Source organism: Pseudophryne corroboree (assembly GCF_028390025.1).
Source record: "Pseudophryne corroboree isolate aPseCor3 chromosome 3 unlocalized genomic scaffold, aPseCor3.hap2 SUPER_3_unloc_1, whole genome shotgun sequence".
Taxonomy (NCBI): domain Eukaryota; kingdom Metazoa; phylum Chordata; class Amphibia; order Anura; family Myobatrachidae; genus Pseudophryne; species Pseudophryne corroboree.
The window spans coordinates 4,651,337-4,711,895 of record NW_026967493.1 but is presented as its reverse complement, the minus strand read 5'-3'; the positions used below and the strand labels follow the sequence as shown (position 1 = coordinate 4,711,895).

Below are 60,559 nucleotides of genomic sequence, written 5' to 3'. Positions count from 1 at the left end.
AGGTGAGAAGGTATCCACAGAGCCTTCATATTTCCAGGTGCCCTTTTATTGTGTGGGCATATCTATGTGGCATTATCGTATGGATCACATGTTCTGTGGGGGCAATGGCATAATTGGGTACGCAGATAATGTCATATAGTGGCAATGTGGGGTATTTCTGTGTCAAAGCCTAATATTTATCCTATATTAAACACTATAAAAGGTTAAGAGACACAGTACGCAATTGGCGTATGGGGTACCGTAAGGGTACGCACTTAGCGTAGCATACGCTCGGCCGTGATCGAGACGCACATGCGGCACGCTCGCTCACAGCTTAATGCGCGGGGTCGAGCACGCTATAGGCGAGCGACTACCGTAATGCTACGCTACCAGCGTAGCGGACGCTCGAGACCACGAAGAGATCACGAGCGGCGCAGACGCTCACAAGATGACAATCAGTAAACCTTGAATGTAACACACAGGATACTCTTATACTGTAAATCTTGTACTGAAACACTGTAGCGATATAACGCTGCTTAACCTTGTTAACACTAAAGCTGTTTGAGCGATCGTGATCGCTCCTATTACCCACTGCAATGTAATGAACACACGATACCGTGCTAAGGATCCAACACCTTTACTAACGAGCTTTTAGTTATATCGAAAAGAGAAACAGTTAACAAGTCATACACTACAGGCTAACATATAATTCTAACAGGATATCTAGACAGAAATATACGCAAATAGTAAACAATCGCAAATACAAATACATAGACTAAGAATGAATGGCTAACATTACACGGGTAACAAAGTGGCAACAGAGAAACATACCATACGGGGTACACTCGCAGGCGCAACCGGAATCCAGTCCTCCAATTATCAGTGATATGATAACTGTTGAAGAGAGAGTACTGGCCGGTCTGGGGACAGTGACCCTTATATACACAACATACAGTGTACTTCAAAGGGCCCTACAACCTTATTGTTCATTGGACACAGGATTGTCTCTCTGCACTATAACAAAAGGTCATAGGTGGATTTGAACAGGTGGGCTGTGACTATTTCAAACAGCTCAGGTGGGTGGGAATCTCCGGATTCCCGCCGCATGGATAATGAACTGCAAATATAGAATATGTCCAGAAACTACTAATGGCCATAACTACACGCAGGAGCGATTAATCTTTACCTAACCAACACCGGATTATTGCTATTAAAATACTCTTCGGTTAGGTACCAGACACCACTGTTCAACCTTAAACAGACCCTTTGTACCACGCAAAGAGGGATTCCCAAGTCCGTGAACAAGTCACATTAAACAAACTTACAGTTATTACTAAAGGGAACATTACCTATAAAACATGCTATTTGGTTCTATCATTAAACGATTGAGTCGCCCGCTAGACGCACACAAACTCTACCGTAAATGCACATACCACGCGCTCGAGCGCATGGCCGAGGCGCCATCACGCGGCTGCGTATATCCGCACACGGGAGAGAATGTGCATGTGCAGCAGGCACGCGCATGAGGTGAATATATGGCAACGTGTAGCGTGATATTTTTCTGACTTTGACAGTCCACCCTTTGGCAGTCACCAATAACTGCCACTTCCTAAAACAGTTCAAAAAGAGAAAAATATATGTCATGTATAATACATTTCTATGATTGGGTAAGGGAGAAGAGAAGAAGGTGGGAAAAAGGTATGACCTAGTGAGATAGTAGAAGCATGTGTGTATGAGTCCATGTTTGAGGGGTCATGTATCATCGTGCCGAACGTGTTTTAAATCAAGCTTCGAGGTAATGCGAAGTATACATTTGAATTCCTTCTTATCCCGTATTACGGGCCTGTGGATGGGCTGTCAAACTTTACTGAGCTCTTTTCGGCTTTTGGTTGCAACAAAATGGGGGAGCACATTTTAGTTGATGATACATGAATGGGGGGATATGTGAGTGCTGATATCTGTGCCTATATTCCCTATCGACTATGTGTGTCATTACCTGAAGGTTGTAGAAATGAAGATAAGAAGCAATTATGGTAAATGCAGTCATAAACTATGTGAGTTTAATATACATTTGTTGATTGAGGTCTTGTCTTGTGTCTTGTCTCGATGTACATGCTGACTGTAGTCTCTTTGGGCTTTTGCTATAATGCGAGCAAAGCCGTTTCAATGTCCATAAAATTTTAAATCACTAAAGTTCTGGGCTAGCGTTTTCATTAAAGTCACTAGGGATATTGGGGGCCGGCAACATAGTCCATAAAAAAATCTTTGTATAAATGTGGTCTTCAAATCCTTCTTCCAAGCGGGTCTTGTACCTTGGAGAAAAACAAAAGAGAAACGGGTGAAAGAAACGGACTGTGGAATCACATTTTCCTCACAACATTGTCTCTATCGTTGGGTCATAAATGAAATTAGTCGTTGTTATTGCAGTATCTTCACTTCTTAAACTCATCACTCGGGCACTACGTTTACACTTCGTTAAAACCCGAACGCATCTAAATATCAGACCGACCAATATGATGACACCCAGAATACACAAAAGAAATTTCCCTACATCCATGATAATACCTTGGGCCCATTCTCCTAAACCAGAGAACCAATTTCGTGGGTTCCACCATGACACCCAACTGGTCAGCTCATTACCCACAGCGGCAAGGGTGAGATTGTGTTTCCTTCGGAACTCCCATTTTAATTGCAAGATGTCATCCATCTTTTGGTCTATGACCTCGGCTGGGTCCTCCGTGCTGTTTGTAATATACGTGCAACACTTTACTCCATATTGAGTCGCTAGGGTAACACAATACCCGCCTGTCACAGCTGTGAGATAATTGAGAATCATCCTATGCTGAACCAGTTCCGTTTTGTAGGCTTGTAACTCTCCCCGTATACCTGAATGTGTCGTCATACATTTCAGTGATATTGTCTAATAAATTTGCAAGCGCAGATATATATTTGTAATTTATCACTCCTCTGGCGGTACGAGTGATATCTAACGCGATTAGGAATTGAATCCCGGTGGATTCATGGATCAGGTCAGAGGCCGGATGCTCTGTTCTTTCTATCAGGTGCCGTTTAACGATGTGCTCGTAATGAGTGTGAGTATAAGGAGCTTGGGCACCACGGTGAATATCTTTCATTTTAGTGTGGGATACAGTCATTACCTCAGGCAGTACTTTTCCAATATAACATAACCCTTCTGAGTTTGGGGCAAGCCACTTATACGCCTTCCTCCCGCATATGAAGTATGCATCATCGGGGAGAACATATGGGACGGAGTGTGACATAACCATATTACAGATTTTCCATGTGAACTCTCCTAACCCTAATTCTTCCATCTGTTTAGTACACGTATCAGTTTGTACGATCTGTGCACAGTATCCTGGTGATACTTCTCCAACTCGCATGATCCTACTTCCTAAGGTGTACCTATACCGAAAGAATTTCCTATGGTCGGCTATCTGGCGTATAAGTTCTGTGTCTATAGGCAATCTGTCGGCTCTATGTGAGAATGTCATGGTTTGATTACTCCATGACACTTCCCAATTTCACGGCTTTCGGGGATTGGAAATGTTAAAGCACACTAAGGACCTATCCACATGATATTGGTGGAGCTTCAAACTAGGAGGACTAGAGATATTAAACCTCTTGTCCACCGGCCTCCCACCACTTAGCTCAAGTACCTCTCCTACAGTTAAAGGGAATGGTACTAATCCTGATTTACTATGGCCTTGAGGTACTTGAGAGCATACCCAACAGTCTGTCTGGTTTAACACTTTACCCACTAAGGAGTGATAGTCACTCAATGGATGTCGATCCATATGGATATTAAAACTGGACTGACATTTCTTTATGCACCCATCCTCAACTATATTGTCACAATGTCTACAGATGCAGTTCTCTTCAGCTAACAATCCTTCACAATTCCTTCTATTGTCAATGCTACCAGATCGTTTTCTGATACTCGCCTTTACTCGGTGATTATGTTGTTCTTGGAAAACTACGCCTCCATCCTGGTCATCAGAACCCATTCCCGATCCTTTCTCGACCTCCATGGTACTCTCACCGAAACAGACTGCTCTGGTCAACATCAGGGTCAACAGGAAAATCCGGATCACAGTCTCTTGGGGCAAGTCCATCTTAGTGGAGTAAAAGGAGAAAACTAAGAAGGGGGAAAGGAAATAGGAGGGAGGTGGGAGCTGGGGAAAATAACAAAGGGGAAAAAGAAATCTGGCTCGACAAGCTTCTGGTCTTATTATCCTCAGCGCTCAGGTGTCGTCTCAATCCTCCCTGAACAGACACTCTAGTGATACAACCTCTACCGTCTGTTCTTTGTCACGGGACCTCTCTGGATCCGCAACCTTTTTACAATGAGACGTATGGACCCAAGTCTCTCTCTCGGCAACCTTCAAAGCAGTTGTGCTGGTCAATAAGACTTGATATGGTCCTTCCCATCTGTCAATAAGGCAACCTGAGCGTAGAAAATTCTGTATCATTACATAATCCCCAGGTTCAATGTCATGACGATTACTGTCTGGCAAATCAGGAATCACCAACTTTAGATTATCATTCTGATTCCTCAATTGCTTACTCATCTTAACCAAGTACTTTACGGTTACTTCATTGTTACATTTCAAATCATCCTGGGGGTTAATCATAACATGGGGTTGTCGACCAAACAGAATTTCAAAAGGAGACAGATTAAGAGGGGACCTGGGAGTGGTTCTGATGCTGTATAATACGATTGGCAAAGCTTCAGGCCATAACAGTCCTGTTTCAGTCATTACCTTGCTCAATTTATTTTTAATAGTGCTGTTAACTCTTTCCACCTTTGCGCTCGCCTGGGGGCGATACGGAGTATGCAGCTTACTATTAATTCCCATCAACTTACACATTGTTTGAAAGACTTCACCTGTATAGTGGGTACCCCTATCACTTTCAATTATTCTAGGGATACCGTATCTACACACAAATTCCTGCACAATTTTCTTTGCAGTAAATACAGCGGTATTTGTGGCCGCGGGAAATGCTTCAACCCAATTTGAAAACACATCAATACAGACCAAAACATACTTTAAATTTCTACAAGGTGGCAATTGTATGAAATCAATTTGTATCACCTGGAAAGGGCCATCTGTTGGAGGGATATGAGATGGCTCTGTCGGTATTGCCTTTCCGATATTCTTCCTCAAGCAGGTGAGGCATGTCATCGCTCTCTTACCTGCATGGGAAGAAAATCCTGGGGCGCACCAATAAGCTCTTACTAGCTTACACATCCCTTCTTTGCCCAGATGAGTCAGCCCGTGTGCTGCTTCCGCTAGACTTGGAAGGTATGCTCTTGGTGCCACTGGTTTACCATGTCCATCTGTCCATATCCTTTTGACCTCCAAACTGCCTTTTCCTGTGGGGAACACAAATTTTGCATTTCACACAATTTCTGTGTGTTTACAGTATTAAATACCATCAGTTGTGTGGTGTCTGTCTGTCTGGGGGTACCGGCTGCTGATTTAGCAGCTTCGTCTGCTCGGCTGTTACCAAGTGATACCGGGTCTTGGCTATACGTGTGAGCTTTACACTTGATAACAGCCACTCTGTCGGGTTCCTGTATCGCTGTTAGAAGTCTTTTGATGTGGGCTGCATGCGCTACGGGTGTGCCAGCTGCCGTCATGAAATTTCTGAGGCGCCATAGGGCTCCGAAATCATGGACTACCCCGAATGCGTACCTAGAATCTGTGTAGATATTGGCTTACTTGCCCTTAGCCAATTCACATGCTCTGGTTAGGGCAACCAGTTCAGCAACTTGTGCTGAGTGAGGTGGGCCTAGCGGTTCTGCTTCTATGGTACCTTGGTCATCTACGACTGCGTATCCAGTACACAAGTCTCCCGAGTCCGTCTGTCTGTGACAACTACCGTCAGTGTAGAAAGTAAAATCTACATCTTCCAGTGGGTTGTCACTGATGTCAGGCCTTGCCGTGAAATTTTGGGTCAAATATTCCATACAATCATGCATGTCATCCCCCGTATTAAATCCTCCTTCGCCACCACTCTCATCCTCCACCCTTTGTGCCTGTCCAGGCACACCTGGGAGATACGTTGCAGGATTTAATGCGCTGCATCTCCTTATGGTGATGTTTACGGGGGCCATCAGTGCCAATTCCCATCTTGTAAACCGCGCTGATGAGACGTGTCTGGTTTGGGCAGAATTCAGCAAAGCTGACACTGCATGGGGCGTATGGATTGTGAGGTTGTGTCCTAGCACTACATCTTCGCTTTTTGTAACTAGCAATGCCATCGCTGCAACACTTCGCAAGCATGTGGGGAGGGATCGCGCTACCGTGTCAAGCTGGGCGCTGTAGTAAGCTACCGGCCTGCTGGCATCACCATGCTTCTGGGTTAATACACCTGCTGCGCACCCAGCACTCTCTGTTCCGTACAGCTCAAAGGGTTTCCCATAGTCTGGCATACCTAATGCTGGTGCCTGCGTTAGGCACTGTTTTAGTCTCTCAAATGCCATCTCAGATTCGTCTGTGTGCGAAATCCGATCAGGTTTGCTTGATGAAACCATTTCCTGCAAAGGTAAGGCCAATATGGAAAAACCTGGGATCCAGTTACGGCAATACCCACACATTCCTAAAAATGTTCTAATCTGTTGCTGGGTTTGTGGCAGGGTCATGTCACGAATTGCTTGAATTCTATCAGCGGTAAGGTGTCTCAGTCCTTGTGTTAGACAGTGTCCCAAATACTTCACACGGGTCTGGCATAATTGCAACTTGTCTTTGGAAACCTTGTGTCCTGTGTCTGAAAGATGAATCAGGAGCTGTTTCGTATCTCTCAGGGACGCTTCCAGTGAATCTGAACACAGTAGTAAATCGTCCACGTACTGGATCAATACTGATCCACTCTCTGGTTGGAAAGACTGTAAACAATCATGCAGAGCTTGTGAGAAAATACTTGGACTGTCTATGAAACCTTGTGGTAAGCGAGTCCATGTATATTGAACTCCTCTGTATGTGAATGCAAATAAGTATTGGCTGTCAGGGTGTAGAGGTACCGAGAAGAAAGCGGAGCAGAGGTCAATCACAGTGAAAAATTTGGCAGTGGGAGGGATTTGCATTAGGATAACAGCTGGATTTGGCACTACGGGAAATTGACTCTCAACTATTTTGTTGACCCCTCTTAGATCCTGCACTAATCTATAACCCCTCCCCCCACTCTTTTTAACAGGGAAGATGGGACTATTGGCAGTGCTGGACGTCCTTACCAGAATGCCCTGTTGTAGCAAGCGCTCTATTACAGGGTAAACTCCTAACTCCACCTCTGGCTTTAGAGGGTACTGTGGGATTTTTGGAGCTATCCTACCATCTTTTACTTGCACAACTACTGGGGCTACATTTGCCATCAATCCAGTGTCTTGTCCGTCCTTGGTCCAAAGTGATTCCGGTATCTGGGAAATCATTTCTTCTACCCTGGACGGACACCTATTTACAACAACAGTGTGTGACATTAATCTTGTTGGGGAGTCTAACATATCTTGTGCTTCCTGAGCGTGGTTTTCGGGTATGTCCAAGAACACACCTTCAGGAGTACAATATATGACGCATCCCATTTTGCACAGTAAATCTCTCCCTAAGAGATTAGTCGGAGCCGATGCAGCCAGCAGAAAAGAATGCTTGGTATGCAAAGGTCCTATCGTAACCTCTGTTGGTTTGCTTAAAGGGTATTGTCGTACTACTCCTGTTACTCCCATGCCTGGAATTGTTTTACCAGTGGTCCTCATGCCCACGGTCGAATTTATCACTGACTTGGCCGCCCCCGTATCTACAAGGAAATTTAGAGATTTACCAGCTACATCAATTGTAACCTCGGGTTCACTTCCAAGGCTCGCAATCAATTTCACTGGCTGCAGATTACAGGTGTGACCACACCCCTATGGTGCGTGGTGACCTCCCTTCATTGCAGTAGCAGCTATTACCTGTGAAGGGGGTAAATGGGTATTATCAGAGACTTGCCAGTCTCTTTTTGGGGGATACCTTCTTGTTTCCCCTGCGTGTGGCTCATAACTCCGTCTCTGCGGTCCTTGATCCCAATTTCGTATGTCATGTCGTTGTCTAGGGTTTTTATGTGCATTATGTGAGTTATTTGTACAGTTACGTGCAAAATGTCCTTCCCTGTTACAATTGTAACATTTTACCACACGCGGCTTATCACCAGGGGTCTGTGATCGAGACTGAGTTGGCCTTGTTGTAAGGGCCTGGATACTTATTGCCATCAGTCTATCACTTTGTGACTCCCTGCGTCTTGTGATGTTCCTGTCGTGCCCAACAGCAGTCTCTCTTAAGGCGGCCACCGACATACCTCTCCAGTTAGGTTGAGTAGTTTGTACTCTACTCCTTAATACCTCCTTTAAACCGTCCATCAAGACGGACACCGCTACCTCTCTATGGTGTATATTTGCCTCAATGTCCACGATCCCAGTATATTTAGCCATTTCCTCCAATGCCCTGTGGAAATAGTCAGGGGCAGTTTCCCCTTCCATTTGTTTAATGGAGAATATTTTGTTCCATTTTACTACAGCTGGGAAGTATATTCCCAACTGCAGATTGATTCTGGTTACATTGTCTTGATTATATTCATCCGTAAGGGGTACCTCCTCATCTAATTTACAGTCAGCTATAAACTTTATGGGGTCAATACTAGAGGGTAGACATGCCCGCAGTAGTGTCCGCCAATCTTTGTTGTTAGGTTCAGTGGAGTTACCTAGGTCCTTAATGAACCTCTGACATGCGGCTAAATCTTTTCTGGGATCAGGAAATTCAGACAAAATTGTTCTTAATTCTGCTCGGGACCAGGGACAGTGCATAGCAATATTCCTGATGGGTGTGGCTCCATTTGTGTCAGTCTTACCATTGGGGACCGCTATTACTCTAACAGGGTTAATATTAATTACTTCACTCTGGTTTGATTCTTCAGTGTATGGTGCAATAGTTTCAGCATATTGTACAGTGCCGTACTTACCTCTAGACACAACCTCACCTGTCCCTGAGCTATGGGCTTTAGATGCCAATCTTACTGGTTGGGCGATGCCCACTGAAGTATCGCTTATGGTGGCCGCTAGAGAGAGAGCTGAAATCGTAGTGGGCTCATCTTCTTGGTCGTATTCCTGGGGGAAGTTTAACATAGGATACAACTTGCATGGGTTAGCGTTAGTATCAACATTTGCATTAACTTTTATCTTAACCTTATCACTACTACATTGATTAAGTGCACTCTTATCGTACACCCGCATGTCATTCTCTGTAGCCACTTTGTCCCCTACTATATATGGTGGTGGTGCCGTTGCTACTAGATTTCTACCAGGATTTGGAATTGCTTTCTGAGCTAATTCCTGTTGTATTTCACTTTCCTGTTGCCATATCTGTAAACAATCATAATGTCTAATCCTCTGCTTTGCAGATTTTATTAGACCTATCCTTTTTCTTAGATTCTGCAATACATCAGGGTTCAGACTGCCTACCCGGGGAAACTGTTCCCCATCATCCTCTGTCATACGTTCCCATTCTTTGCATAATACCTGTGTGTGTGATCCGTATTTTTCACACATTATATACCGTGCGGACCCTTTGGGCCAGCAACTACCAACGTGAACCCTTGTTGGACGTCCCTTCTTTGAACAACTGGCCCCCATCGTTTGCAGATATTGCTGTCTTAGCTAATTCTTACAAACAGACCAACTTGCCCGCGGTAAGGCGACGGTGAAAGTTCAACTAGTGCCTTCACTCACTTCCGTCCTGTAACCTCTATTTACTGGGGCGCGTGGGAGTATGCGATCCCTCCCCAGTAAGTATTGGTCGTTAGAGATTTCCTGAGTGAACAGCGAAACTCCCTTAAAATAACAAACACCTACACAAATCACGTTAGAATGTACAAATAGCGTTTATGATCCCACAGTAAATTTTTAATGGGTATCAAGGTAACAAACTAATGCACACAATTACGTGCGGTACAGTCGCACTGCGTATAAGTAACTATTACTTATCCGCCTTACGACCAGCGGAATCGGTTGTTTAGGCTGCGAAACCTTCAGCCGGAGCTTTAACTTGACTATATGGGTGCTACGCCAAACCCCCGGGGCTGCGCTTAAATACCTTGCAGTCCTTTTGTCTGCGGAAACTACTTGCTCCTTTACCTTATACAATGTTAACGCGGGCAAGCCAGTCCCACGCCACCAAGTGTCCACTCACCTGATGTGGTCTCCGACGGGATCCCGATTTGTGGGTTCACAAAAATAATACCTTAAGTTCCACACTCACTCCTACTCACTCATATACACACTGATCTTTTTCTGTACAGAAATTCCTTTCATACAGGTAGAGGTCTAATCCCTGGGTTTTGCAGTAGAAAAAGGTTTTCTTTTAACTAATACTTTTTGGAAAAAACTGAACAACCGTGTGCTATTATCGGGTGGCTGTACTATACCGCCCACCCTAAACAAGGTTATTGTGTGATTTGAGTCTCAGTGGGCGTATCCGTACGCTCCGTTGTGTAAAACACGCCGCGTGCGTATGTCTTTGCGTCACGTACGTGATCTCGCACGTTGTCCGAGACACGTATGCACAAAGTGCAGATATGCCCACAGCGACACAATGAACACGCTTCTATCAATGTAAACGATATTCAACTATGATCGCTTACCGTACACCACACAGTATTTGCTATGCTGTGTGCGTGTCCTTTACAATTATTCCCTTAAAAATTATCCTATTTAATCTCAACTAAATAGCACCAGATTTCTTCAGCACGTGTCTAATAATCAATTCTAATGGCAACAAGAAAGTGAGCTGCAACAATGTAGATGTGTGCGTGCGTGTGTGTGTATGCAAAAACAGAAAATAAGAATTTACTTACCGATAATTCTATTTCTCGTAGTCCGTAGTGGATGCTGGGAACTCCGTAAGGACCATGGGGAATAGCGGCTCCGCAGGAGACTGGGCACAAAAAGAAAGCTTTAGGACTACCTGGTGTGCACTGGCTCCTCCCCCTATGACCCTCCTCCAAGCCTCAGTTAGGATACTGTGCCCGGACGAGCGTACACAATAAGGAAGGATTTTGAATCAAGGGTAAGACTCATACCAGCCACACCAATCACACCGTACAACTTGTGATATGAAACCCAGTTAACAGCATGATAACAGAGGAGCCTCTGAATAGATGGCTCACAACAAGAACCCGATTAGTTAACAATAACTATGTACAAGTATTGCAGACAATCCGCACTTGGGATGGGCGCCCAGCATCCACTACGGACTACGAGAAATAGAATTATCGGTAAGTAAAATTCTTATTTTCTCTGACGTCCTAGTGGATGCTGGGAACTCCGTAACGACCATGGGGATTATACCAAAGCTCCCAAACGGGCGGGAGAGTGCGGATGACTCTGCAGCACCGAATGAGAGAACTCCAGGTCCTCCTCAGCCAGGGTATCAAATTCATAGAATTTTGCAAACGTGATTGCCCCTGACCAAGTAGCTGCTCGGCAAAGTTGTAAAGCCGAGACCCCTCGGGCAGCCGCCCAAGATGAGCCCACCTTCCTTGTGGAATGGGCTTTTATTGATTTAGGCTGCGGTCATCCTACCGCAGAATGCGCCAGCTGAATAGTGCTACAAATCCAGCGCGCAATAGACTGCTCAGAAGCAGGAGCACCCAGCTTGTTGGGTGCCATCAGGATAAACAGCGAGTCAGTTTTCCTGACTCCAGCCGTCCTGGAAAAATAAAATTTTCAGGGCCCTGACTACGTCCAGCAACTTGGAATCCTCCAAGTCCCTAGTAGCCGCAGGCACCACAATAGGTTGGTTCAAGTGAAAACCTGAGACCACCTTTGGGAGAAACTGAGGACGAGTCCTCAACTCTGCCCTATCCATATAGAAAATCAGATAAGGCTTTTACATGACAAAGCCGCCAATTCTGACACACGCCTGGCCAAGGCCAAGGCCAACAGCATGACCACTTTCCACGCGAGATACTTTAGCTCCATGGTTTTAAGTGGCTCAACCAATGCGACTTTAGGAAATCCAACACCACGTTGAGATCCAAAAAGTGCCACAGGAGGCACAAAAGGAGGCTGAATATGTAGTACTCCTTTAACCAAAGTCTGAACTTCAGGCAGTGAAGCCAGTTCTTTCTGGAAGAAAATCGACAGAGCCGAAATCTGGACCTTGATGGACCCCAATTTGAGGCCCAAACGTCACCCCTGCTTGCAGGAAGTGCAGGAATCGACATAGTTGAAATTCCTCCGGCGGGGCCTTCATGGCCTCCCACCAAGCAATAAATTTTCGCCAAACGCGACGATAATGTCTTGCGGTGACATCCTTCCTGGCTATGATCAGGGTAGGGATGACTTCCTTCGGAATACCCTTTTCCTTTAGGATCCGGTGTTCTACCGCCATGCCGTCAAACGCAGCTGCGGTAAGTCTTGGAACAGACAGGGTCCCTGCTGCAGCAGGTCTTGTCTAAACGGCAGAGGCCAAGGGTCCTCTGCCAGCATCTCTTGAAGTTCCGGGTACCAAGCTCTTCATGGCCAATCCGGAACCCCGAGTATGGTTTTCACTCCTCGCCTTCTTATTATTCTCAGTACCTTGGGTATGAGAGGTAGAGGAGGAGACACATAAACCGACTGGTACACCCACGGTGTCACTAGAGCGTCCCCAGCGATCGCCTGAGGGTCCCTTGACCTGGCGCAATATCTTTTCAACTTCTTGTTGAGGCGGGACGCCATCATGTCCACCCGTGGTCATTCCCAACGGTTTACCCGCATTTGGAAAACTTCTGGATGAAGTCCCCATTCTCCTGGGTGTAGGTCGCCCATCGGAGAATCCTTGTGGCTTCTGCCATCGCCATCCTGCTTCTTGTGCCGCCCTGTCTGTTTACATGGGCGACCGCCGTGATGTCGTCTGATTGGATCAGTACCGGCTGGTTCTGAAGCAGGGGCCTTGCTTGGCTTAGGGCATTGTAAATGCCCTTCGCTGCAGAATATTTATGTGAAGCGAAATCTCCTTGGAAATTTCTTCCCTGTGTGACTGCACCCCAGCCCCGAAGGCTGGCATCCGTGGTCACCAGGACCCAGTCCTGTATTCCGAATCTGCGGCCCTCTAGTAGATGAGCCCTCTGCAGCCACCACAGCAGCGACACCCTGTTTCTTGCTGACAGGGTTATCCGCTGTTGTATCTGTAGATGGGACCCGGACCATTAGTCCCACAGGTCCCACTGGAACGTCCTTGCGTGGAGTCTTCCGAATGGAATTATGCTTCGTACGAAGCTACCATTTTTCCCAGGACTCGTGTGCATTGATGTACCGACACCTGTCCTGGTTATAGGATGTCTCTGACTAGAGATGACAACTCCTCTGCTTTTTCCACTGGAAGAAACACTCTTTTCTGGTCTGCGTTCAGAAACATTTCCAGGAACAGAAGACGTGTCGTCGGGACCAGCTGTGACTTTGGAATATTGAGAATCCAGTCGTGCTGTTGTAGCACTTCCCGAGAGAGTGCTACCCCCACTACCAACTGTTCTTTGGACCTCGCCTTTATCAGGAGATCGTCCAAGTACGGGATAATAAAAACTTCCTTCTTGCGAAGGAGTATCATCACTTCTGCCATTACCTAGGTAAAGACCTTCGGTGCCGTGGACAACTCCACCGGCCGCGTCTGGAACTGATAGTGACAGTCCTGTACCACATATCTGAGGTACTCCTGGTGAGGAGGGTAAATGGGGACATGCAGGTACGCATCCTTGATGTCCTGGGAGACCCTGTAATCCCCCTCGTCCAGGCTCGTAATATCCGCCCTGAGCGATTCCATCTTGAACTTGAATCTTCTGATATAAAAGTTCAAGTATTTTAATTTCAAGATGGGTCTCACCGAAACGTTTCGGTACCACAACCACTGTGGAATAGTAACCCCTTCCTTGCTGAAGGAGGGGCGCCTTGACAATCACTTGTTGTGATTATAGTGTTGAATATCCACCAACACCGTCTCCCTGGCAGAGGGAGGTGCCGGTAAGGCAGATTTTAGGAAAACGGCGGGGGGAAGAACGTCTCGAACTCCAGCCTGTACCCCTGAGATACTACTTGAAGGACCCAGGGATCCATGTGAGAGAGCCCACTGTCCGCTGAAATTTCTGAGACGGGCCCCCACCGTACCCGGGTCCGCCTGAGCAGCCCCCGCACCATGCTGTGGACCTACCGGACGCAGGGAGGATTTCTGCTCTTGGGAACTAGCTGTGTGTTGCAGCTTTTTCCTCTACCTTTGCCTCTCGGCAGAAAGGATGAGCCTCTAGCCCTCTTGCTTTTCTGGGGCCGAAAGGACTGTACTTGATGATACGGTGCTTTCTTTTGTTGTGGGGTAGCCTGTGGCAAAAAAATCGATTTCCCAACAGTAGCTGTGGAAACGAGGTCTGAAAAACCATCCCCAAACAGTTTTACCCCCTTATAGGGCAACTTCCATGTGCCGATTCGAGTCGGCATCGCCTGACCATTGCCAAGTCCATAACCCCCGTGTGGCGGCAATGGACCTAGCGCTTATTTTTGATGCCAGCCGGCAAATATCCCTCTGTGCATCACGTATGTATAAGACCACGTCTTTTATATGCTCTATTTTCAGCAAAATATTGTCCCTATCCATAGTTATTTTCCGACAGGGAATCTGACCACGCAGCGGGAGCACTGCACATCCATGCCGAAGCAACGGCTGGTCGCAATATAATGCCCTAGTGTGTGACTATATCTTATAGGATAACCTCCTGCTTTCTATCAGCAGGTCCCTTCAGGGCGGCCGTATCCGGAGACGGTAGTGCCACCTTTTCTGATAAGCGTGTAAGCGCTGTATCTACCCTATGGGGTGTTTCCCCGCGTGACCTATCCTCTGGCGGGAAAGGGTACGCTGCCAATAACCGTTTTAGAAATTATCAATTTCTTACCGGGGGAAGACCACTCTTCCTCACACACCTCATTTAATTTCTCAGATGCAGGAAAAACTACTAATAGTTTCTCTCACCAAACACAATACCCTTTTATGTGGTACCTGGGGTATAATCATAAATGTGTAATACATTTTTCATTGCCTCAATCCTGTAACGGGTGGACCTATTTGGAGGGTACACCAGTCTCATCGACGTCGACACTGGAGTCAGTATCCGTGTCGACATCGGTGTCTGTTATCTGAGGTAGCGGGCGATTTTAGAGCCCCCCATGACATTTGAGACGCTGGAACAGGCACAAGCTGAGTAGCCGGCTGTTCTGTGTCGTCGACCTTTTATGTAAGGAGTTGACACTTTCACGTAATCTTTCCATAAGTTCAACCACACCGGTGTCGACCCCGCAGGGGGTGACAACATATTTACAGGCATTCGCTCCGCCTCCACCTCATTATCCTCCACATACCTGTCGACACAGCCGTACCGACACACAGCACACACACAGGGAATGCTCTGATAGAGGACAGGACCCCACAAAGCCCTTTGGGGAGACAGAGGGAGAGTATGCCAGCACACACCAGGGCGCTATATATCACAGGGATAGCACCTATAAAAAGTGTTTTCCCTTATAGCTGCATATATATATATATATATGTATACTGCGCCTAAATTGTGCCCCCCCTCTCTTTTTAACTCTTTCTGTAGTGTATTAACTGCAGGGGAGAGCCAGGGAGCTTCCCTCCAACGGAGCTGTGAGGGCAAAATGGCGCCAGTGTGCTGAGGAGATAGCTCCGCCCCTTTTTCGCGGACTTTTCTCCCGCATTTTTATGGATTCTGGCAGGGGTTAATGTACATCCATATAGCCCTGGGGGTTATATGTGATGTATTTTTGCCAGCCAAGGTGTTAATATTGCTGCTCAGGGCGCCCCCCCCCAGCGCCCTGCACCCATCAGTGACCGCAGTGTGAGGTGTGCATGAGGAGCAATGGCGCACAGCTGCAGTGCTGTGCGCTACCTTGATGAAGACTGATGTCTTCTGCCGCCGATTTTCCGGACCTCTTCTTGCTTCTGGCTCTGTAAGGGGGCCGGCGGCGCGGCCCTGGGACCGGACTCCGAGGCTGGGCCTGTGTTCAATCCCTCTGGAGCTAATGGTGTCCAGTAGCCTAAGAAGCCCAAGCTGGCTGCAAGCAGGCAGGTTCGCTTCTTCTCCCCTTAGTCCCTCGATGCAGTGAGCCTGTTGCCAGCAGGTCTCACTGAAAATAAAAAAACCTAAAACTAACTTTTATCTAAGCTCAGGAGAGCCCCCTAGATTGCACCCTGCTCGGTCGGGCACAAAAATCTAACTGAGGCTTGGAGGAGGGTCATAGGGGGAGGAGCCAGTGCACACCAGGTAGTCCTAAAGCTTTCTTTTTGTGCCCAGTCTCCTGCGGAGCCGCTATTCCCCATGGTCCTTACGGAGTTCCCAGCATTCACTAGGACGTCAGAGAAATAAACAGTTTTAAAAGATAATAGCGTATTGTTCTTACCTCCGGTTCCGGATTCCTTCAGCACTCCTTACTAAGCGAAGCAGACGCTTATCTGGTCAGCACTACGAGGGATACCACCTTCCCGCCCTTTGCTGACCGATAATGGGCCATATTCAATTAGCAGTGATAACGGACTTTTCACGTGAAAAGTCCGGTTTTCGGGTGAAAAACCGGACTTTTCACGTGAAATGCAATTACAGCCTATTCAATTATCCTGGAAAATTTATCGGTGATCATGTTTTCACTAATTTCACTTCACCTTCTCTGAAGCAGGTGAAAAGTTGGGAAAAGTCACTATTTTAAGGTAAAAATGTTTGGATATGGTACAGAACTCCTGGGACACCCCCCTTTATGACTAATTAGGCACGTTGAAGTTTTTAATTATTTTTAATTGGCCAATAATGACATGTCATTTTTGGGGTGAAAAAGTAAAAAGTGATGGAAATTGGGGTTCAAGGTATGGGACAGGTATATTGGGGTGCTTTATGAGTGGGACAGGTGTTTTTTAGGCTTGCAGATGGGAGTAATCGGTCTGTTTCCACTTTTTTTAAAAGTTCCCTAAAATGACCCAAATATATACTTATACCCATTTTCATGTACCCCAAATTTAGTGAGAGCATTTATTTTGCTCAAAAAAACTTGCTTTCTATCATTTTTTTGCATTTAAAAAAAAAATGCATATAACCGCCATTTCACACAATTTAAGTCCCCAAAAACTCTCTAATGTGATCTCTAACACACTTCTCTTCTGTTTTCCTATGTTAGTTTAGCATTTTTTGGGGTACAGGCTGATTTCCCCATTTTCACCTGCACTTTTCACTGCAAGAATTTTCACGTGAAACCCGGTCGGAATTGAATAGGTCGAAAAATGGAGCGTTTTCGCGGCAATTTTCGGCCGATTGCCGCGAAAAATTTTCGGGCGAAAAATTGCCGCGAATTTACGAAAAATTGAAAAACGGAGCGTTTTCGCTGCAATTTTCGGCCGATTGTCGCGAAAAATTTTCGGGCGAAAAATTGCCGCGAATTTGCGGATAATTGAATACCCTAGTAAAGCTGTTCGAGCGATCGTGATCGCTCCTATTACCCGCTGCAATGTAATGAACACACGATACCGTGCTAAGGATCCAACACCTTTACTAACGAGCTTTTAGTTATATCGAAAAGAGAAACAGTTAACAAGTCATACACTACAGGCTAACATATAATTCTAACAGGATATCTAGACAGAAATATACGCAAATAGTAAACAATCGCAAATACAAATACATAGACTAAGAATGAATGGCTAACATTACACGGGTAACAAAGTGGCAACAGAGAAACATACCATACGGGAACACTCGCAGGCGCAACCGGAATCCAGTCCTCCAATTATCAGTGATAACTGTTGAAGAGAGAGTACTGGCCGGTCTGGGGACAGTGACCCTTATATACACAACATACAGTGTACTTCAAAGGGCCCTACAACCTTATTGTTCATTGGACACAGGATTGTCTCTCTGCACTATAACAAAAGGTCATAGGTGGATTTGAACAGGTGGGCTGTGACTATTTCAAACAGCTCAGGTGGGTGGGAATCTCCGGATTCCCGCCGCATGGATAATGAACTGCAAATATAGAATATGTCCAGAAACTACTAATGGCCATAACTACACGCAGGAGCGATTTAATCTTTACCTAACCAACACCGGATTATTGCTATTAAAATACTCTTCGGTTAGGTACCAGACACCACTGTTCAACCTTAAACAGACCCTTTGTACCACGCAAAGAGGGATTCCCAAGTCCGTGAACAAGTCACATTAAACAAACTTACAGTTATTACTAAAGGGAACATTACCTATAAAACATGCTATTTGGTTCTATCATTAAACGATTGAGTCGCCCGCTAGACGCACACAAACTCTACCGTAAATGCACATACCACGCGCTCGAGCGCATGGCCGAGGCGCCATCACGCGGCTGCGTATATCCGCACACACGGGAGAGAATGTGCACGTGCAGCAGGCACGCGCATGAGGTGAATATATGGCAACGTGTAGCGTGATATTTTTCTGACTTTGACATCTGGGGGATGGCAAGTAGACTGGGGCTGTAATGTGGGCAGGAAATTATATTTTTTCTGTAAATAAATGTATTGAGTATCTCATTAGGAAACTTTTAGAGGGAGATTCAATTAAGCGCTGCACGCATAAGAGGTTATTATTGTAAAGGGACCTCGCTTATTTAGCAAGTGGTACATGAGTGTGGGAAGATCCAGGGGAACCTCAACCACTGGTGTAAGAAATTAATTGTCCAGACTGATGCCTCCCAGTGTGGCCTAGAAATTGTATTGAGCCAGGTGGGGAACATCCAGTGGATAATTTGTCCCGCATGATGGTAGACTGGAAGGTGGACGATATAACCATAGAGTGGAATGTCTAGCATGGGAGGTGTTCAATATAACCATTGAGAGGAATGTCTGTCATGAAAGGTGGCCTATATAACCATTGAGAGAAATGTCTGGCATGGGAGGTGGCCTATATAACCATTGAGAGAAATGTCTGGCATGGGAGGTGGCCTATATAACGGGTGGTCTTCAGTATGCTGACTGACGGGATCCCGGCGCACAGTTCACCGGCGCCGGGATCCTGACAGCCGGCATACCGACACTTATTCTCCCTCGTGGGCGTCCACGACCCCCCTGGAGGGAGAATAAAATAGCCATATATAACCATAGAGAGGATTGTCTGGCATGGGAGGTGGCCTATATAACCATAGAGAGGATTGTCTGGCAACAGAATGGATATTAACAAACCCCAGTTTTACATGTATGGGAGAGAGTGCATTTCCCTGTTCCATGTCAACATATCCCTGCATCCCTATTAATATTTTAGGGGGAAAATCACTGTTCCATTTTAGTTATTAATAATCCCTGTTTCCTATCATTTATTAATAATATTCAAGGTGCAATATTATTTGTGGATTGGTATTTCAAAAAATTTAAAAAAAAAGTTTTATGACCACGGAAGCATTTATTATTTTAAAATGTTATCACCATTTATGCAGCCATAAAATAATACACCATATAAGGGTCCCTTTGCCATAGTGGGAGGCAATCCCAGTCCTTCAGAATGTCAATGGAACTTCTAGGTGGAGAAACCTTCAAATAATTAACAATCGGGTTGCCCTCTTCCCCATGCTAGCAGGTACTAGCTTGGCACTTACCCCAGGGGCAGTAATTGCCAATGCTTATAGTTATACGTAAATAATTGATTAGGAAGGTTTTCCAATGTTGCAACCAATCAGACGCTAGTTGCTGCAGCTGGTTGGAAACGTAGTCATCCCTTCAGGTCAGTTTACTGGTTGTCACTGGAAGCGAACGGGAAATGTCACTTACATTTTAGTGTTGAGTTACTAAATTGTCCTTTTAGTAGATTCTCCGATCTACGCCAAAAGCTGGAGCGTTTGTACCCGGCCGACATATTGGAACCCGGATACACACTCCGTGATATTAATGAAGGATGGAACGATCACTGTTCCTATTCTTCACTGGCATTCATGGTGCCGCTAGTGATATCGTCACCTGACATCGCTACCGAACACCGGTGCCCGCAGACACTCTGCCCAATATGTGCCAAATTGAGCAATATGTCGGCTCGATCCGCCGACGGATGAAACCACATATTGTTCAGCGTGTACGCAGTGCGGAGATCAGTATTTGTGAGGTTTTTACGCATTTGGAGATTTACTTCATAGGTTGTTTTTTTTTTATAAATAAAAAGCTGATTATTTTGCAGCGTTAGTTACCTGTGACACACCTGTAGATTTGGGAATTACTGTGTAACTCAAGGGCTTTGTGGAAGGTCAGGGACATGTCTTCCTAATGTGCACAGCAACCTATTTATTTAAACGCCATCCTGATAGATCGATCGATAGAATGATTGATTTATAGATAGACGAAATATAGGTAGATATAGATTTATTTAGATATATAGACAGTAAAGCAGCAGGTGGAAAACAGCTGCAATTATGTTTTGTCCTCAGGACAAAGGAGCGGCGGCCATCTTGCTGTAGATCAGCCATTCTCCAGATATGACGAGAAGATGAAAACCAGAGACTCCTCACTGCCCAGCCCCGCCTTTCCCACGTTATTTCTCCTACGTTGCGCCCAGGGCTCCCGCAATTCATTGAAAACAAGCGAACAATAGGGTTAGATGGAACAGCGGCGGCCATTTTCTTGTGGCCTGTGTCAGTAAATGTGTGCAATCGTGCACACTGGTCTTTGGGTTCCGTGATTGCAGACACAGGACTACAGCTCCCACAATGCATAGCTCCGCTCTGTTTCCTGTTCTAGCCTAGGGCAGATGTGCACTGCAGGTTCTCTGTTACTGGCACAGGGAGGAGGTAATAAATAATATATATTCTAACTGTTCCTATTGTTACCAAGCTGAGTATCTGTTGGAAGAGGTAATAACCTTGATATTAATTATTGTGATGGCTATTATTACTGTGCACGGTGTCTCCTGAAAGAGATAATAACTCTGGTGGTGTTATTATAATAATAATAATAATAATAATAATAATAATAATATGTGTGTGTGTATATATATATATGTGTATGTGTGTGTGTGTATATTACATGGAGTTGCTATATTGTCCCTTTACACAGGGACACATATGAATTACACAGGTTCTGTGGCGTTTCACCTGTTTTTCATCAGCCCCAGAACCTGTGTAACGCCTATGTGTGTGAAGGATATTGGAGCAGCCCTAGTATTACAGTGATGGGAATACTGTATCACCGCTGTAGGAGTCTAGACCTGTGTGCATTAACCCCTTACGCTTTGTATTGTGTAGATGAGACTCCCTTCCTGGTCCTGCACGGATTTCTGGGCCCGCTGCACTTGTCACGGAGCGGCTTACATTGGCGCTTTAGACCTGATCAATGGACTGAGTCAGCGGATGTGAACATTGTAAGTTAGGCATAATTCCCTATCCACCGCCTGCTTATTAACCAGGGCCGGATCAAGGCCTGTGGGGGCCCCTGGGCAACTGTGATATGGGGGACCCCCACCAATATAATTAACAATGCACCCGCTACCTCCTGGCACCATTATTCATATGCCCCAGGGCCCTTAGCTTGATAAAATGCATCTTGGTCCCGGCTTTTGGGCTCTATTGTGATCGGAGCCGGCACTGGTCACAGGGGTATCCGGACTCCAGTTCCTGACAACAAAAAGGTTGACACACCTTAGGTCGACGCCAATTGGTCGACACACCTTAGGTCGACGCGGTCGACAGGAACAAAGTCGACATGGGAAAAGGTCGACATGAGTTTTTCACAATTTTTTTCTTTTTTGGAACCTTTTCATACTTAACGATCCACGTGGACTACGACTGGAACGGTAATCTGTGGCAAGCGGAGCGGAGCGAAGGCACCATGCCCGAAGCATGGCGAGCGAAGCGGTGCACTAATTGGGGTTCCCGGTCACTCTACGAAGAAAACGACACAAAAAAAACATAAAAAACTCATGTCGACCTTTTTCCATGTCGACCTTGTTCCTGTCGACCTTTTGTCCATGTTGACCTAAGGTGTGTTGACCAATTGGCGTCGACCTAAGGTGTGTCGACCTTTTTGTTGTCGACCTGGAGTCCCAGATCTGGTCACAGGAACCCCTGTTTGGCCGGCTTTCTTTCAGCAGCACTAAAATGTAGATAAGCCGCTGTTGTACCTGACAGGGCAGTGTGCGTCGGCTATCTCCCAGCTATACAGACCCACTTGCAGTACAAGCGGATGGGTGGCAGCTGATGTTTTAAGTGCAGCTTAGTGCCGGGCGGCTTCTGGGCTCTGAGGTGACCAGAGGGTGTATGCTGGACCCTGGTTGGCCGGCTGTCTCTCAGCGGCCGCTTTGGTGTGCACATCACTGGTCACTGACCGGCAGAGCCGAAGCATATTACATTATGTCTGCGCTGCTGCAGGGAATTGGAACCGGCTCCTGACAGCAGACATACTGTAATGCTCTGCGACTCTGCCAGGAGCCAGTCAAGTTGGGGAAATATTTGCAGCAGTGTGGGGACCCCCAGTGTGTGTATGGGCCATGGGATGACCGCCCCCTCCTGTAATCCAGCCCTGCTTTAACAATCCTATAATAATATTATCTCAGCTTCTTCATGTTAGTTCCATACTAACATAGTGTGGGACTCTTTCTGGATTTGGGACAGATTGGGGCAGATCACCTAAGGACTGGTGGACAACGAGAATTACTGATTTGTTGTTTTATACACTTTAAATGATAAATACAGGATTTGACCTGCAGAATTGATTTAGTGTGTCCTGATATATCTTAATATGCTATTTAAGTGTGGTTTCTCTGACGTCCTAGTGGATGCTGGGGACTCCGTCAGGACCATGGGGATTAGCGGCTCCGCAGGAGACAGGGCACAAAAATAAAGCTTTAGGATCAGGTGGTGTGCACTGGCTCCTCCCCCTATGACCCTCCTCCAAGCCTCAGTTAGGTTTTTGTGCCCGTCCGAGCAGGGTGCAATCTAGGTGGCTCTCCTAAAGAGCTGCTTAGAAAAAGTTTTTAGGTTTTTTATTTTACAGTGAGTCCTGCTGGCAACAGGCTCACTGCAACGAGGGACTTAGGGGAGAAGAAGTGAACTCACCTGCGTGCAGGATGGATTGGCTTCTTAGGCTACTGGACACCATTAGCTCCAGAGGGATCGAACACAGGCCCAGCCATGGAGTCCGGTCCCGGAGCCGCGCCGACGACCCCCTTGCAGATGCCGAAAAGTGAAGAGGTCCAGAAACCGGCGGCAGAAGACTTTTCAGTCTTCATGAGGTAGCGCACAGCACTGCAGCTGTGCGCCATTGTTGTCACACACTTCACACCAGCGGTCACTGAGGGTGCAGGGCGCTGTGGGGGGCGCCCTGGGCAGCAATGAAATACCTATACTGGCTAAAAGATACATCACATATAGCCCCTGGGGCTATATGGATGTATTTAACCCCTGCCAGGTCTCAGAAAAACAAGAGAAGAAGCCCGCCGAAAAGGGGGCGGGGCCTATTCTCCTCAGCACACAGCGCCATTTTCCCTCACAGAAATGCTGGTGGGAAGGCTCCCAGGCTCACCCCTGCACTGCACTACAGAAACAGGGTTAAAACAGAGAGGGGGGGCACTTATGGCGATATGATTATATATATTAAGATGCTATAAGGGAAAAGCACTTATATAAAGGTTGTCCCTGTATAATTATAGCGTTTTGGTGTGTGCTGGCAAACTCTCCCTCTGTCTCTCCAAAGGGCTAGTGGGGTCCTGTCCTCTATCAGAGCATTCCCTGTGTGTGTGCTGTGTGTCGGTACGTGTGTGTCGACATGTATGAGGACGATGTTGGTGAGGAGGCGGAGCAATTGCCTGTAATGGTGATGTCACTCTCTAGGGAGTCGACACCGGAATGGATGGCTTATTTAAGGAATTACGTGATAATGTCAACACGCTGCAAGGTCGGTTGACGACATGAGACGGCCGGCAAACCAATTAGTACCTGTCCAGGCGTCTCAAACACCGTCAGGAGCGTTAAAACGTCTTTTTACCTCAGTCGGTCGACACAGACACGGACACTGACTCCAGTGTCGACGGTGAAGAAACAAACGTATTTTTCTTTTAGGGCCACACGTTACTTGTTAAGGGCAATGAAGGAGGTGTTACATATTTCTGATACTACAAGTACCACAAAAAAGGGTATTTTGTGGAGTGTGAAAAAACTACCTGTAGTTTTTCCTGAATCAGATAAATTAAATGAAGTGTGTGATGATGCGTGGGTTTCCCCCGATAGAAAATTATTGGCGGTATACCCTTTCCCGCCAGAAGTTAGGGCGCGTTGGGAAACACCCCTTAGGGTGGATAAGGCGCTCACACGCTTATCAAAACAAGTGGCGGTACCGTCTCCAGATAGGGCCGCCCTCAAGGAGCCAGCTGATAGGAGGCTGGAAAATATCCTAAAAAGTATATACACACATACTGGTGTTATACTGCGACCAGCGATCGCCTCAGCCTGGATGTGCAGCGCTGGGTTGGCTTGGTCGGATTCCCTGACTGAAAATATTGATACCCTTGACAGGGACAGTATTTTACTGACTATAGAGCATTTAAAGGATGCATTTCTATATATGCGAGATGCACAGAGGGATATTTGCACTCTGGCATCAAGAGTAAGTGCGATGTCCATATCTGCCAGAAGTTGTTTATGGACACGACAGTGGTCAGGTGATGCAGATTCCAAACGGCACATGGAAGTATTGCCGTATAAAGGAGAAAAAGACGACGTCTTTTCAGCCTCAGTCCTTTCGTCCCCATAAGGGCAAGCGGTCAAAAGGCCAGTCATATCTGCCATGGGATAGAGGAAAGGGAAGAAGACTGCAGCAGGCAGCCCATTCCCAGGAACAGAAGCCCTCCACCGCTTCTGCCAAGTCCTCAGCATGACGCTGGGGCCGTACAAGCGGACTCAGGTGCGGTGGGGGGTCGTCTCAAGAGTTTCAGCACGCAGTGGGCTCATTCGCAAGTGGACCCCTGGATCCTACAAGTAGTATCCCAGGGGTACAGATTGGAAGTTCGAGACGTCTCCCCCTCGCAGGTTCCTGAGGTCTGCTTTACCAACGTCTCCCTCCGACAGGGAGGCAGTAGTGGAAACAATTCACAAGCTGTATTCCCAGCAGGTGATAATCAAAGTACCCCTCCTACAACAAGGAAAGGGGTATTATTCCACACTATATTGTGGTACTGAAGCCAGACGGCTCGGTGAGACCTATTCTAAATCTGAATATTTGAACACTTACATAAAAAGGTTCAAATCAAGATGGAGTCACTTAGAGCAGTGATAGCGAACCAGGAAAAAGGGGACTATATGGTGTCCCGGGACAGATGCTTACCTCCATGTCCCAATTTGCCCTTCTCACCAAGGGTACCTCAGGTTCGTGGTACAGAACTGTCACTATCAGTTTCAGACGCTGCCGGTTGGATTGTCCACGGCACCCCGGGTCCTTACCAAGGTAATGGCCGAAATGATGATTCTTCTTCAAAGAAAATGGACGATCGCCTGATAAGGGCAAGGTCCAGAGAACAGTTGGAGGTCGGAGTAGCACTATCTCAAGTAGTTCTACGACAGCACGGGTGGATTCTAAATATTCCAAAACCGCAGCTGTTTCCGACGACACGTCTGCTGTTCCTAGGGATGATTCTGGACACAGTCCAGAAAAAGGTGTTTCTCCCGGAGAAGAAAGCCAGGGAGTTATCCGAGCTAGTCAGGAACCTCCTAAAACCAGGAAAAGTGTCAGTGCATCATTGCACAAGGGTCCTGGGAAAAATGGTGGCTTCTTACGAAGCGATTCCATTCGGCAGATTTCACGCAAGAACTTTTCAGTGGGATCTGCTGGACAAATGGTCCGGATCGCATCTGCAGATGCATCAGCGGATAACCTTATCGCCACGGACAAGGGTGTCTCTTCTGTGGTGGTTGCAGAGTGCTCATCTGTTAGAGGGCCGCAGATTCGGCATACAGGACTGGGTCCTGGTGACCACGGATGCCAGTCTGAGAGGCTGGGGAGCGGTCACACAGGGAAGAAACTTCCAGGGAGTATGGTCAAGCCTGGAGACTTCTCTTCACATAAATATACTGGAGCTAAGAGCGATTTACAATGCTCTAAGCCTGGCAAAACCCCTGCTTCAGGGTCAGCCGGTGTTGATCCAGTCGGACAACATCACGGCAGTCGCCCACGTAAACAGACAGGGTGGCACAAGAAGCAGGAGAGCAATGGCAGAAGCTGCAAGGATTCTTCGCTGGGCGGAAGATCATGTGATAGCACTGTCAGCAGTGTTCATTCCGGGAGTGGACAACTGGGAAGCAGACTTCCTCAGCAGACACGATCTACACCCGGGAGAGTGGGGACTTCATCCAGAAGTCTTCCACATGATTGTGAACCGTTGGGAAAAACCAAAGGTGGATATGATGGCGTCTCGCCTCAACAAAAAACTGGACAGGTATTGCGCCAGGTCAAGAGACCCTCAGGCAATAGCTGTGGACGCTCTGGTAACACCGTGGGTGTTCCAGTCAGTGTATGTGTTTCCTCCTCTGCCTCTCATACCAAAAGTACTGAGAATTATACGGCAAAGGGGAGTAAGAACGATACTCGTGGCTCCGGATTGGCCAAGAAGAACTTGGTACCCGGAACTTCAGGAGATGCTCACGGAAGATCCGTGGCCTCTACCTCTAAGACGGGACCTGCTTCAGCGGGGACAGTGTCTATTCCAAGACTTACCGCGGCTGCGTTTCACGGCATGGCGGTTGAACGCCGAATTCTAAGGGAAAAAGGCATTCCGGAAGAGGTCATTCCTACACTGGTAAAAGCCAGGAAGGAGGTGACTGCACAACATTATCACCGCATTTGGAGAAAATATGTTGCGTGGTGTGAGGCCAGGAAGGCCCCCACGGAGGAATTTCAATTGGGTCGATTCCTACATTTCCTGCAAACAGGATTGTCTATGGGCCTCAAATTGGGGTCCATTGAGGTTCAAATTTCGGCCCTGTCGATTTTCTTCCAGAAAGAATTGGCTTCAGTTCCTGAAGTCCAGACTTTTGTAAAAGGAGTACTACATATACAGCCCCGGTTGTGCCCCCAGTGGCTCCGTGGGACCTTAATGTAGTTTTGGATTTTCTCAAATCCCATTGGTTTGAGCCACTCAAATCGGTGGATTTGAAATATCTTACATGGAAAGTAACCATGCTACTGGCCCTGGCTTCAGCCAGGAGAGTGTCAGAATTGGCGGCTTTATCGTATAAAAGCCCATATCTGATTTTCCATTCGGACAGGGCAGAACTGCGGAAGCGTCCTCAGTTTCTGCCTAAGGTGGTGTCAGCGTTTCACCTGAACCAGCCTATTGTGGTGCCTGCGGCTACTAGCGATTTGGAGGATTCCAAGTTGCTGGACGTTGTCAGGGCATTGAATATATATATTTCAAGGACGGCTGGAGTCAGAAAATCTGACTCGCTGTTTATACTGTATGCACCCAACAAGCTGGGTGCTCCTGCTTCTAAGCAGACGATTGCTCGTTGGATTTGTAGCACAATTCAACTTGCACATTCTGTGGCAGGCCTGCCACAGCCTAAATCTGTCAAGGCCCATTCCACAAGGAAGGTGGGCTCATCCTGGGCGGCTGCCCGAGGGGTCTCGGCATTACAACTCTGCCGAGCAGCTACGTGGTCGGGGGAGAACACGTTTGTAAAATTATACAAATTTGATACCCTGGCTAAAGAGGACCTGGAGTTCTCTCATTCGGTGCTGCAGAGTCATCCGCACTCTCCCGCCCGTTTGGGAGCTTTGGTATAATCCCCATGGTCCTGACGGAGTCCCCAGCATCCACTAGGACGTCAGAGAAAATAAGATTTTACTTACCGATAAATCTATTTCTCGTAGTCCGTAGTGGATGCTGGGCGCCCATCCCAAGTGCGGATTGTCTGCAATACTTGTACATAGTTATTGTTACAAAAAAATCGGGTTGTTATTGTTGTGAGCCGTCTGTTCAGAGGCTCCTACGTTTGTCATACTGTTAACTGGGTTCAGATCACAAGTTGTACGGTGTGATTGGTGTGGCTGGTATGAGTCTTACCCGGGATTCAAAATCCTTCCTTATTGTGTACGCTCGTCCGGGCACAGTATCCTAACTGAGGCTTGGAGGAGGGTCATAGGGGGAGGAGCCAGTGCACACCACCTGATCCTAAAGCTTTATTTTTGTGCCCTGTCTCCTGCGGAGCCGCTAATCCCCATGGTCCTGACGGAGTCCCCAGCATCCACTACGGACTACGAGAAATAGATTTTCTCTATCGTCCTAAGTGGATGCTGGGGTTCCTGAAAGGACCATGGGGAATAGCGGCTCCGCAGGAGACAGGGCACAAAAGTAAAGCTTTTACAGGTCAGGTGGTGTGTACTGGCTCCTCCCCCTATGACCCTCCTCCAGACTCCAGTTAGATTTTTGTGCCCGGCCGAGAAGGGTGCAATTCTAGGTGGCTCTCATAAAGAGCTGCTTAGAGAGTTTAGCTTAGGTTTTTTATTTTACAGTGATTCCTGCTGGCAACAGGATCACTGCAACGAGGGACAGAGGGGAGAAGAAGTGAACTCACCTGCGTGCAGGATGGATTGGCTTCTTGGCTACTGGACATGAAGCTCCAGAGGGACGATCACAGGTACAGCCTGGATGGTCACCGGAGCCACGCCGCCGGCCCCCTCACAGATGCTGAAGCAAGAAGAGGTCCAGAATCGGCGGCTGAAGACTCCTGCAGTCTTCTTAAGGTAGCGCACAGCACTGCAGCTGTGCGCCATTTTCCTCTCAGCACACTTCACACGGCAGTCACTGAGGGTGCAGGGCGCTGGGGGGGGGCGCCCTGGGAGGCAAATGAAAACCTTTAAAAAGGCTAAAAATACCTCACATATAGCCCCAGAGGCTATATGGAGATATTTACCCCTGCCTAAATGTACTAAATAGCGGGAGACGAGCCCGCCGAAAAAGGGGCGGGGCCTATCTCCTCAGCACACGGCGCCATTTTCTGTCACAGCTCCGCTGGTCAGGAAGGCTCCCAGGTCTCTCACCTGCACTGCACTACAGAAACAGGGTATAACAGAGAGGGGGGGCAAAATAAATGGCAATATATTAATATAAAAGCAGCTATAAGGGAGCACTTAATCATAAGGCTATCCCTGTCATATATAGCGCTTTTTGGTGTGTGCTGGCAGACTCTCCCTCTGTCTCCCCAAAGGGCTAGTGGGTCCTGTCTTCGTATAGAGCATTCCCTGTGTGTTGGTACGTGTGTGTCGACATGTATGAGGACGTTATTGGTGTGGAGGCGGAGCAATTGCCAAATATGAGGATGTCACCTCCTAGGGGGTCGACACCAGAATGGATGCCTTTATTTGTGGAATTACGGGATAGCGTCAACTCGCTTAAGCAGTCGTTTGCCGACATGAGGCGGCCGGACACTCAATTAGTGCCTGTCCAGGCGCCTCAAATACCGTCAGGGGCTGTAAAACGCCCCTTGCCTCAGTCGGTCGACACAGACCCAGACACAGGCACTGATTCCGGTGGTGAAGGTGACGAATTAACCGTATTTTCCAGTAGGGCCACACGTTATATGATTTTGGCAATAAAGGAGATGTTACATTTAGCTGATACTACAGGTACCACTAAACAGGGTATTATGTGGGGTGTGAAAAAACTACCAGTAGTTTTTACCGAATCAGAAGAATTAAATGACGTGTGTGATGAAGCGTGGGGTGCCCCGATAAAAAAACTGCTAATTTCAAAGAAGTTATTGGCTTTATACCCTTTCCCGCCAGAGGTTAGGGAGCGCTGGGAAACACCTCCTAGGGTGAACAAAGCGCTAACACGCTTATCAAAACAAGTGGCGTTACCCTCTCCTGAGACGGCCGCACTTAAAGATCCATCAGATAGGAGGATGGAAAATATCCAAAAAGGTATATACACACATGCAGGTGTTATACTACGACCAGATATTGCGACTGCCTGGATGTGCAGTGCTGGGGTAGTTTGGTCAGAGTCCCTGATCGAAAATATTGATACCCTGGACAGGGACAATATTTTACTGTCGTTAGAACAAATAAAGGATGCATTTCTTTATATGCGTGATGCACAGAGAGATATCTGCACACTGGCATCACGGGTAAGTGCTATGTCCATTTCGGCCAGAAGAGCTTTATGGACACGACAGTGGACAGGCGATGCGTAGAGGAGTTATTTGGGGTCGGTCTATCGGATTTGGTGGCCACGGCTACGGCCGGGAAATCCACCTTTCTACCTCAAGTCACTACCCAACAGAAAAAGGCACCGACCTTTCAACCGCAGCCCTTTCGTTCCTTTAAAAATAAGAGAGCAAAGGGCTATTCATATCTGCCACGAGGCAGAGGACGAGGGAAGAGACAGCAACAGGCAGCTCCTTCCCAGGAACAGAAGCCCTCCCCGGCTTCTACAAAAGCCTCAGCATGACGCTGGGGCTTCGCAAGCGGACTCGGGGGCGGTAGGCGGTCGTCTCAAGAATTACAGCGCGCAGTGGGCTCACTCGCAGGTAAATCCCTGGATCCTGCAGATAATATCTCAGGGGTACAGGTTGAAATTAGAGACAGAGCCACCTCGCCGTTTCCTGAAGTCTGCTTTACCAACGTCCCCCTCAGAAAGGGAGACGGTTTTGGAAGCCATTCACAAGCTGTATTCTCAGCAGGTGATAGTCAAGGTACCTCTTCTACAACAAGGGAAGGGGTATTATTCCACTCTTTTTGTGGTACCGAAGCCGGATGGCTCGGTAAGGCCTATTCTAAATCTGAAGTCCTTGAACCTGTACATAAAGAAGTTCAAGTTCAAGATGGAGTCACTCAGAGCAGTGATAGCGAACCTGGAAGAAGGGGACTTTATGGTATCCTTGGACATCAAGGATGCGTATCTCCACGTTCCAATTACCCCTCACACCAGGGGTACCTCAGGTTCGTTGTACAAAACTGTCACTATCAGTTTCAGACGCTGCCGTTTGGTTTGTCCACGGCATCTCGGGTCTTTACAAAGGTAATGGCCGAGATAATATTTCTTCTTCGAAGAAAAGGCGTATTAATTATCCCATACTTGGACGATCTCCTAATAAGGGCAAGGTCCAGAGAACAGCTAGAGATGGGTTTAGCACTATCTCAAGAGGTGCTAAAGCAGCACGGATGGATTCTGAATATTCCAAAATCCCAATTAATGCCGACAACTCGTCTGCTGTTCCTGGGGATGATTCTGGACACAGTTCAGAAAAAGGTTTTTCTTCCCGAAGAAAAAGCCAAGGAGTTATCTGACCTGGTCAGGAACCTCCTAAAACCAGGAAAGGTGTCTGTACATCAATGCACAAGAGTCCTGGGAAAAAATGGTAGCTTCTTACGAAGCAATCCCTTTCGGCAGATTCCATGCAAAGGGATCTGTTGGACAAATGGTCAGGGTCGCATCTTCAGATGCACCTGCGGATAACCCTGTCGCCGAGGACAAGGGTATCCCTTCTGTGGTGGTTGCAGGAGGCTCATCTATTGGAGGGCCGCAGATTCGGCATGCAGGATTGGATCCTGGTGACCACGGATGCCAGCCTGAGAGGCTGGGGAGCAGTCACACAGGGAAGAAATTTCCAGGGAGTGTGGTCGAGCCTGAAAACGTCTCTTCACATAAGCATTCTGGAACTAAGAGCAATCTACAATGCTCTAAGCCAGGCGAAACCTCTGCTTCAAGGAAGACCGGTGTTGATCCAGTCGGACAACATCACGGCAGTCGCCCATGTAAACAGACAGGGCGGCACAAGAAGCAGGAGGGCAATGGCAGAAGCTGCCAGGATCCTTCGCTGGGCGGAGAATCACGTGATAGCACTGTCAGCAGTATTCATCCCGGGCGTGGACAACTGGGAAGCAGACTTCCTCAGCAGACACGACCTTCACCCGGGAGAGTGGGGACTTCATCCAGAAGTTTTCCACATGCTATTAAACCGTTGGGTAAAACCAATGGTGGACATGATGGCGTCTCGCCTCAACAAGACACTGGACAGGTATTGCGCCAGGTCAAGAGATCCGCAGGCAATAGCTGTGGACGCGCTGGTAACACATTGGGTGTACCAGTCGGTATAGGTGTTTCCTCCTCTGCCTCTCATACCAAAGGTTTTGAGGATTATACGGCAAAGAGGAGTAAGACTAGTGGCTCCGGATTGGCCAAGAAGGACTTGGTACCCGGAACTTCAAGAGATGGTCACGGACGATCCGTGGCCTCTACTTCTGAGAAGGGACCTGCTTCAGCAGGGTCCTTGTCTTTTTCAAGACTTACCGCGGCTGCGTTTGACGGCATGGCGTTTGAATGCCAGATCCTAAAAGGAAAAGGCATTCCAGAAGAAGTCATTCCTACCTTGATAAAGGCAAGGAAGGAAGTCACCGCGAAGCATTATCGCCGTATTTGGCGAAAATATGTTGCGTGGTGCGAGCAGCGGAGTGCTCCGATGGAGGAATTTCAACTGGGTCGTTTTCCTACATTTCCTGCAATCAGGATTGTCTATGGGTCTCAAATTGGGATCTATTAAGGTTCAAATTTCGGCCCTATCAATATTCTTCCAAAAAGAATTGGCCTCAGTCCCTGAGGTCCAGATTTTTATCAAAGGAGTACTGCATATACAGCCTCCTGTGGTGCCTAAGGTGGCACCGTGGGATCTAAATGTAGTTTTAGATTCCTCAAATCCAATTGGTTTGAACCACTAAAGAATGTGGATTTGAAATATCTCACATGGAAAGTGACTATGTTACTGGCCCTGGCTTCGGCCGGGAGAGTATCTGAACTGGCGGCTTTGTCTTATAAAAGCCCTTATTTAATTTTCCATTCGACATAGGGCAGAGCTGCGGACGCGTCCGCATTTTCTCCCTAAGGTGGTATCAGCGTTTCACCTGAACCAGCCTATTGTAGTGCCTGCGGCTACAGACGACTTGAAGGACTCCAAGTTGTTGGACGTTGTCAGAGCCTTAAAAATATACATTTAAAGGACGGCTGGAGTCAGAAAATCTGACTCGCTGTTTATACTGTATGCACCCAACAAGTTGGGTGCACCTGCTTCTAAGCAGTCGATTGCTCGTTGGATTTGTAACAAAATTCAACTTGTACATTCTGTGGCAGGCCTGCCACAGCCTAAATCTGTTAAGGCCCATTCCGCAAGGAAGGTGGGCTCATCTTGGGCGGCTGCCCGAGGGGTCTCGGCATTACAACTCTGCCGAGCAGCTACGTGGTCAGGGGAGAACACGTTTGTAAATTTTTACAAATTTGATACCCTGGCAAAGGAGGACCTGGAGTTCTCTCATTCGGTGCTGCAGAGTCATCCGCACTCTCCCGCCCGTTTGGGAGCTTTGGTATAATCCCCATGGTCCTTTCAGGAACCCCAGCATCCACTTAGGACGATAGAGAAAATAAGAATTTACTTACCGATAATTCTATTTCTCGGAGTCCGTAGTGGATGCTGGGCGCCCATCCCAAGTGCGGATTATCTGCAATACTTGTACATAGTTATTGTTAACTAATTCGGGTTATTGTTTAGGAAGCCATCTTTCAGAGGCTCCTCTGTTATCATACTGTTAACTGGGTTTAGATCACAAGTTGTACGGTGTGATTGGTGTGGCTGGTATGAGTCTTACCCGGGATTCAAAATCCTCCCTTATTGTGTACGCTCGTCCGGGCACAGTACCTAACTGGAGTCTGGAGGAGGGTCATAGGGGGAGGAGCCAGTACACACCACCTGACCTGTAAAAGCTTTACTTTTGTGCCCTGTCTCCTGCGGAGCCGCTATTCCCCATGGTCCTTTCAGGAACCCCAGCATCCACTACGGACTCCGAGAAATAGAATTATCGGTAAGTAAATTCTTATTTATCGGTAAGTAAAATCTTATTTTTTTTTATGTGGTGGTTTGGTGTATTTAGTGGCGGAACTAGCGAGCGGTGGGCCCAGGTGCGACAAAATGCTTTGACCCTCCCTCATCCCCTCCAAGTCCACTCCCTCGCCCCTGGAGAGGATCTGATGAGGGGGACCTGCTCAGGGCCAGAGAAATGGATACCTAGCAACAGTGCCGTAACTAGACATTTTAGCACTGTGTGCAAGGAACTGTGTGCAACAGCGGCAGACAGCGTGCCCTTTTTACACATAACGGCAGACAGCGTGCCCTTTTTACACATAACGGCAGACAGCGTGCCCTTTTTACACATAACGGCAGACAGCGTGCCCTTTTTACACATAACGGCAGACAGCGTGCCCTTTTTACACATAACGGCAGACAGCGTGCCCTTTTTACACATAACGGCAGACAGCGTGCCCTTTTTACACATAACGGTTGACAGCGTGCCCTTTTTACACATAACGGCTGACAGCGTGCCCTTTTTACACATTGCGGCAGACAGCGTCCCCTTTTTACACATCACGGCAGGCAGATTCCCCCTTTTTACACATTACGGCAGACAGTCCCCCTTTTTGCACATAAAGAAAGAGAAAGAAAGAAAGAAAGAAAGAATTATACTTACCCTCTCCGCTGGCTCAGGCTCCTCGGTGCAGCTTCTGGTAGAGATCCCGGGCAGGAGAGAAGGAGGAGGAGGGAGCCGCAGCAGTGCTGTGTTATTGGTGGAAGCGCTGCTGCTGCTGTCCCTCTGCTTCACTATAGGCTGTTCTCCGCTGCTGTGAATGCTGGGATGCACTTCACAGCGACGGGTGACAACCTATAATGAAACAGAGGGCCAGCAGCAGCAGCGCCTCCACCAGTAACAAAGCGCTGCTGCGGCTCCCTCCTCCACCTCCCTCCTCCTCCTTCTCCCCCGTACCGCTGCGCTCCTCTCCTCTCTGTCCGGGCGGCTGTGTGCTGCGGGCAGCGGTTGCCCGCAGCACACAGCGGCATGTAATGAGTGGTTTGACGCATTACATGCTTTGGGCCCATGGACAGAGGCGGGCCCCAGTGCAATGCACTGGTTGCACTGGCGGTAGTTCCGCCTCTGGGTGTATTAAATAATGTAATATCTGAGCTTCATCAATTTCTGCGCTAATTTCTGCTGCGGGGTACACTGGGCTCCACAAGGAATAAACATAGGGGTGTAGAGTAGGATCTTGATCCGAGGCACCAACAGGCTCAAAGCTTTGACTGTTCCCAGAATGCACAGCGCCGCCTCCTCTATAACCCTGCCTCCCTGCACAGGAGCTCAGTTTTGTAGTTGGTGCTGCAGTAAGCAGGCACTTAACAGAGGGGCTGCTCCAGGCAGCCCTAAGAAGAGCTTTTTTTGAAGACTTCAAGGGCAGCAGCGGTGGTAAATGTCAGGAGACATTCACTGCTGCAGCTCCGGCTCTCCCCAGCGGCGCTGTACACTCCCGAGCCCTGGTTGCTGGGTAACTACAGCAGGAGGCTCCGGTTTTCTTTACGTCAGGCACACAAGACGGTGGCTCTCCGGGATCGCGTGGCCGCGCTTCGGGAGGTGGTGAGTGGGTCCCGCTTGCGGGACCCGGTCTTTATCGCGATCCGGTGCGGTCAGTGGGAGGCGGGCTGCGCGCGCTGGCGGTGGACACTGTGGCAGTACAGGCGATCCCACTAGATCACCAGGGCATGGGTGCAGGTCGGGTTTTCTCTCTAAACCATTTTCAGTAGCCCACAGTACCCGGTGGTTTTGCCAGCAGGGGGATAAGGCTTAGACCTGAAGCCCCTCACCCAGCCCCAGGGCGCCATTTCCCGCAAACGTTCCCGCCCTGGAGCTGCATATCTGTCTCTCCCTCACTCCCTGTCAGTGTCTGGGCGCCATTATCCCTCAGCTTCACTGTTCCTGGGACTGCTTGGGCAAATCCTCCTGTGTAAAGCCGCCTGGTTGTCAGTGCTGTGCCTTTACATGACACTTAAGTATTCTACCTGCCTTTTCAGTCAGTGCTAGTTAAGAAAGAGTGCATTTAGTCAGGGTTTTCTAGTACAATTACCCTGTGATATACATCCAGTTCTTACTGTGTAGTGTTATATTTATTGACTATATAGCTATATATATAAGCTAGTCCAGTGCAGTATTATTGTTAGTAATAACCTCTGCATTGTACAAACTGTGACTGTATGTGTGTGCATTAGATAGCTGAGTGGTGTCCATTTCGTGTCTTTCACTCAACTTGCTATCCCTATATTCTATAACCTGAGGGGGCATGGTGCGTCAGGTTTTATATTGATATAGGATTTTCAAATAGATATACTTTAATACGTATTTCTCTTACGTCCTAGAGGATTCTGGGGACTCCGTAAGGACCATGGGGATAGACGGGCTCTGCAGGAGACATGGGCACTAAAAAAGAACTTTAGGTATGGGTGTGCACTGGCTCCTCCCTCTATGCCCCTCCTCCAGACCTCAGTTTGTGGGGGAACTGTCTTCAGATAAGAGAATTCCCTGAGTGTGTGGTGTGTCGGTACGCGTGTGTCGGCATGTCTGAGGTAGAAGGCTCTCCTAGGGAGGAGGTGGAGCAAATGAGTGTGGTGTCTCCGTCGGCAACACCGACACCTGACTGGTTGGATATGTGGAATGTTTTAAGTGCTAATGTGAATTTATTGCACAAAAGGTTGGACAAAGCTGAGTCCAGGGAGTGTACAGGGAGTCAAGCCCTGCCTGCCACTATGTCGCAGGGACCTTCTGGGTCTCAAAAGCGCCCACTATCCCAAATAGTAGACACTAATACCGACACGGATTCTGACTCCAGTGTCGACTACGATGATGCAAAGTTACAGCCAAAATTGGCTAAAAGTATTCAATATATGATTATTGCAATAAAGGATGTACTGCATATCACAGATGACCTCTCTGTCCCGGACACAAGGGTGCGCATGTATAAGGAAAAGAAACCTGAGGTAACCTTTCCCCCATCTCATGAACTGAACGAGTTATTTGAAAAGGCTTGGGAATCTCCAGACAAGAAACTGCAGATTCCCAAAAGGATTCTTATGGCGTATCCTTTCCCAACTAAGGACAGGATACTGTGGGAATCCTCCCCAAGTGTGGACAAAGCGTTGACACGCATATCCAAAAAGGTAGCGCTGCCATCCCAAGATACGGCAACCCTCAGGGATCCTGCTGATCGCAAGCAGGAGACTACCTTGAAGTCCATTTACACACATTCTGGTACCTTACTCAGACCGGCGATAGCGTCGGCTTGGGTTTGTAGCGCTGTAGCAGCATGGTCAGATACCTTATCGGTGGAAATTGATACCCTGGATAAGGATACCATTTTATTGACCCTGGGTCATATTAAAGATCTAGGGTCAACGCTATGGCGATTTCTGCTAGACGAGTCCTATGGACCCGACAATGGACGGGTGATGCCGACTCAAAGAGGCATATGGAGGTTTTACCTTACAAGGGTGAGGAATTGTTTGGGGAAGGTCTCTCGGACCTAGTTTCCACAGCCACGGCATGTAAATCTACTTTTTTGCCTCATGTTTCCTCACAGCCTAAGAAAGCGCCACATTATCAGATGCAGTCCTTTCGGTCACATAGAAACAAGAGAGTACGGGGATCGTCCTTTCTTGCCAGATGTAAGGGCAGGGGAAAAAAGCTGCCAACCACAGCTAGTTCCCAGGAGCAGAAGTCCTCCCCGGCCTCTACAGAATCCACTGCATGACGCTGGGGCTCCGCTGAGGGAGTCCCCGCCCCAGTGGGGGCACGTCTTCGACTTTTCAGCCACATCTGGGTTCACTCACAGGTGGATCCCTGGGCAATAGAAATTGTTTCCCAGGGTTACAAGCTGGAATTCGAAGAGGGGCCTCCTCGCCGGTTTTTCAAATCGGCCCTACCAGCTTCTCCCCCAGGGAGGGAGATAGTTTTAAATGCAATTCAAAAATTGTGTCTTCATCAAGTGGTGATCAAAGTTCCCCTGCTTCAACAAGGGATGGGGTATTACTCAACCCTGTTTGTAGTCCCGAAACTGGACGGTTCGGTCAGACCCATTTTAAATTTAAAATCCTTAAACCTATACTTAAAAAGGTTCAAGTTCAAGATGGAATCGCTCAGAGCGGTAATCGCCAGCCTGGAAGGGGGGGGGGGACTTTATGGTGTCCCTGGACATAAAGGATGCATACCTTCATGTTCCCATATATCCACCTCATCAGGCATACCTGAGATTTGCGGTACAGGATTGTCATTACCAATTTCAGACGTTGCCGTTTGGGCTTTCCACGGCCCCGAGGATTTTCACCAAGGTAATGGCGGAAATGATGGTGCTCCTGCGCAAGCAGGGTGTCACAATTATCCCGTACTTGGACGATCTCCTGATAAAAGCGAGGTCACGAGAGCAGTTGTTGAACAGCGTATTACTTTCACTGAACGTGTTACAACACGGCTGGATTCTCAATATCCCGAAGTCACAGTTGGTCCCTACGACTCGTTTGACCTTCTTAGGCATGATTCTGGATACGGACCAGAAAAGGGTTTATCTTCCGATAGAAAAGGCCCAGGAACTCATGACTCTGGTCAGGGACCTATTGAAGCCAAAAAGGGTGTCAGTGCATCACTGCACTCGAGTCCTGGGAAAGATGGTGGCGTCTTACGAGGCCATTCCCTTCGGCAGGTTCCATGCGAGGACTTTCCAATGGGACCTGGGACCTACTGGACAAGTGGTCCGGGTCACATCTACAGATTCATCAGATGATCACCCTGTCCCCCAGGGCCAGGGTATCTCTCCTGTGGTGGCTGCAGAGTGCTCACCTTCTAGAGCAGAGGTTCTCAAACTCGGTCCTCGGGGGCACACACAGTGCATGTTTTGCAGGTCTCCTCACAGAATCGCAAGTGAAATAATTAGCTCCACCTGTGGACCTTTTAAAATGTGTCAGTGAGTAATTAATACACCTGTGCACCTGCTGAGTTACCTGCAAAACATGCACTGTGTGTGCCCCCGAGGACCGAGTTTGAGAACCTCTGTTCTAGAGGGTCGCAGGTTCGGCATTCAGAACTGGATTCTGGTAAGCACGGACGCGAGCCTCCGAGGTTGGGGAGCAGCCACACAGGGAAGAAACTTCCAAGGTCTCTGGTCAAGCCAGGAGGCTTGTCTTCACATCAACGTCCTGGAATTGAGGGCCATATACAACGCCCTTCGTCAAGCGGAGAATTTGCTTCGCGACCTACCAGTTCTGATTCAGTCAGACAACATCACAGCAGTGGCTCATGTAAACCGCCAAGGCAGAACAAAGAGCAGAGTGGCAATGGCGGAAGCCACCAGGATTCTTCGCTGGGCGGAAAATCATGTGGGCGCACTGTCAGCAGTGTTCATTCCGGGAGTGGACAACTGGGAAGCAGACTTCCTCAGCAGACACGATCTACATCCAGGAGAGTTGGGACTTCATCAGGAAGTCTTCGCACAGATTGCAAGTCAGTGGGGACTGCCCCAGATAGACAAGATGGCGTCCCGCCTCAACAAGAAACTACAGAGGTATTGCGCCAGGTCAAGAGACCCTCAGGCGGTGGCAGTGGACGCCCTGGTGACACCGTGGGTGTTCCAGTCGGTCTATGTGTTTCCTCCTCTTCCTCTCATCCCCAAGGTATTGAGAATCATAAGAAGAGGAGTACAGACAATTCTCATTGTTCCAGATTGGCCGCGAAGGGCCTGGTATCCGTATCTGCAGGAAATGCTCACAGAAGATCCGTGGCCTCTTCCTCTAAGACAGGACCTGTTGCAACAGGGGCCCTGTCTGTTCCAAGACTTACCACGGCTGCGTTTGACGCCATGGCGGTTGAACGCCAGATCCTAGCGGAAAAGGGCATTCCAGATGAGGTCATTCCTACTCTGATAAAGGCTAGGAAGGACGTGACAGCTAAACATTATCACCGTATATGGCGAAAGTATGTTTCTTGGTGTGAGTCCAGGAATGCTCCTCCGGAAGAATTCCATCTGGTCCGTTTCCTTCACTTCCTACAGACTGGAGTGAATTTGGGCCTAAAATTAGGCTCCATTAAGGTTCAGATTTCGGCCCTATCCATCTTCTTTCAGAAGGAATTGGCTTCTCTCCCAGAAGTACAGACTTTTGTGAAGGGAGTGCTGCATATTCAGCCTCCTTTTGTACCTCCAGTAGCACCTTGGGACCTTAACGTGGTGTTGCGGTTCCTTAAGTCTCACTGGTTTGAACCACTTAAAACTGTGGAATTAAAATATCTCACTTGGAAAGTGGTCATGTTGTTAGCCTTGGCATCGGCTAGGCGAGTGTCGGAGTTGGCGGCTTTGTCTCACAAAAGCCCCTATCTGGTTTTCCATGTGGATAGAGCAGAATTGCGGACTCGTCCTCAATTCTTGCCCAAGGTGGTTTCATCTTTTCATATGAACCAACCTATTGTGGTGCCTGTGGCTACGCGAGACTTGGAGGATTCCGAGTCCCTTGATGTAGTCAGGGCTTTGAAAATTTACGTGGCCAGAACGGCTCGGGTCAGAAAAACAGAGGCACTGTTTGTCCTGTATGCAGCCGACAAGGTTGGCGCTCCTGCTTCGAAGCAGACTATTGCTCGCTGGATCTGTAACACGATTCAGCAAGCTCATTCTACGGCTGGATTGCCGTTACCAAAATCGGTAAAGGCCCATTCCACTAGGAAGGTGAGCGAAATTCTACAAGTTTGATACCCTGGCTGAGGAGGACCTCATGTTTGCACAATCGGTGCTGCAGAGTCATCCGCACTCTCCCGCCCGTTTGGGAGCTTTGGTATAATCCCCATGGTCCTTACGGAGTCCCCAGCATCCTCTAGGACGTAAGAGAAAATAAGATTTTAAACCTACCGGTAAATCTTTTTCTCCTAGTCCGTAGAGGATGCTGGGCGCCCGTCCCAGTGCGGACTACATCTGCAAGAATTGTATATAGGTTTTGCTTACATAATGGTTATGTTACAGTTTTGGTCAGTCTCGGACTGATGCTGTGTTGTTTCATACTGTTAACTGGTTCGTATATCCCAGGTTATACGGTGTGGATGGTGTGGGCTGGTATGAATCTTGCCCTTAGATTAACAAAAATCCTTTCCTCGTACTGTCCGTCTCCTCTGGGCACAGTTCTTTAACTGACGTCTGGAGGAGGGGCATAGAGGGAGGAGCCAGTTCACACCCATCTTAGAGTGCCCATGTCTCCTGCGGAGCCCGTCTATACCCCATGGTCCTTACGGAGTCCCCAGCATCCTCTACGGACTAGGAGAAAAATATTTACCGGTAGGTTTAAAATCTTATTTTACCTCACTCTGATCACCTAGTGGATATACGTCAGGAACCCTGGGAAAACCCGGGTACGAAGTTTGTGCCTCAAAAGAAGATGCTGGCTCGCTATCCCCTCGCGCCAGAGCTGTCTAAGAATTGGGAAACGCCTCCTCCAGTAGACTCACATGTGGCTACGATGGTGGTTTCCTCAGCTCTGCCTGTCACTACCGTCACGTCTCTAAAAGAGCCTACGGATAAACGTGTGAAGGGTTGTCTTAAAGCGATCTACACCCTCACGGGTGCTGCACAAAGGCCCACTATTGCAGCAACATGGGCTGCAGAGGCTATTGAAGCATGGGCCTTGGAGTTAGATGCTGAAATCTCTTCTGACCATGCTAGACAATGCTTGTCATATATTGTCACAGCTTCTCGCTATATTAAAGAGGCGGCTTCTGATGCCGGTATCCTAGCAGCCAAGGCCTCTACTACGTCAGTCCTGGCTCGCCGGATATTGTGGCTGAGATCCTGGTCTGTGGATCTGGACTCTAGAAAAACCCTGGAGGTACTCCCTTTCAAGGGAGATATTCTGTTTGGGGAGGACTTAAATAAGATAGTGGCTGACTTGGCTACTACCAAAACTGCCTGTCTGCCAAGTACCGCTCCTTCTGTGTCGAAGGCTAAAGGTACTTCCTTTCGTCCTTCAGGTAAAGCAAAAGGTCAGGCGTACAACAAGCAGGTCCGCACTTCCAAACCTGGTAAGCCAAAGCCAAAAAGAGCCTGGGTGGCCCGTCAGCCAGCTTCCAAGGCCGATAAGCCTGCCGCATGACGGGGCGGGCCTCCCCCTGGGGGATCCCAGGGTGGGGGGCCGGCTTCTAGGGTATACCCAGGACTGGTTGAAGACCACTTCAGATGCCTGGGTACGGGAAGTCGTCACTCGAGGTTACGCCATAGCCTTCAAAAACCGACCCCCTCATCGATTTTACCAGTCAGACGGTCCCGTTGGCCCAGACAAAGGCAAACACTCTGCAATCGGTGGTACAGATCCTCCTGGATACAGGAGTCATAGTACAGGTGCCTCTTGCGCAGAGGGGCCTGGGGTACTATTCTCCGCTGTTTCTAGTCCCGAAACCGAATGGGTCCTCCCGGCCCATTCTCAACCTCAAGGCATTGAACAGGTTTGTGAAGGTTTCCAAGTTCCGTATGGAAACCCTTCGCTCTATAGTTCTGGCCTTGGAACATGGGGACTACATGGTCTCCCTGGACATACAGGATGCTTACTTGCATATTCCTATAGAAGCGTCACATCAGCAATACCTGGGGTTTGCTATTGGCAACCTCCATTACCAGTTTCGGGCGTTACCTTTTGGTTTAACAACGGCTCCGCGAGTCTTCACAAACGTTATGGCGGTGATGACGGTGGTACTCCGCCGTCAAGGGGTCAGGATACTGCCGTATCTGGACGACTTGTTAATCCTGGAAAATTCCCCAGAACTTCTCCTGCGTCATCTGGATATGACTGTCCGGTTTCTACAAGCCCACGGGTGGCTCATCAACTGTAAGAAATCCTCCCTGATCCCTGCTCAGAGCATGGTGCATCTGGGAGCGGTATTGGACACTCACAACCAGAGGTTGGTCTTGTGTCAGGAGAAAGTCCTGAAGCTTCAGGACAGGTTTCGTTGCTTCCTTCCTCGTCCGCAAGTGTCGATACATTCGGCGATGCAGGTGCTGGGCCTCATGGTATCAGCATTCGACATGGTGGAGTATGCTCAATTCCATTCTCGTCCCCTCCAGAGGCTGATTCTAGCCAAGTGGGACGGCCTGCCTCACCGGATCAGGTCTCAAATGATCTCATTGACTCCGGAGGTACGTCTGTCGCTGCTCTGGTAGCTCCGGGACCAACAATTGTGCAGGGGCCGTCCCTTCTGGATATCCAACTGGGTCTTGTTGACGACAGATGCCAGTCTAAGAGGTTGGGGCGCAGTGCTGGAGCAACACTCCCTTCAGGGTCGGTGGACCAAGGAGGAGTTCCTCCTCTCAATCAACATTCTGGAATTGCGGGCGGTCTTCAATGCATTGAACCTAGCCCAGCATTTAATTCAGAACCGTCCTGTTCAAGTGCAGTCGGACAACGCCACCACAGTGGCTTACATAAATCATCAAGGTGGCACTCGAAACCGTTTGGCAATGAAGGAAGTCTCACGGATTCTACATTGGGCAGAACGCCATCTACCGGCTATATCGGCAATATTCATTCCGGGAGTCCTGAATTGGGAAGCGGACTTTCTCAGTCGTCAGGACGTACATGCCGGCGAGTGGGGCCTCCATCCAGAAGTGTTTCAACTCCTAATGGAAAAGTGGGGCCTTCCAGACGTGGATCTGATGGCATCTCGACACAATCACAAGGTTCCGGTCTTCGGAGCAAGGACAAGCAGCATTCGTGGATGCGCTGGCGGTACCGTGGAGGTTGTTCCCTCCGGTGTCACTCCTGCCCAGGGTAATTCGGAAGTTCAAGCAAGAAAAAGGAATTCTGCTTCTCATAGCTCCAGCGTGGCCCAGACGGCACTGGTTCTCAGACCTGCAAGGCCTATCGTCAGAGCGTCCAATTCTACTTCCACAACGCCCAGACCTCCTCGTTCAGGGCCCCTGTGTCTACCAGGACCTATCCCGGCTGTCTTTGACGGCGTGGCTCTTGAAGCTTCCGTCTTAAGGGCTAAAGGGTTTTCTGAGGCGGTCATTCAAACTATGTTGCGGGCCCGGAAATCAGCTTCGGCTCGGATTTACTACAGGGTCTGGCATTCTTACTTTGTTTGGTGCGCATCTAACGATTATGACGCTTCCAAGTTTAGTATAGCCAAGTTGTTGGCTTTTCTTCAGCAGGGCCTGGACTTAGGCCTGCGTCTGGCCTCCCTCAAGGTTCAAATATCTGCCTTGTCGGTGTGGTTTCAGAGAAAAATTGCGACCTTACCTGATGTGCATACCTTTACTCAGGGCGTGTTGCGTATCCAGCCTCCCTATGGTCCCGCCTGTGGCTCCTTGGGACTTGTCGGTGGTTTTGGAGGCGTTACAAGAGTCTCCGTTTGAACCTCTTGGTTCAGCTGACCTTAAGTGGCTTTCCCTTAAGGTGGTGTTTCTACTGGCTATTGCTTCAGCTAGAAGAGTGTCGGATTTGGGTGCCTTGTCCTGTAGTTCCCCATATCTGATATTTCACCGTGACCGGGCGGTTCTTAGGACTCGTCCCGGATATTTACCTAAGGTGGTTTCTTCGTTCCACCTTAACCAGGAGATTGTGGTTCCGGCACTTGTTTCTCCTGATCTGTCTCCCAAAGAGCGGTCTTTGGATATGGTACAGGCTCTCCGTATCTATGTGAAGAGAACTGCTTCTATTAGGAAATCTGATTCTCTCTTTTTGCTGTTTGGATTTCACAAACGGGGCTGGCCTGCTCACAAGCAAACTTTGGCCAGATGGATTAGAATGGTGATTGCACATGCTTATGTGAGGGCTGGTCTGTCAGCTCCTGCTCACATTACGGCCCATTCTACTCGGTCTGTTGGACCTTCTTGGGCGGCCCGCCGTGGTGCGACCCTTGAACAATTGTGCAAGGTGACTACGTGGTCCTCTCTGAACACGTTTATAAGGTTCTATGCCTTCGATACTACCGCTTCCCAGGATGCTTCCTTTGGACTCCAGGTTCTTGTGCCCGCTACAGTGCGTCCCCTCCCATAAGGAACTGCTTTAGGACATCCCCTATGTCTATTCCTTGTGGAGCCCAGTGTACCCCGCAGCAGAAAACGAGTTTTATGGTAAGAACTTACCTTTGTTAAAACGCTTTCTGCGAGGTACACTGGGCTCCACAAGGCGCCCACCCTGACGCACTTAGCTTCTTTGGGTTGGTATGGCATTAGCCGCTGACACTTCTCCTGTCGTGAGAGTGTGGTGTATGTGGCTACTAACCGTTGTCGTCTCTTTTCCTGCTACTGCATTGGGCTGGTTAACTAAAAACTGAGCTCCTGTGCAGGGAGGCGGGGTTATAGAGGAGGCGGCGCTGTGCATTCTGGGAACAGTCAAAGCTTTGAGCCTGTTGGTGCCTCGGATCAAGATCCTACTCTACACCCCTATGTCTATTCCTTGTGGAGCCCAGTGTACCTCGCAGAAAGAGTTTTAACAAAGGTAAGTTCTTACCATAAAACTCGTTTTTTAGCCCCTCCCATAGCGCAGTTCTACTTGGTTCGTCTGTGAATTCATGGGATTAGCAATTTCGTAACTCTATAGAAGCTGCTGCTGTTAGGTGCAATATTGACCGGTAATTAAGGATTTGTTGCCTATTATGTAGTACTTGGTATAATTATATGTACAGTGCATCCAGAAAGTATTCACAGCGCTTCACTTTTTCCACATTTTGTTATGGAAATGGAATAAATTAATTTTCTCGCTCAAAATTCTACACACAATACCCCACACAAGAAAAAAGTTTTTTTGTGATTTTTGCAAATTTATTAAAAATAAAAAACTTAAGAAATCACATGTACATAAGTATTTACAGCCTTTGCCATGAAGCTCAAAATTGAGCTCAGGTGCATCCTGTTTCCACTGAACATCCTTGAGATGTTCCTATAGCTTAATTGGAGTCCACCTGTGGTAAATTAAGTTGATTGGACAAGATTTGAAAAGGCACACACCTGTCTATATAAGGTCCCACACTTGACAGTGCATGTCTTAGCAAAAACCAAGCATGAAGTCAAAGGAATTGTCTGTAGACCTCCGAGACAGGATTGTCTCGCGGCAAAAATCTGGGGAAGGGTACAGAAAAATATCTGCTGTTTTGAAGGTCCCAATGAGCACAGTGGCCTCCATCATTTGTAAATGGAAAAAGTCCGGACCCAGCAGGACTCTTCCTAGAGCTGGCCGGCCGTCTAAACTGATCGATCGGGGGGGAAGGTTCCTAGTCAGGGAGGTGACCAAGAACCCAATTGTCACTCTGTCAGAGCTACAGCATTCCTCTGTGGAGAGAGGAGAACCTCCCAGAAGGACAACCATCTCTGCAGCAATACACCAATCAGGCCTGTATGGTAGAGTGACCAGACGGAGGCCACTCCTTAGTAAAAAGCACATGGCAGCCCGACTAAAGTTTGACAAAATGCACCTGAAGGACTCTCAGACCATGAGAAACAAAATTCTTTGGTTTGATGAGACAAAGATTGAACTCTTTGGTGTGAATGCCGGGCGTCATGTTTGGAGGAAACCAGGCACCACTCATCACCAGGCCAAAACCGTCCCTACAGTGAAGCATGGTGGTGGCAGCATCATGCTGTGGGGATGTTTTTCAGCGGCAGGATTTGGGAGACTAGTCATGATAGAGGGAAAGATGAATGCAGCAATGTATAGAGACATCCTGGAGGAAAACCTGTTCCAGAGCGCTGTTGATCTCAGACTGGGGTGATGGTTCATCTTTCAGCAGGACAACGACCCTGAGCACACAGCCAAGATATCAAAGGAGTGGCTTCAGGACAACTCTGTGAATGTCCTTGAGTGGCCCAGCCAGAGCCTAGACTTGAATCCGATTGAACATCTCTGGAGAGATCTGAAAGTGGCTGTGCACTGACGCTTCCCATCCAACCTGATGGAGCTTGAGAGTTGCTGCAAAGAGGAATGGGCGAAACTGCCCAAAGATAGGTGTGCCAAGCTTGTGGCATCATATTCAAAAAGACTTAAGGCTGTAATTGCTCCCAAAGGTGCATCAAAAAAGTATTTAACAAAGGCTGTGAATACTTATGTACATGTGATTTCTTCGTTTTTTATTTTTAATAAATTAGCAAATATCTCAAAAACACTTTTTTCACGTTGTCATTATGGGGTATTGTGTCTAGAATTTTGAGAGGAAAAAGGAATTTATTCCAGTTTGGAATAAGGCTGTAACATAACAAAATGTGGAAAAAGTGAAGCGCTGTGAATACTTTCCGAATAAACTGTATTTTTAGTGCCAGCTTACATGCCTAACTATGGTGGCCGATCCCGGGATCGGGAACGGCGGGATCCCGGGATTCCGGCCTAAAATTGTCCGGGATTTAATCCTGGAATTGGAGCTTCCAGTCCTGTAGATTTTGGGATTGGCCACCACCTTGCTTTTTTCTTTGTCAGGTAGCGTTGACCATCCTCAGGAGGCTCAGACGCTGCCCGGCTCCCCCTGCTCAGATTCCCCAGCTGTGCACACTGCACACCGTGAGGTGAAGTCAGAGGTCACGCTGCGCAGTCAGTTGCCCGCCGGACCTCCCGGCCTGCCCGCATCTCGCCACCGCTCAGCAACACTCCCGCCCGTCCAGATTAGGGTCAGTTATGTGGGCTGGGCTGGGCTAGGCAGGGGGGGCGGGGACACATCGAAAATAAACCAATCCCGGGTATTTTGGAAATCCCGGGCTTTATCATTTTTCAATCCCAATTCCTGGGATTGAAAAAATTACCCGGGATTAGCCACCCTTAGCCTAACTCCAACCAAAGTTATTAAGGGACTTGGTTATTTACTAAAAGCAGTCATTATATCATCATCATCATCATCATCATCATCATCATCATCATATATAGTCATAATACCAGCATTATTTAACCTTATACATTGCATATTCAGTGATAATTTATCTTGGTCACTGATCCATTTAATTATATGATACACTTTACACTTTTCTTATTCACATTCATTTTACTGCATTACAGGATCTTCTCTGTTCATGTCTTCTCATGACTAATCTCAATAAAATTCACAGTCTATTCCCCGACTGATACACTGAGTATGGACAAGGAGAAAAACAAGATGATCAAGAGGATATTGAATCTCACCATTGAGATCATCTACCTGCTGACTGGGGAGGTGAGGGAGTGTGGGAGTGTCACAGTGATGTCACTCTTTTCTCTATTAATAACAAAGGGACCTGACTGGGGAAGTGAGGGAGTCTGGGAGTGTCACAGTGATGTCACTCTCTTTTCTCTATTACTAACACAAGGACCTGACTGGGGAGGTGAGGGAGTCTGGGAGTGTCACAGTGACATCACTCTTATCTCTATTACTTACACAGGGACCTGACTGGGGAGGTGAGGGAGTCTGGGAGTATCACAGTGACATCACGCTATTACTCTTATCTATATTACTAACACAGGGACCCGACTGGAGAGGTGAGGGAGTCGGGGAGTGTCACAGTGACATCACACTTATCTCTGTTACTAACACAGGGACCTGACTGGGGAGATGAGGGAGTCTGGGAGTGTCAGTGACATAACTCTTATCTCTATTACTAACACAGGGACCTGACTGGGGAGGTGAGGGAGTCGGGCAGTGTCACAGTGACATCACTCTTATCTATATTACTAACACAGGGATCCGACTGGGGAGGTGAGGGAGTCTGGGAGTGTCACAGTGACATCACACTTATCTCTATTCCTAACACAGGGACCTGACTGGGGAGGTGAGGGAGTCTGGGAGTGTCACAGTGACATCACTTTTATCTCTATTAATAACACAGGGACCTGATTGGGGAGGTGAGGAGTTCTGGGTGTATAACAGTAAGATCACTTTCTCTTACGTCCTAGAGGATGCTGGGGTCCACATTAGTACCATGGGGTATAGACTGGTCCACCAGTAGCCATTGGCACTTTAAGAGTTTGAGTGTGGGCTGGCTCCTCCCTCTATGCCCCTCCTACCAGACTCCGTTTAGAAAATGTGCCTGGAGGAGCCGGTCACAGCTTGGGGAGCTCTCCTGAGTTTTCCTGGTAAAAACGTTTTTTTAGAGTTTATTATTTTACAGGGAGGCTGCTGGCAACAGCCTCCCTGTAGTGAGGGACTGAGGGGGGGAGCAGTGTCCGCACTGCGGGGTCTGAGCTACTGTCTCCGCTGACTGGACACTGAGCTCCAGAGGGGTCTGATCGTTCGCCGCCACAGGGGACCGCTCGCCCCAGCAGCATTCCGCCACCCCCTTTCAGAGCTGAAGAACCGGTGGCGAGTGAGACACCGACCCCCCTAGCAAGCGGGGGGTCAGTGTGAAGATGGCGGCACAGGAGCCGCCATCTTCACACCAGAAGCCTGTCGGGGTCCCCGGATCTCAGCCAGCACTAAATCCTTAGGCCAGTATAATCTGAAGAAGAGCAGGAAGACAGCGCCATTACGGGGGCAGAGCTTCTCAGAGCGGACCCAGCAGCGTTCAGCGCCATTTTCCTGCCTGCACAGCGCTTACGAGGAGAATCAGGTCCCTCCACAGCAACTCCAACTATCTGTAAACGGTACCAGGGGGTTGTAGAAGGGGGGGAGGCTGCAATACGACTGTGTATCCTATTAAGGTGCACAGTCAGCGCTGACAAGGGGTCTCCCTTTGGTACATTTCGGGAATTTCTTCCATGTCTGTTTCAGCTCGTCGGGGACTGTGGCTGCGATAGAGGTCGGCCGACGCGGAATTCAGAAAGAGTGGAGTCACTACCCTATACAGGTCAGGCTCTCTTTGGGGAAGCTCTAGACGCGTGGATATCCACGGCTACAGCGGGTAAGTCTCCGTTTCTTCCCTCAGTCAGCACCTGCTCCGAAGAAATCCTTCTCTTCATCAGCAACACAGTCCTTTCGGCCTAACAAGCCTAGAAAGACCATAACGTCCAATGCCTTCTTTAGGGAAGGTCGAATTAAGTCCAAGAAACCTGCCGCTGCAGGTTCCCAGGAACAAAAGCCTGCTTCAGGTACGCCAAAGTCCTCCGCATGACGGTGGACCGCGCGGCCTGGAGGTGGGGCCAGTGGGAGCAAGACTCAGACAGTTCAGTCACGTCTGGGTATCGTCCGGCCTGGATCCCTGGGTGATAGATATTGTATCCCAGGGATACAGGCTGGAATTTCACGGTCTCCCTCCTCATCTTTTTTTCAAATCAGGCTTACCAGCTCTGCTGGCAGACAGCACTGTCCTACAAGAAGCTGTCCAAAAGTTGGTGGAGGCACAGGTCATTGTGCCAGTTCCTCCTCATTCGCAAACCACAGGTTACTATTTGAACCTTTTCGTGGTACCGAAACCGGATGGTTCGGTCAGGCCCATTCTGAACCTAAAATCATGGAACCCCTTTCTAAAGGAGTTCAAGTTCAAGATGGAGTCTCTCAGGGCGGTGATATCAGGTCTGGAAGAGGGGGAATTCCTGGTATCCCTGGATATCAAGGATGCGTACCTCCACATTCCGATCTGGCTGCCGCATCAGGCTTATCTCCGTTTTCGCATTACTGGACTGTCATTTCCAGTTCCAGGCCCTGCCATTCGGCCTCTCCACAGCACCAAGGGTGTTTACCAAGGTGATGGCAGAGATGATGGTTCCTCCGCAAACAAGGGGTGAACATCATTCCATACCTGGACGATCTGCTGATAAAGGCTTCGTCCAAGGAGAAGCTGATGCAGTCCATTTTTCTCACAACCCGCCTCCTCAAGATCCACGGTTGGATTCTGAACCTTCCAAAGTCACATTTGGAACCAACCCAGAGGTTGTCCTTTCTGGGAATTATCCTAGACACAGAAGTGCAGAGGGTGTTTCTTCCGCAGAAAAAGGCATTGGTGAAACAAGCTATGGTCCGGGATGTCCTGAAGACAGCCCGGGTGTCGGTTCATCAATGCATTCGCCTGTTGGGAAAGATGGTGGCCTCTTACGAGGCTCTCCAGTACGGGAGGTTCCATGCTCTGGCCTTCCAACTGGATCTCCTGGACAAGTGGTCAGGATCTCATCTCCACATGCACCAGATAATACGTCTGTCGCCGAAGACCAGGATTTCGCTCCTCTGGTGGCTACAATTACCTCACCTTCTGGGGGGGCCAAAGGTTCGGGATTCAGGAATGGGTCCTTCTAACCACGGATGCGAGCCTTCGGGGCTGGGGAGCAGTCACTCAAGGAGTAACATTCCAAGGAAGGTGGTCAAGTCTGGAAGCCGGCCTGCCCATCAACTAAGAGCCGTCTACAACTGTCTTCTTCAGGCGGCCCATCTCCTAAGAAATCGGGCCATTCAGTGCAGTCGGACAATGTAACGACAGTAGCCTACATAAACCGACAAGGCGGAACGAAGAGCAGAGCTGCAATGTCGGAGGTGACCAGAATCATCCTCTGGGCAGAAAGACACGCGTTGGTGCTTTCAGCAATCTTCATTCCGGGAGTGGACAACTGGGAAGCAGTCTTCCTCAGCAGACACGATCTCCATCCAGGGGAGTGGGGTCTCCATCCGGAGGTGCTCAAGGAAATAACAGACCTTTGGTGGTCACCCCAAATAGACATGATGGCCTCTCGTCTCAACAAGAATCTCCTGCGCTATTGTTCCAGGTCGAGGGACCCACAAGCAGTGGCAGTGGATGCCCTGGTGTCTCTGTGGGTGTTCCAGTCGGTGTACGTGTCTCCACCACTTCCACTCATTCCAAGAGTTCTAAAGCTCGTAAGGAGAACAAGAGTTCAAGCGATCCTCATTGCTCCAGACTGGCATAGGTGGGCTTGGTACGCGGACCTTCTGGATCTCTTGTAGGAAGAGCCGAGGCCTCTTCCTCTTCGGGAGGACCTGCTGCAGCAGGGGCCGTTCACCTATCAAGACTTACCGCGGCTACGTTTGACGGCATGGAAGTTGAGCGCCTGATACTTGCTCGGAAGGGCATTTCTACCCTGATACAGGCTAGGAAAGGGGTAACGTCTAAGCATTACCATCGTATTTGGAAGAAATATGTCACTTGGTGTGAATCCAAGAAGTTTCCTACAGTGGAGTTTCAACTGGGACGTTTTCTCCTCTTCCTGCAAGCAGGTGTGGATATGGGCCTGAGGTTGGGATCTGCGAAGGTCCAGATTTTGGCCCTATCCATTTTCTTCCAGAAACAATTGGCTGCCCTCCCTGAGGTTCAGACTTTTTTGAAGGGAGTTCTGCACATCCAACCTCCCTTTGTACTGCCTACGGCGCCTTGGGACCTTAATGTGGTGTTGCAGTTCCTCCAGTCGGATTGGTTTGAGCCTCTACAGGAGGTTGAGATCAAATTTCTTACATGGAAGGCTGTCACGTTGTTGGCCTTAGCTTCTGCTAGACGTGTGTCAGAATTGGGGGCTTTATCCTGTAAAAGCCCTTACTTGATCTTCCAACGAAGATAGAGCTGAGCTCAGGACACGTCGGTAGTTCCTTCCGAAGGTTGTGTCGGCATTTCATATCAACCAACCTATTGTGGTGCCAGTGGCTACTGACTCCTCAATTACATCAAAGTCCTTGGATGTTGTGAGGGCTCTGAGGATATATGTGAAGAGAACTTCTCGTCACACAAAGTCGGACTCTCTGTTTGTCCTGTATGATCCCAAGAAAATTGGGTGTCCTGCTTCTAAGCAGACGATCTCTCGCTGGATTAGGTTCACTATCCAGCGCGCTTATTCTACGGCAGGATTGCCGTGTCCAAAATCTGATAAGGTCCACTCTACTCGTAAGGTGGGGTCTTCCTGGGCGGCTGCCCGGGGTGTCTCGGCAATGCAACTTAGCCGAGCTGCAACTTGGTCTGGGTCAAACACGTTTGCAAAGTTTTACAAGTTCGATACTTTGGCCTCTGATGATCTGAAGTTCAGTCAATCAGTTCTGCAGGAGCTACTAATGTGGACCCCAGCATCCTCTAGTACGTAAGAGAAAATAGGATTTTGGTTACCTACTGGTAAATCCTTTTCTCGTAGTCCGTAGAGAATGCTGGGCGCCCGCCCAGCGCTTCGTTTTCCTGCAACCGTTATCTGGTGCAGTACAACTTTGTTTAGTTATGTACTGCATTGTTACTTGGTATGTAATGTTTCAGCAGTTGCTGAGTAGTTCAAGCTAGTTTGCTTGATGTGCCTTGTATGTGTGAGCTGGTATGAATCTCGCCACTATCTGTGTTAAATCCTTCCTTCTCTCGAAGATGTCCGTCGAAGATGTCCGTCTCCTCGGGCACAGTTTCTAGACTGAGTCTGGTAGGAGGTGCATAGAGGGAGGAGCCAGCCCACACTCTCAAACTCTTAAAGTGCCAATGGCTCCTGGTGGACCCGTCTATACCCCATGGTACTAATTTGGACCCCAGCATCCTCTACGGACTACGAGAAAAGGATTTACCGGTAGGTAACCAAAATCCTATTTTTACCTCTGCTAATAAAACATGGACCTGGCTGTAAAGTTGGGGATTTCTGGCTATGTATAGTGTGGTACAGGTTGAGTATCCCATATCCAGATATTCCGAAATACAGAATTTTTTGAGTGGGACTGAGATAGTGACACCTTTTGTTTTCTGATGGCTCAATGTACATAAACTTTGTTTAATACACAAAATTATTAAAAATATTGTATTAAATGACCTTCAGGCTGTGTGTATAAGATGTATATGATACATAGATTCATTCTGTGCTTAGACTTAGGTCCCATCACCATGATGTCTCATTATGGTATGCAATTATTCCAAAATACGGAAAAATCCAATATCCAAAATACTGTTGGTCCCAAGCATTTTGGATATGGGATACTAAACCTGTATTTATCAGTGTCTCTGCTAATACGCAGGATTACACAGTAGTGAAGAAGACATCTGGTGAGCATAAGACATCCAGTAGCCATCCCCATATGTCAGGAGGACTCGGCACGACCCAGAATCCCATCCCGGTGCCTCCACCTCACTCACTGATACATGAGAAACACAATGACCAGAAGATCCTGGAACTCACCAACAAGATCATTCAGCTGCTGACTGGAGAGGTGACTGCTGGGAATGGGGCATTATACAGTAACACCAGGGGATGTGTCTGGGTGATGACTGGAGAGGTGACTGCTGGGAATGGGGCATTATACAGTAACACCAGGGGATGTGTCTGGGTAATGACTGGAGAGGTGACTGCTGGGAATGGGGCATTATACAGTAACACCAGGGGATGTGTCTGGGTGATGACTGGAGAGGTGACTGCTGGGAATGGGACATTTTACAGTAACACCACGGGATGTGTCTGGGTGATGACTGGAGAGGTGACTGCTGGGAATGGGACATTATACAGTAACACCAGGGGATGTGTCTGGGTGATGACTGGAGAGGTGACTGCTGGGAATGGGGAATTATACAGTAACACCAGGGGATGTGTCTGGGTGATGACTGGAGAGGTGACTGCTGGTAATGGGGCATTATACAGTAACACAAGGAGATATGTCTGGGTGATGACTGGAGAGGTGACTGCTGGGAATGGGACATTATACAGTAACACCAGGGGATGTGTCTGGGTGATGACTGGAGAGGTGACTGCTGGGAATGGGACATTATACAGTAACACCGGGGGATGTGTCTGGGTGATGACTGGAGAGGTGACTGCTGGGAATGGGACAGTATACAGTAACACCAGGGGATGTGTCTGGGTGGTGACTGGAGGGAGAGGTGACTGCTGGGAATGGGGCATTATACAGTAACACCAGGGTATGTGTCTGGGTGATGACTGGAGAGGTGACTGCTGGGAATGGGACATTATACAGTAACACCAGGGGATGTGTCTGGGTGATGACTGGAGAGGTGACTGCTGGGAATGGGGCATTATACAGTAACACCAGGGGATGTGTCTGGATGATGACAGGAGAGGTGACTGCTGGGAATGGGACATTATACAGTAACACCAGGGGATGTGTCTGGGTGATGACTGTATCATTGTGTGTGTCAGGTTCCTATAAGGTGTGAGGATGTCACTGTCTATTTCTCCATGGAGGAGTGGGAGTATATAGAGGAACACAGGGGTCTGTACAAGGACGTGATGATGGAGAATCACCGGCCCCTCACATCACTGGGTAAGAGGAGACTGTCATGTAGTGTAATGGAGAGAGCAGCTATGGGGCCACCTAGATACACATCACCTGATAATCACATATATACAATGTACTCAGTCACTATGTGTCTCCTACAGATGGGGCTAGTAACAGGAATACCGCAGAGAGATGTCCCCGTCCTCTGTATTCCCAGGATCATACAGAGGAGAATCACAGTGTCCCACAGGAGGGTCAGGTAGGTGGAACTTATGAGTGTCTCACCAAATGAATTACTCTACAATATATTATCTATAAAGAATTATTATTATTATTTTTTTTTATTTCACCTATTTAGGATGAATATCTAACTGATATTAATGTAGTAAATATAAAAGTAGAAGAGGAGACTTATCTGATGGATGATCAGCAGTGTAAGGAGGAGGAAATCCCTACAGCTATCAGCACAGGTGAGTAATAATCACTAAGTATAGTACATAGTCACGTATTCTCCTTGTTCTGTCACTACAGCAATCCCTTATTCTATCCTACACCCTCCTCTGTCACTACAGACTAATAAGGACAATGTGTCTGCCCAGTGGGGGAGTCAGGAGCCATCAGCTGTGTGTATGGCACGCAAAACACCTCACATCATGTGACTGTGTGTTACCAGCCCAGAGATCTGACCAGTCTCCTCCCCACACTCTCTGGTGTATCTCATACATCAGGAGCCATCAGCCCCTATTATACACCTGCTCTCCCCCTCACGTCATGTCACTGTGTGTTACCAGCCCAGAGATCTGACCAGTCTCCTCCCCACACACTCTAATGTATCTCCTACATCAGGAGCCATCAGTGAGGTGTTAACCATTTTGACCACCTGATTGCACTGTGCTGCTAGTCCTACTGTGCTGCTAGTCCTGGTGGCTACGGTAAGATGCAGGCCCTAATCCTGGTGGATAGTGGGTATAAAGTGTTCAGAAAGTACTGCATCCCAATTTCTGGGCATTGTGATATCCTCCACCATAAATCACCAATTTAATAATTTCATGTTTTCTTCTAACAGATCGACTGTTTAGCAGGAATACTTTGTCGGGTCCTCACGTGTTCTCTCCACAGTGTGGCTTCAGACAAGATCCTTCAGGAGAAAATCCCATTACCCCGCATAAATGTGTAAAACTCTACAGTAGGGATATATTTTCTGATCCCCCGAATGATGAGAAATGTTCTCCTGATAACTCGGATATTGTTACACATTCTGTCGGTCACGCAGGTGATAAAATATATCAGTGCTCTGCCTGTGGGAAATGTTTTACAAAGAAATCGAATCTTACAGTACATCAGAGAATTCACAGGGGCGAGAAGCCATTTTCGTGTTCTGAGTGTGGGAAGCGGTTCACACAGAAAATGCTTCTCCTCAGACATCACGGATCCCACACGGGTGAAAAGTCCGTAACGTGTCCCGAATGTGGGGATTGCTTCGGCCGGAAATCGGAATTTGTTAAACACAGGAGAATACACATAGGTAAGAAACCATTTGTGTGCACTGACTGTCCAAAGTGTTTCTCACAGAAAGCCGATCTTGTGAGACACATGCGAATGCATATAGGAGAAAAGCCGTTTCCGTGTTCTCAGTGTGATAAGTATTTCACACGGAAATCAACCCTCGTTGACCATCAGAGGACTCACACAGGCGAGAAGCCATTTTTGTGCTCTGACTGTGGGAAATGTTTTACGCGGAATTCATTTCTCATTGCTCATAAGAGAACTCACGCAGACGAGAAGCCATTTTCCTGCTCGGAGTGCAGGAAGCAGTTTACACAGAAAGCAGCTCTTTTTAAACATCAGAAAGGTCACGCCTGTAATAAGCCTGTCGCATGTCCTGAATGTGGGATGTGTTTTGCACGGAAGCTGCAACTGGTCAAACACCAGAGAATTCACACTGGTGAGAAGCCATTCAGGTGCTCCGAGTGTCCAAAATGTTTCTCAAAGAAAGTAGATCTGGGTGCACATATGAGAAGTCACACTGGCGAGAAGCCGTTTTCATGTTCTCAGTGTAACAAATATTTTACACGGAAGTCGACCCTTGTTATACACCAGAGAATTCACACGGGTGAGAAGCCATTTGTGTGTACCGATTGTGGGAGACGTTTTGCACGGAAATCATTTCTCAGTAGACATAAGAGAACTCACACGGGTGAGAGGCCATTTCCGTGCCCTGATTGCGGTAAACGCTTTACACAGAAATCCTCGCTTGTTAAACATCAGAGAAATCACACGGGTGAGAAGCCTACTACATGCGATGAATGCGGGATGTATTTCGCACATAAATCAGAACTTGTTAAACACCAGAGAAGTCACGTGGGTGAGAAGCCGTTTCCATGTCATGAGTGTGGGAAATATTTTACAAATAAAGCGGACCTCGTTAGACATGCGACAATTCACACAGGCGAGAAGCCGTTCCCTTGTCATCAGTGCAATAAGTGTTTCACCCGGAAGTCCACCCTCGTGAATCATCAGAAAATCCACACCCGCGAGAAGCCATTTTTCTGCTCTAACTGTGGGAAATGTTTTACACAGCGATCGCTGCTCATTAGACATCAGATCATTCACGCTCATTTATGATTTTGAGAAGCGATTGTTATTTTTGCAAGCTTTATATAGATCTCTGTTCCAGCCCGTATTTTAGATGTAAAAGATGAAGTCAATGCCTTCTTTGATAGTGTTTTGTAGCTTTGTTTCTGTTTTCGCCTCGGGAAATTGAGATGTTGCCATTACATCCAATGAGCTTCTAACTATCATTTCATAGGCTGTGTTAGATAAGTGACACTGATTGGGTACTGTGGGCAACTTCTGCACTTTATCTCTCTCTCTCAAAGATTTGATACATCTCCCCCTAAGTATCTGGCTGTCATGAGTTTTCTCCTGTAACAGTTTTTGTATAAAATATATCAAGTCAGTCATGTTTTCTTTGGAAATGTACTTTTTAATGTATTTTCAGACCTATACATTGTATTGACTCTTGGTTCTGTGTCATGGAACTCCTAATAAATAGGGTGTAAAGTAAAAAATATTGTGCCGAATTACTCCGCCATTACGTAACACGATAAAAGGGAAAGTATTGCTTATTTTAATATTGATGCACAACCTGTGTCGTGGTTAGCAGTGCAGGTGTGGGAGTGTGTCTGCAAACAGGTTCTCCAGCTCTTTTCTATTCTTTGATGGCAATTTTGAAACCCGTAATCATCTTCTTGTATTAGGAATTAAGGGCATTGGAACCCTGGACCCTTAATCAGGGCTTTAACTAGGGTGGGTGCAGAGGGTGCTGTTGCTATGGGGCCCAGAGACTTAGGGGGCCCGTTTCCCCTGCATCCAGCTCATGTCCGCTTCAGACTGATGACAGTGTGTCCAGCGAGTGACCCCACTCTGTGATACGCAGTTGCAGACAGTCCGCTGATTGGTTTGGCCACTCAGGAGTAAGTGTGGCTGGATCAGGGAGCAGAGGGCCCAAAAGACAAAGGAGAATCCCAGCTTAGAGAGCAGACCAGAGCCAGGATGGCGGACTGTTTGGAGCGGCGGCCTCATACAGGTCTGATAGATATTACAATGCCTGTGCTTTCAAATGTAATAAGTAAAATCTGTCATTTGCATTGCATCTGTGGTCCATGTACTGAAGGGGGCTTGACCAGATCTGGGTAAGCGTGGCCACGCCATCTATCAAATGTAAGAATAGCTTTCCCAAGCCCCCCACACACAATGATGCAAAGGCAGAGAATGTCACACTGAGTATCTGAATGGTGTAATTAGTACCCGCTCTCCACCATTTTGGCACCGCTACCAGTGGGTAGCTAATGACTGGAATTTTATTAAAAGCTTTTCCATTCATTCTCCAATATCCACTGAGCTTTACCCTTTCTATCACTAGGGAGTACTGGCATTTTTGCAGCAGCCCCCTCCTACTGACATGGCACAGTGCTCATTCTTCTTTGCAGGACAGCGAACCCCGTGCGCGTCATCCGCCTTTCCATGCCGCGTGCGTCATCCGCCTTTCCGTGACTGCTGAAACACTCCATCCCAAACCTGACGCTATATTTACAGCAAGGCATTTGCGTTCTGCGTGATCTCAGTCGCACTTTGGCCGATGGCAGCCACACAGTCCCGGTGGACTTTAGTTTAGCAGTCTGTTCCTCTGACCTGTCATAGGAAGCCTCCCGGACGGTAAGGCTAGGGTGGCAAAGCCTGTAACTGATCGGGCAGATTCCTTTTGGTCGCAGAATACAACTTTCTAGGGGGTCTATTCATGAAGCAGTGAAAAGAGTGGAGAAGTGAGCCAGTGGAGAAGGAGATGTGGCCCATGGCAACCAATCAGCTGCTCCGTACAATTGTATAGTATGCAAATTATAAATGTTACTACAATGCTGATTGGTTGCCATTGGCAACTTCTCCACAGGCGCACTTCTCCACTCTTATCACTGCTTCATAGAAGGATCCCTAGATGAGAGTACCTGCTAGCTTCCTTATCCGCTCTATGTATAACAGAAGTGCTCTATCATTTATAGAAAGAAGAGATTAAGTATTCACTTGTTGAAGATCTGAAATAAGCCATTGTAGTTACACGACTTACTCACAGGATGGCGCTGTTATACCAGATATTTGTTGTTTCTCTATCGTCCTAGTGGATGCTGGGGTTCCTGAAAGGACCATGGGGAATAGCGGCTCCGCAGGAGACAGGGCACAAAAAGTAAAGCTTTAGGATCAGGTGGTGTGCACTGGCTCCTCCCCCTATGACCCTCCTCCAAGCCTCAGTTAGATTTTTGTGCCCGGCCGAGAAGGGTGCAATCTAGGTGGCTCTCCTAAAGAGCTGCTTAGAAAAGTTTAGCTTAGGTTTTTTATTTTACAGTGAGTCCTGCTGGCAACAGGATCACTGCAACGAGGGACTTAGGGGAGAAGAAGTGAACTCACCTGCGTGCAGGATGGATTGGCTTCTTTGGCTACTGGACATTAGCTCCAGAGGGACGATCACAGGTACAGCCTGGATGGTCACCGGAGCCTCGCCGCCGGCCCCCTTGCAGATGCTGAAACAAGAAGAAGGTCCAGTATCGGCGGCACTCCTCAGTCTTCTTAAGGTAGCGCACAGCACTGCAGCTGTGCGCCATTTCCTCTCAGCACACTTCACACGGCAGTCACTGAGGGTGCAGGGCGCTGGGAGGGGGGCGCCCTGGGAGGCAATGAAAACCTATTTTTGGCTAAAAATACCTCACATATAGCCTCTATAGGGGCTATAGGGGCTATATGGAGATATTTAACCCCTGCCAGAATCCGTTAAGAGCGGGAGACGAGGCCGCCGAAAAAGGGGCGGGGCCTATCTCCTCAGCACACAGCGCCATTTTCCCTCACAGAAAGGCTGGAGGGAAGGCTCCCAGGCTCTCCCCTGCACTGCACTACAGAAACAGGGTTAAAACAGAGAGGGGGGGCACTAATTTGGCGTTAGAAATATATAAAAAAGATGCTATAAGGGAAAACACTTATATAAGGTTGTCCCTATATAATTATAGCGTTTTTGGTGTGTGCTGGCAAACTCTCCCTCTGTCTCTCCAAAGGGCTAGTAGGTCCTG

General features: G+C 48.1%; 1 protein-coding gene across 3 annotated transcripts; it reads left to right on the top strand.

Moving 5' to 3' along the window:
* Positions 1-20,749: 20,749 nt before the first annotated feature.
* On the top strand, positions 20,750-58,015 carry LOC134983141 (oocyte zinc finger protein XlCOF6-like). 3 transcript variants are annotated; one of them, XM_063948871.1, is made up of 7 exons: positions 20,750-20,851; positions 21,305-21,420; positions 53,733-53,924; positions 54,866-54,989; positions 55,106-55,203; positions 55,303-55,414; positions 56,011-58,015. In XM_063948871.1, the coding sequence occupies exons 1-7, from the start codon at positions 20,812-20,814 to the stop codon at positions 57,567-57,569; spliced, it is 2,241 nt and encodes a 746-aa protein (XP_063804941.1). In that variant the 5' UTR covers positions 20,750-20,811; the 3' UTR covers positions 57,570-58,015. The 3 variants fall into 3 exon arrangements, with proteins under 3 accessions (XP_063804941.1, XP_063804943.1, XP_063804942.1); XM_063948873.1 differs by lacking the exon at positions 20,750-20,851 and adding an exon at positions 47,962-48,065 and having other exon boundaries at positions 21,331-21,420; XM_063948872.1 differs by lacking the exon at positions 20,750-20,851 and adding an exon at positions 47,912-48,065 and having other exon boundaries at positions 21,333-21,420.
* The last annotated feature ends 2,544 nt before the right edge of the window (positions 58,016-60,559 follow it).

Excerpts from the sequence above, each read along its gene's own strand:
- LOC134983141 (XM_063948871.1), top strand. The coding sequence starts at position 20,812 with ATGTGCACTGCAGGTTCTCTGTTACTGGCACAGGGAGGAG. Across the intron at positions 21,421-53,732 it reads AGTCAGCGGATGTGAACATT|GATTACACAGTAGTGAAGAA; the intron begins GTAAGTTAGGCA and ends GCTAATACGCAG. Across the intron at positions 53,925-54,865 it reads TTCAGCTGCTGACTGGAGAG|GTTCCTATAAGGTGTGAGGA; the intron begins GTGACTGCTGGG and ends TGTGTGTGTCAG.